Source organism: Mus caroli, unplaced genomic scaffold, assembly GCF_978045245.1.
Source record: "Mus caroli unplaced genomic scaffold, Mus_caroli_1 scaffold_13, whole genome shotgun sequence".
NCBI classification, from domain to species: domain Eukaryota; kingdom Metazoa; phylum Chordata; class Mammalia; order Rodentia; family Muridae; genus Mus; species Mus caroli.
The window spans coordinates 69,507,976-69,578,747 of record NW_028227268.1 but is presented as its reverse complement, the minus strand read 5'-3'; the positions used below and the strand labels follow the sequence as shown (position 1 = coordinate 69,578,747).

Below are 70,772 nucleotides of genomic sequence, written 5' to 3'. Positions count from 1 at the left end.
TCATACAGAGCTTTCCAGCACATAATGGCATCTCAGAATTATTCATAACTCCTGTTCCAAGGGATCTGATGCTGACCCTCTGCTGACCTCCGTGACCACCAGGCACACATATGGTGCACATACATGCATATAGGCAAAACACTCAAACCCAAATATAAAATAATTGGTGTTTTGAGACAGTGTTTCTCTGTGTAGGCCTGGCTGTTCTGGAACTTACTTTGTAGACTAGGCCGTCCTTGAACTCACAGCGATCCTCCTGCCTCTGCCTTTCAAGTACTGGGATCAAAGGCATGCACCACTACCACCCAGCTAAAATAAACACTTTTTAAATTAAAAAAAGGAAAATATTTATATTTTATTGTTATTGTTTTGGTTTTTAATCACATGTATTTACTCTCTCTCTCTCTCTCTCTGTGCTGTGTGTGTGTGTGTGTGTGTGTGTGTGTGTGTGTGTGTGTGTGTGTGTAAAAGCCCCGGTATGTAAGCAAAGGTCAGAAGATAATCTGCAGTGGTCAGTTTTTTCCTTCCACCCTGTGGGTTCCAGGCTTCACAGAAAGAGCCTTTACCTCTTGCACATTGTTGCCATCCCTGTTTGCTTCTTTGTTTGTTTATTGTTTTTTGATTAGGGTCTCACTGTTGCCCAGACTGGTCTAAAATTTACTCCATAACCCAGGCTGTCCTTGAACTCATGAAGATCCTCAATTTTAACTTCAAGTGTGAGCTACCACACCAGCTTATTTATTTTCTGATCAGATCAGAAATTCAGCATTTATGGTTTTTCCAATTTGTAAGAGTTTCCAAAATACAAAAAGAACTACGATTTGTTATAGAGCCACTCAGAATTTTGCTACTGCATTCCAGTGAGATTTATTTATTTACAATTTGGGGGACTGGGTCTCATATAACCCAGCTTAGCCTTGAACTTGATAACCAATGAAGACAACTAGGACTACCTGGAGAGACAGTCTCAAACCCCTGACAGACACACACACACACACACACACACACACACACACACAAACACACACAGAATAGCCAATGATCACCTTGAACTCCCAGTCTCCTGATATCCCTTCAATTTCCCAAGGGTTAGGGTTACATTCATAACTGAGCCAGGCCCCTACTTATGTATTCATTCATTTATTCATTCATGCATGCATTCATTCACTCATTTATTCATTTTGGTGATGCTAGGTCTCAAACTCAAGGCTGTGCACAACTCAAAGCAAGTGTTCTGCTGCTGAGCCACACCTCATTTAGAAATACAATGCAGATAGGATTAAACCACATTTTTTTTCTTGCTTGCTTGCTTGCTTTTCTAATTTGAGTATGAGTGCTCTGTCTGCATGTACACCTGCCTGCCAGAAGAGGGCATCAGATCCCATTACAGATGGTTGTGAGCCACCACGTGGTTGCTGAGGATTGAACTCAGGACCTGTAGAAGAGCAGTGCTCTTATCCACTGAGTCATCTCTCCAGCTCATATTGTTATTTATTTATTTATTTATTTGTTTGTTTGTTTGTTTATTTGTTTATTTGTTTGTTTGTTTAAACATATGACTTTCACATCATGCACTTCAGTCCCACTCATGTCCCTGTCTCCTCAAATCTGCCCTTTGCCCTTATAGCCTCCCTCCCAAAATAACACACATACACACACACACACACACACACACACACACACACACAAAAGCATAGAAATCTTCTCATCGTGGTCTCTATACTGTGTCACAGTGTGTCCCACCGTGTATCCCTCTGTCCACACATCTTCATTTGCAAATGAAACTGAGCCAGTCAGCCTGCAGGCTTTCCCTTGTCTACACCACCAGGGCATGTTCTTTAACACTGCTCTGATTGGGCCACCCAATCCATCTGCAGGAGGCAGGGTCAGCAATCCTGCTCCCATGCCCTCAGGGCCGGTACATCGGAACCCAGGCCTCCAGAGCCAGCTCCACTGTGTTGTCCAGTCAAGGTGCGGAGGTGAGGGTGGTGAGTGGGGTGGGGTGGGGGTAACCCACTTCCAAGTGCTGCAGACTGGGGGTGGGGTTGGGGCCTGGGACAGCTCTCCTGCTCTCATACCCTGGGGAATGGTTTGCCTGTGATTTGTCATCAGGGCCAGCTCCACTGTATTGCCCAGGTGAGGTGCAGGGCTTAATCTCCCGAACGCTACAACCAGCGAGGAGGCAGGGCTTTCTCTCCGGCTCTAATGACCCCAAGGCCAGCTTTCCTGACTACTGCTGGCGGTGAGGGGCAAGGCAGGGAAGGCATCAGCCCCGCACGCATGCTAGCTCACAGCAGAAGAGTGGTGGAGTCAGCTCTCCTGCGCTTTCCGGGCTGGATCACCTGTCCCCTCCCCACCACACACACACACACACACACACTCCAGGGTCAGCTCTGCTGTGCTGTTCGGGAGAGAAACAGGATGTGCAATCTGAGTGTTGCAGCTGGTGAGAGGCAGGGCTACTTACCCGAGCTCATGACCCTGTGGTCTATTTTTCCAACTGCGAGAGGTTGGGGCAGGGAGGGTATCATCTCTGCGCCCCTGCCACTCCACGTCAGAGTGGTGGGGTCAGCTGTCCTACACTCATGACCTTGGGGACTGTTCACTCATACATACCCCTGCCTCCAGGCCAGCTCCACTGTGATGCCTGGGTATGTCGCAGGACCTGCTATCCCGGAAGGCTTCCGCCGGTGAGAGGTGGGGCCGTTCTTCAGAGCGTAACGGGCAATGAGGGGCGGGGCCAGTTATGCACAGCCCCTGAACGTCCTTGTGGTCCCCAGCAGCACGGACATCCTCATGTTCTCTAGTGTTAATATGAGCTGCTGCATAGACACGGAGTAGGCTAGGACTTCACCCCAGGTAGCAGGGTTGGCCACTCACAAGAGGCTCCGCCTCTCCACCCCGAGTCTCCAGTTCCATCTCTCTTCATAATGCTCAAGTTGCTCCACTTCTTTCTCTCCCATCTGACCACCCCATACTTACACATTGTGGTGGTTATCACTGCAGGCTGACCATGAGGCTGGTGGCCTTGAAGATATCCTCCATGCTGTGTTTTATTTAAAAAAAAATGTTTGGTGGAGGCACCGTGTGGTAGGGGAAGAGGGTGCCTCTGCAAGCCCATACTGAGGCATCCCTTCCCCCTGAGGTACCAGTCACATGATGGTATAGTATAGAATACAGTTTATTTAGGGAATGGGGAGGGGAGTTGCGCGGGAGTAGAGACAGAGAAGGGGGGGGGAGAATAGAGGAGTAGAGGCTGGCCATGAGCACTTGGGGTGGGGAGAGAGGGGGAAGAGGGTAAGGGGCAAGAGCAAGAGGAAAAGAGAATAGAGCAAGAGAGTGAGGAGGGGGCAAGCAGCCCCTTTTACAGTGAGTCAGGCACACCTGGCTATTGCCAGGTAACTGTGGGTCGGAGCCTAGACAAAATTCTAACACTCCATCTGCGCTATAGAGTGTGCTGGAAAGTGGGTTGGTTGTCTATGGCTCGCCTGTGCTGTGCACTGAATGATAGGTCTGTGGCTGGCATGGGGTTCTGCAGGTCTCCGTCTGTCTTCCTCCTGCTGCACTGTGTTGCCTGGATTTAACTTGACTTGGTTTGATTTGATTTTTATGAGTCCTAGGTGTAAGACAGCTTTGGCTACCAAGCCAGGCATCAAACTAGTTGAACATCTGCTCTGTCCTGACTGACGTAAGAACAGCAACACCAACAAGTTGTCTCTTTGCCCACTGCCAGGGGAATATTTTTGGTTTTGTGAAACAGGATTTTTCTATATAGCCCTGGCTATCCTGGAACTCACTATAGAGATCAAGCTGGCCTAGAACTCAGACAGATCCACCTGCCTCTGTCTCTCAAGTGCTGGGATTAAAGATGTCTACCACCATGCCTGACCATCTTTATTTTATTTGTTTGCTTGCTTGCTTGTTGTTGTTGTTGTTTTGAGACAGAGTTTCTCTGTGCAGTCCTGGCTGTCCTGGAACTCACTCTGTAGACCAGGCTGGCCTCGAACTCAGAATCTGCCTGCCTCTGCCTCCCAAGTGCTGGGATTAAAGGCATGCACCACCACTGCCCAGCTCCTTTATTTAATTTTAATTTTTTCTTATTATTTTTGTTTGTTTGTTTGTTTTTTGTTTTTGTTTTTGTTTTTCGAGACAGGGTTTCTCTGTGTAGCCCTGGCTGTCCTGGAACTCACTCTGTAGATCAGGCTGGCCTCAAACTCAGAAATCTGCCTGCCTCTGCCTCCCGAGTGCTGGGATTAAAGGTGTACGCCATCAACACCCTGCTTATTTTATTTTTAAAGGTATATTTATTTTTATTTTATATGCATGAGTGTTTTGCCTGTATGTATGTATGTATGTATGTATGTATGTATGTATGTAAGTATGTATACCATATGTGCACAGTGCCAGTGGAAGCCAGAAGGGGGCATCAGGTACCCTGGAACTGTTAGCCACCATGTGGGTGCTGGGAACTAAATCTAATTAAACCTAAAACTAATTTAGGTTTAAACCTAAAGCTAAATCTAAAACTAGTTCAAATTGAACCTAGGCTGCTCGAAACCCTGTTTAAAAACAAAACACAAAACCTTGGATATTTGTCACAGTCCTCTGTCCTCAAAGGCTGGAGGGAAGTGGGGAGGGCCAGTGCCCTAGCCTGTCAGCATTGATGTGTTTTGAACTCATTTTGACAGTGTCCACTGAGAAGAGACAGGAGATTAAAAACTGATTGAACAGGAATTGCTGCTACAGGCAAAATGAATTGACAGGGCTCAGCAGACGCCAGGCTTTGAGCTACACAAAGAAGCTTGCCCAAGGTCACAGATCATGATTGGCTAAACTTGACCTCAAATTCGAGACTGTCTGTGCTGGATGGATTACCAGACTAAGTTAGATCGTCAAGCTTTAAAATCACCCTTCTGAATGTTCAATAAGTAAACTTAAGGAAAACTCCTAAGAATTAGTGTGTCCGTTCTTGGGCATCTGCGTACTCTCAGCATCAATATTTTAAATGATTTGTTTCTAATTCGAGTAAATGTCAGGGTGAGGAGGCTCCTGCTGTCCTGTTCCCCAGGCTGCTGCTTTTTTAATTTTGGTGCCCCACTGCCAATGAGGCCACGGAATCAATTTGTCCAGTGATTCAGCAGTTTGTCCACAGGCATTAGGGAAATCAGATATAAAATGTGTATTTATGGCAAGAGTAAAATTCCACAACATGCCTTAAACATAGTGAAGACAACACAGTAAGTATTGTCTTTTACTCGGGTTAAGCTTGGAGGCCGGCAGACTGTAACTGCTGCCAGAGAGGAGAAACTCTATATCGGAGGTTCCCAACCTTCCCAATGCTGCAGCCCTTTCATACAATTCCCCATGTTGTAGTCACCCCAGCCATAACATGATTTCCTTGCTGCTTTGTGACAGTAATTTTGCTACTGTTGTGACTCTTACCTGTGTTTTCCAATGATCTTACAAGACCCCCGTGAAAGGATTGTTCCACCCACAGGTTAAGAGCCCCTACTCTAGCCAGTGGTGGCACACCTTTAATCCAGAACTTGGGAGACAGAGGCAGGTGGATTTCTGAGTTCGAGGCCAGCCTGGTCTATAGAGTGAGTTTTAGGACAGCCAGGGTTACACAGAGAAACCCTGTCTGTCTTGGATAAAAAAAAAAAAAAGAACTCCTACCCTAAAGAGATAGTTATACCTCTTCTTTTGGCTATCAGACTAGTGATACCAAGTGTTCCAAAGAATTAATGTCGCCGGAATCCCATGCCATCGAATGAGGAGTTTGTGTTCCAGGAGGAGCTTCTGACAACTTGTCAGACCACCTTGGAGACACACAGGAGCCAGACAATAATGGGTCAGTCAGTGATGAGAGGGAACACACCCTGGTTAGGACTGTTTAATTATGTATGCATATATCTCATGCCTTCCACTTAAAACCGTCAGTGGCAGTGAGGTGAACTTGCTGGGTGGGTGGGACCTGAAACTCTTTATTTGTTCCTTTCACATGGATAAACCTCTTTCCCTATACTTTGATATTTCTTGTCTCTTTAATTGGTAAAGTGAGGACAGGTGGGTGACCGCAGGGGCCTGCCAGGGCCTGGGCTTGTACCCTAAAAAATCCAGAAGCAAGGGTGGCAAGCTCTTTGTAGTTGTTAAGGCTACTTAGTTAAATAAACATAAATTTTACAAGCTCAGTCCAGGTCTAGAGAGATGGTCAGCGGTTAAGAGCACTGTTCTTCCAGAGGTCCTGAGTTCAATTCCCAGAAACCACATGGTGGCTCACAACCATCTGTAATGGGATCTGATGTCCTCTTCTGGTGGGTTTGAAGACAGCTACAGTGTACTTGTAAAAATAAATCTTAAAAAAAAAAAAAGAGAGAGGGAGAGAGAGAGAGAGAGAGAGGAAGGAAGGAAGGAAGGAAGGAAGGAAGGAAGGAAGGAAGGAAGGAAGGAAGGAAAGAAGGAAGGAAGGAAGGAAGGAAGGAAGGAAGGAAAGAGCTCAGGCCAAGCAGGACGCTGTGGCACCGCCTTTAATCCCAGCACTTGGGAGGCAGAAGTCAGTGGACCTCTGTGAGTTCAAGGCCAGCCTGGTCTATAGAGTGAGCTCCTGGGGAAAAAATAAAACAGGATGAAAAACCAACATCACCACCAAAAAAATAAATTAAAAAAACAAACCCTTGGCTAGAAAGATGGCTCAGTGGGTTGGAGTCAGTACTGCTCTTCCACAGAACTGGGGTTCTGTTCCCAGCAGCCACAACCAACTCCAACAACAAGGATCCAACATCTTCATCTATCTATCTGGTCTCTGCGGGCACTAGCGCCCATGTGCACATACCCACACACATACACATAATTACAAATAAATAAATAAATAATAAAATCAATCTATTCCTTTTCAAGCGGCTTCAGGGACTGGTAAGATAGATCAGTGGATAAAGGCGCTTGCTACCAAGCCTAATTGCCCAAGTTCAATTCCCAGGACGCACATGGTGGAAGGAGAGAACTGATCCCCACAGTTGTGCTCTGACCTCCACAGTCACACTGTTACACACGAATACAAAATAAATAAATAAATGGAATTTCAAAAGTCTTCATAGTTCAAATACATTATATAACATTAGACTCTATTATGACTTTCAACCCACGCTGGCCGCTAAATTCCACGCCTACGCCCGCTGAGCTGTGGTGGGGGCTTATGGTTTTGACCATTCTGATCCTTGTTATGGCAGTGGGAATCTCTTGTTTTGCGTGTGTGGCCTCTCATTATGGGCCCCTTCTGGCCTCTTGTGTTTCACCAAGCGCCATCAGCAGGGGAGTCTCCAGCTAAAAGGGACTTGAGGGGGATGGGTGGCCAGCAGAGGCTGCAAAGGGACTTTGCCCAGATAGCAAGCTGTTTTTTTAGTCACGACTTCCTTCCGGAACAAATCATGTTTTGTTCTTGCTTACTAGCCCAGGGGAAGCGAGAAGGCCTCTCTCTCCTCCTTTCTCAGGCTTGCAGCCTGTTGTGCCTGATCTCAATGAGGTCATAGTTCTAAATCCTAGCATCAGGTCACATGCCCGAGTTGAAAACTCAGTTTTTGCATCTGCGATTTTTTTTTTCAGGCTGTTTTTGTGATAGGTCAGACTGGTTGCTTGGTTGCTAAGTAGAGAGAGCAGCAAGCCTGGTCCTCTGAGACTTGGAAAAGCTGGGTACCCATGAGGTGACGCTTCTCAGGCGGTCCTCTGCTACTTTTCCTCCTCCCCATTTCTTTTCTGCCTGCTTAATTCTACTACATGAGGCATTTTGTTGTTGTTATTGCTTTAAGACAGGGTCTCATACAGGTCAGGTTAGCCTCAAACTTGTGATGCACCTAAGGACGGCCTTGAATTTCTGATCTTTTTTTGTTTGTTTGTTTTCTGTTTTTTGTTTTTGTTTTTGTTTTTGTTTTTTTTTTTTTTTGAGACAGGTTTTCTCTGTGTAGCCCCGGCTGTCCTGGAACCCACTCTGTAGACCAGGCTGGCCTCAAACTCAGAAATCCGCCTGCCTCTGCCTCTTGAGTGCTGGGATTAAAGGCATGTGCCACCACTGGCTGAATTTCTGACCTTTCTACCTTCCTCTCCAGGACTGGGGTTATAACTATGCACCACGATGCCTATTTTATGGAATGCTAAATATTGAGCCCATGGTTTTTTATTTGCTAAGAAGATACTCTATTTATTGAGCTTTATCCCCATCCTTAATGTATAATATTTATTTTTACTTATGTGTATGTACGTACATGTGCCTGTATGAGCAAGTGTGTGTACATGCATGCACACATGCACGCGCGCGCACGCACGCTCACACACACACACACACACACACACACACACACTTGTGTTCAAGTGCCCAAAGAACCCAGAAGAGGGCATCAGATGCCCTGGAGCTGGAACAGGTTAAATTGTGAGCAGCCTAGTGTGGGTGCTGGGAATTGAACTCTGCTGTTCGGTAAGAGCAACAAGTGCCCTTAAAGGCTGAGCCATCTCCCCAGCCCCACATACGGTAGAAGGGTTAACAGAAAAGATTCTTTTACCCACACCCCCTCCCCTCTGAGGGAATTTGGAGGCTTAGTTGGTTGCTTGCTTTTTTTTTTTTTTCCCCTCACTAGGCTGTCTGAATTAGGATGGGCCTAATTTAAGAAGCCTGCAGAATGCTGTTTAACCATGACCTTGATTGTGAAGTAGTGACCCTGCTGACCAGGCTAGATGATTCAGAGACCAGACTTCTTGCTGTGACAGATGAATACCAATTCAGCCAGGATCTGAAATTATAGTACCAGTGTTTGGAGATGTGAGACCCACCAATGGGCATTTGCCCTTGGGACAGAGAGAGTTGTCCTGGTTTTAAAGACAGCCTGGTAGACACAGTTCAATTTGTCCCTAACCTCTTTCATAGCCATAATTAACTCACCTTCTACGTAGATGAAAGACATCAGCTTGTCTTGCTTCCTTGTCTGTACTCCTAAGTGCTCATTAACAGAGGGGTCCCCATCAATCATGTGAAGTGAGCGGTAGGAAGAGCCTGATGTCAGGTGTTGATTGAGACTGTCTAGGAATAGTGTGTTTGAGAGAGGGGTCAGGCTGAGGTCATGGGTGAGAGTCGAGGCGGAGGTTAGACTGGCAGCAGGAGCTTAGTTCTAGGTCCTTGCCTTGTTGAGACTGTCAGCTAAGTAAATATGGAGCAGATTTATTAGCAGCCTTCAGAGCAATCATCCGTGACATTGAACAATGGGCAAGAAATAGGAAGATGAACTCCAACCTCCATCCCCCATTCCCAACCCCCCGCGTCCCCATCCCCCATCCCAAGGCCATGCAGTCTGCAGATGAAGCATTAGTAACATTGCCTTCGTTTACCTAATAACACACACCAAAGGAATTCTTTCACTGTGAGATGAATACGAGGGTGAAGGCCGAGGATGTAGCCCACTTGGTACAACTTTTGCCTAGTGTGCATGAAGACCTGGTCTCGAGCCCCAGCATTGTGTAAACCAGGTGTGCTAGTGAAGGCTTGCGATGCAATCTCAGCACTCTGGGTGGTAGTGGAGGCAAGAGGAGCAGAAAATGTAGGGTAGTCTTGGCTACATGAGGTGCCGATGCAGTGGTCTAAATGAAAATGGCCCCCATAGACTCATAAGGCACGGCATTATTGGAGGTGTGGCTTTGTTGGAGGAAGTGTGTCGAGGAGGAGTGGGCTTTGAAATTTCAGAAGCTCAAGCCAGGCCTAATGGTTCACTGTCCCTTCCTGCCTGGGAATCCTGATATAGAACTCTAGGCTCCCTCCAGCATCATGTCTGCCTGCAGGCTGCCATGTTTCCCACTGTGCCCATAATGGACTAAACCTCTGGTACTGTAAGCCAGTCCAGGTTAAAGGCTTTCCGTGATAAGAGTTGCTGTGGTCATGGTGTCTCTTCACAGTGGCAGAAATCCTAAGTAAGGGCTGGAGATGGCTCAACGGTTAAGAGCACTAACTGCTCTTCTAGAGGTCCTGAGTTCAATTCCCAGCAACCACATGGTGTCTCACAACCATCTGCAATGGGATCTGATGCCCTCTTCTGGTGTGTCCGAAGACAGCTACAATGTTGTACTCATATATATGAAATAAATAAATAAATCTTAAAAGAAGAAGAAGAAATCCTAACTAATACAGTTACTCAGAGAAACTTGTGGGGCTAGCAAGAAGGGTTTTCAATACCGGTACAAGAGTGGGGTCATGGAAAGTAAGGCCATTGCCTTCCTCTTCTGCTTTTGCTATGTTGTTGCTATGTTGTTACTATGTTGTTGCTATGTTGTTACTATGTTGTAATTATGTTGTTGTAGGAGGGTCCTGACCAGGACTCTGGCTCTATGCTGTTTGGACACTCCCAACACAAGAATAGGGAGCCAAACAAAAACTCAGGCTCAGGCCCTTTGTAATAGCAGCAGAAACTAAGGCATGCAGTGTCCAGCCACTACCTCCAGAAATACAACGGTGACAATTTGCCATATGATAGTAAATGTCATCACTTTGGCTTTTCATTTCAAAATGAAGGCAGAAAAAGGGATCTTTGGCTGGGTCAGTACTGGGTTATGTTGCAAAATGGTTCTGGTCGCATCATTTTAGGACCTGGGGGTGGATTCTTAGACAGGGAGATTTTTCTGAAGCTTTTGCTATTATATTGAGACTGGGTCTCCTGTGGCCTCGGCTGGTCTTGAAATCACTATAGCCAAAGAACAGCTTCCAGCTCATGATTCTCCTGCTTCAGCCTGAATGCTGGGATTACAAATCAGCTCTATACCATGTTTTGCTCTGAGGATGGCTTTGAACTCCTAATCCTTTTGCTTCAACTTCTCAATTTTTTTTTCTGAAGGTAAATTTCAGATATCAATTGAGCATAGCTTAGTTGGCAATACAAAACTCCATTAGGCCAGATATGGGTGCTTACGCCAGGAATCCCAGTGTCCAGGAAGCTGCGACTGGAAGATCCCCACAGGATGGAGGCCAGCCTGGGCTACAGAGGGAAACTTTGTCCCAATATCTCTCCCTCTTCAAACAAAACAAAACAGACAGAACCAAAAACACCACAATAGCCTTGCAGGGCACCAATTCTGGACAGAACGGCAGAAGCCAGAGCAAGAAACAAAAAAAGAAACTAGTGTTGAGGTCCTTGGAAAGAGAAAAACCTCTCCTATTCCATCCCCTGAACGTGCCCCTGAGAGGGGTGGGTTATGCTTGGCTAGTTATGTATGGCGCTGTGTTTTCTTCTTCCTCGTCTAATCTTTCCCTTCATTAGCAGTGATCATAGAATTTCTCCTGCAAAAGAATCTTTTCTTTCCTTCTTTCTCTCTCTCTCTTTTTTTTAGACTGGAAAATTTTGGCAAACTGTCACAATGTTCTCGTGTCCCGAGAACTCAACATCACTGGGCCTCAGAAGCTCTCAGGGGACAGACAATAAGACCACAGTCTGTACAGAGCCTTCTGTGTGGCTCTGACAGCTGGGGGAGAAACAATCGGTTAATGTTTGCTGGAGAACTGGCCCTTTCCCCCCATTCTTTTTTCTTTCTTTCCTTTCTCTTTTTTAAACAGACGTTCCTTGGTGGTTATTTTTCCACTCCAGTGTTCCATCTAAATTTTTTTCTTACCAATATTGTTTATGTTTCCCATTAATAGAAATTGTTTATTGGTCTGGAGAGATGGCTCAGTGGATCCAGTAAAGGCATATTTGCCAGGCAAGCTTATGGCCTGGAGTTCTCTATCCAAAACCACAGTGGATAGAGAAAACAGTTATCCTCTGACCCTCTGCACACATGCTGTGGCATCTGTGGGCATACTAATAATGAGTAGAACTAACATTTAAAAAGACAAATTCTTTGTATCTCAAATAAGTTGTGTGTCCATTTTGCACTCAGAAGTTATAGCAGAGCAGCTGCTGACCTCCTAAAAGCTACATGTCATAAGACTCATGAGGGTGACATTGCTTGCAAACTAAATCTTTGCAGCTATAATTAAATAGAGGACTTCAGAACAAGACGATCTTTCTTGTGGGGTTATTTGAGTAGATCCTGGATCCATTAAGTGTTCCTAGATAAGACAGTGAGCCTGGAGGTGTGTACAAAGACAAAGGACAGAAGAGGAGATGCAGCAGAGAAAACGTAGAAGCAGCTGACAGAGGAGTGACCCTGCCAGTGGCTGCCTGGGGCTTCCAAAGGCTGGAAGGGGCAATGAAGGATTCTCATGAGGAGACAGGAAGGAATTGTCGAAAATAAATTTCAGTTGTTTTAAAATACCCAGTGCTGGGTGTGATGGTGCACACCTCACCCTACCCTTGGGAAGAAGAGATGGGAAGGTTAGAAGTTCAAGGCCAGCTTTAGCTATGTCCTGAGTTTGAGGTTAGCCTGGATTATATGAGATAGACCCTATCTCAAAAATAAAATAAAATCTCCACAGCATTCAGGTATCCAGCTTGCAAGGAAAGTTTCTCTCTGCAAGAGTTATCTTTGTGCTGAACCTTTAGGCCAGAAGTGGCTTTAAACTGTTGGCTAAACTGGTACCTGCATTCTTGCGGCACCCCCAGTTTCCCAGTTCCAACCTCATCTTACATTGCCTGCATCCCTCTGGAATGGTGGACAAGGTAGCATCCAGGAAGCGTGACTATTCAAAGTATAATGTGATTGGTACCTTGCCCTTCTCCTTTACAAGAAAGCATATACAGGGTAATTCACGACATTTCTGCCTTCTGTCTTTGCAGCAGCCATAGAAGCAAATATGTGGGAGAGTGTGTTCAAGATGGGTTGGCAACCCGTGAGCCAGCTGGCTCTGAAAGGAGGAAGAAGCCTTGTCAGAGGCTTTGTAACTGGGACTGCTCTGAGCTTGAGAAGGGAGAAGTGTGTGTTGTGGGCAAAGAACTGTGGGTATCGGTGGTTTGAACAGCAGAGAGCTCAGGTTGACAGTACAGGGCCAGATGAGTAGTTGAGCACAGAAATAGGTTGGAGAGGGTGCATGGTGCCAGACGCTCAGTACACACACTCTGTGACTCCAACACGCCCAAACGAGCTGGCCATCTTCTCGCTGCCCCTCCTCTGGGATTCTGCAGCTCATGGGAGGTGTCACTGTCATCCAACCAGTCCTAAAGACCAGGGTATATGGCATGACTCCATGTTCTTCTCGCCACACCTCCTGAAACCACCCAGCCCCCCTGTTCCTGTGCCAGGCAGTCTCTGCCTCCCCTGCACATCTACCCCTGTCCTTCCTTTCCTTTGTCCCCGGAAACCTGCCCCTGCCCTTCAGTCTGGCTCTTCACTGATTTGGCCAGTACCTAATATCAGAGAACTTTACTTAGAAAACCATTGCCGGGGGACTGGTGAGATGGCTCAGCAGATAAAAGCACTGACTGCCCTTCTGAGAGTCCTGAGTTCAAATTCCAGCAGTCACATGGTGGCTCACAACCACCTGTAATGAGATCTGACTCCCTCTTCTGGAGTGTCTGAAGACAGCTACATTGTACTAATGTTTAATAATAAATACATATTTATTAAAAAAGGAAGGAAGGAAGGAAGGAAGAAAGGAAGGGAAAGAAAGAAAGAAAGAAAGAAAGAAAGAAAGAAAGAAAGAAAGAAAGAGAGAAAGAAAGAAAGAAAGAAAGAAAGCCATCACTAAGCAGTGGTGGCATATGCCTTTAATCCCAGCACTTGGCACTTGGGAGGCAGAGGCAGAGGCAGAGGCAGGCAGATTTCTGAGTTTGAGGCCAGCCTGGTCTACAGAGTGAGTGCCAGGTCAGCCAGGGCTACATGCTACATAGAGAAACCTTGTCTCAGAAAGAGAGAGAGAGAGAGAGAGAGAGAGAGAGAGAGAGAGAGAGAGAGAGAGAGAGAGATCTAATCTAGATTTCTGTGAAAAACACTATAAACCAAAAGGGCTCGCAGGCATTGAGGGAGTGCAGCTTTTGATGGAAATGCTGCAAGCAGGGAGGAGTCCATGACAGAAGATGGGATGGCCTTCCCTGGGATTCAGGACACTGCTCTCCCCGAAGAATCTGTACAGTCAGCTTTATGCTGCAGCAACTGTGGCCGCTGTGGTCCCAGATAATATATGTCCTGGTTTGAATGGGTTTGGCCTCCATAGACTTGTGTGTTTGAATATGCTTGGCCCAGAAAGTGGCTCTATTAGGACGTGTGGCCTTGTTGGAGGAAGTGTGTCACTGTGGGGGTGGGTTTTAAGATCCTCCTCCTAGCTGCCTGGAAGCCAGTCTTCTCTTGATTGTCTTCAGAACAAGATGTAAAACTCTCAGCTCCTCCTGCACCATTCCTGCCTGGATGCTGCCACACTTCCTGCCATGATGATAATGGACTGAACCTCAGAACCAGTAAGCCAGCCCCAACTAAAAGTTGTCCTTTATATGAGTTACCTTAATCATGGTGTCTCTTTATAGCAATAGAAACCCTAACAAAGACAATATATTGGCATTTTTTTAAAAGATTTATTTATTTATTTATTATATGTAAGTACAATGTAGCTGTCTTCAGACACTGTAGAAGAGGGCATCAGATCTTGTTAAGGATGGTTGTGAGCCACCATGTGGTTGGTTGGTAGGATTTGAACTCAGGACCTTCAGAAGAGCAGCCAGTGCTCTTAACCATCAAGGCTGAGCCATCTCTCCAGCCTTTCACTACATGAGAGAGGATGAGGGAGAGAGGGAAGTTGCTTAGGGGAACTTTTGGTTAATCCCCTCTGGTCTCTCACTTCAACAATGAATACAAAAGACTTTGTGACTACAAATGTTTTGTTTTGTTTTGCTTTCCACCAACAAGCAGTCTGGGCTGGTAAGTGTTTTGAAAACTTACTACAAGCCAGACTCATTTGGGAAGAGAGATCCTCAATTGAGAAAATGCCTCATAAGATTGGCCTATAGGCAAGTCTCTCTCTCTCTCTCTCTCTCTCTCTCTCTCTCTCTCTCTCTCTCTCTCTCCTTCCCTCCCTCCCTCCCTCTCTCTTTCTTTCTCTCTCTCCCCCTTTCTCTTTCTTTCTTTCCTTCCTTCTCTCTCTTTCTTTCTTTCCTTCCTTCCTTCCTTCCTTTCTTCCTTCTTTCTTTTATTTTTGTTTGTTGTTTGTTTTGTTTTGAGACAGACTTTCTCTATATATCCCTGGCTATCCTGGAACTCAAAGTATAAAACCAGACTGACCTCAAACTCAGAGATTCTACCTGCCTTGCCCTCCAAATCCTAGGATTAAAGGTGTGTGCCACTCCCCCCATCCCTCCCCCAACAGTGGAGCACTGTGGGTAGTGGTCATCCTTAGGCAGGTGGTGTGCATCCTTCAGCAGATGGTCCTTTGTGGTATAAGGAAACAAGCTGAGCAAGCCGTGAGGAGCAAGGCAGTGAGCAGTGTTCCTTACTCCTCACTCCACTCACAAAGGAAAGGAAAGGTCCAGGGTAGGTGTGCAGGGGAAGTAGTGACTGCCTGGCACAGGAACAGGGGAGCTGGTGGTTTCAGGAGGTGTGGGGAGAAGAACATAGAGTCATGCCTTATACCCTGGTCTCTGCTTTAGTTCATACCTCCAGGTTTCTACCTGCTTCACTCAGTGATCGGCTGTGATCTGGAAGCCAAAGGAAAATTAACTTTCTTTCCTGGTTGCTTTTGGTCAATGTTTTATCATGGCAACTGTCTTAGGTAGGGTTTTACTGCTGTGAACAGACACCATGACCAAGGCAACTCTTATAAGGCCATCATTTAGTTGGGGCTGGCTTACAAGTTCAAAGGTTCAGTTCATTATTATCAAGGTCGGAGTATGGCAATGTCCAGGCAGGTATGGTACAGGAGGAGCTGAGAGTTTTACATCCTCATCCGAAGGCTACTAGCAGAATACTGGCTTCCAGGCAGCTAGGATGAGGGTCTTACAGCCCACACCCACAGTGACACACCTACTCCTGCCTGTATGTATGTCTGTGCACTACATACATGCTTTGGTCCCAATCAGGCAGAAGAGAACATTGGATCCCCTGGAACTAGAGTTGCAGATGCTTGTGAGCTACTGTATGGGTGCTGGAAATCAAACCTAGATCCTCTGAAAGACTAGTTAGTGTGCTTGCTCTTAACCACCAAGCCATCTCTCCAGATCTACCCCCACCCCCTTTTAAATCTTTGCTTCTGACCAACTATAAAATGGGTATCACTGACTGGCTCATAGAGTCCTGGGAAAGAGGCTCACCTGTTTATTATGAAGGATATTACAAACACAAAGAGATGAGTGGGCTGAGGCTCAGGAGAGAGGTACAAAGTCCCCTCATCCCCTCTGAGTACTCTGTCCTGCAGAAACCCCTGCCTGCCAGCTGTCCAAGAGCTCTCCGAATCTTGCCTGTTGGGTTTTTCTTCGGAATGCATTCCACAGGCATGATGTGAGTGTAGACAACTATGCACAAAGGTGATTGGGCAAGGAGGCTGTGGCGGTATGCAAATCGAGTGGGCGGGGACACCCAGCAAGGCCGGTCCGTTCAGATGCTTTAGTATTTGGGGTTGAGTCCGCTGTCTCTCAGGGGAAGAGTGCTTCCCTAACATGAATCCTTGGACTCAAAAGCCTGGTGTTGCAACAAGTGGCAGCGTTTGTCCTGCAGGCGGTGGGCAGCACCGTTCAGGAAACGAGAGTCTTCATGTCTATTATCACACAGGGATGGAGTGAAGGATTTCTTTCTTTCTTTCTTTCTTTCTTTCTTTCTTTCTTTCTTTCTTTCTTTTTTTTTTTTTTTAAGAACCAGGGCTTTGTTTTTATTTTATTTTTAAATTTTTAATATTTTTTATTACATATTTTCCTCAATTACATTTCCAATGCAATCCCAAAAGTCCCCCATACCCCCCCCACTTCCCTACCCACCCATTCCAATTCTTTTGGCCCTGGCATTCCCCCATATTGGGGCATATAAAATTTGCAAGTCCAATGGGCCTCTCTTTCCATTGATGGCCGACTAGGCCATCTTTCGATACATATGCAGCTAGAGACAAGAGCTCCGGGGTACTGGTTAGTTCATCATGTTGTTCCAACTATAGGGTTGCAGATCCTTTTAGCTCCTTGGGTACTTTCTCTAGCTTCTCCATTGGGAGCCCTGTGATACATCCAATAGCTGACTGTGAGCATCCACTTCTGTGTTTGCTAGGCCCCGGCATAGTCTCACAAGAGACAGCTATATTTGGGTCCTTTCAGCAAAATCTTGCTAGTGTATGCAATGGTGTCAGCGTTTGGAAGCTGATTATAAGATGGATCCCTGGATATGGCAGTCTCTAGATGGTCCATCCTTTCATCACAGCTCCAAACGAAGGATTTCTTTATGGTCAGCTCCAAGTCAGGGTCAGGGGTGAGAGGGAAAAATCTGGGGATTGCAGATTGTATGATCCAGTCTCTATGACCTGCCTCGAGCAGAAGCTATGTTCAGGAACCGTGAATGAAAATGATAAAAAGGCTTTTTTTGCCCCATCTACTACGAGGATGAAGACCATTCTCAGCAATGAGACTGTCCACATTCCCGAAAATGTTGACATCACTCTGAAGGGGCACACAGTCATTGTGAAGGGCCCCAGGGAGACTCTGTGGAGGGACTTCAATCACATCAATGTGGAGCTGAGTCTTCTTGGAAAGAAAAGCAAAAGGCTCCAGGTTGACAAATGGTGGGGTAACAGAAAGGAACCGGCCACCGTCAGAACCATCTACAGTCATGTTCAGAACATGATCAAGGGTGTCGCGCTGGGCTTCTGTTACAAGATGAGGTCTGTGTATGCTCACTTCCTCATCAAGGTCGTTATTCAGGAGAATGGGTGAGAATGGGTCGTTATTCAGAAATTTCTTGGGTGAAAAATCCATCTGCAGGGTTCGGATGAGGACAGGTGTTGCTTGTCCTGTCTCTCAAGCCCAGAAGGATGCGTTAATCCTTGAAGGAAATGATGTTGAACTTGTTTCAAATTCAGCCGCTCTGATTCAGCAAGCCACAGCAGTTAAAAACAAGGATCTCAGGAAGTTTTTGAACGGCATCTATGTGTCTGAGAAGGGAACCGTGCAGCAGGCTGAAGAGTGAGGAGGCCTCAGTTTCCTGACTCTAGAAATGAGATCCTGATCACAAGTACAATTTGGGCTCTTTGGGGAGAATAAAAGATTTATATATTGAAAAAAAAAGAAAATGATAAAAAGAAAATATAATAATTGAGCTGGGGTGTGTGTGGCGATGCATGCCTTTAATCTCTGTGCTCAAGCAAGCAGAGGACAGAGCCATGGACAGCTAAGACTCCACAGAGAAATCCTGTATCAAAAAAAATGGGGAAAAAATGTAATCACATGGAGTGATGTTTTCACTTAAGAAGTTTTAAATAAGTTGGGCAGTGGTGGCACACGCCTTTAATCACAGCACTTGGGAGGCAGAGGCAGGCGGATTTCTGAGTTCGAGGCCAGCCTGGTCTACAGAGTGAGTTCCAGGACAGCCAGGGCTACACAGAGAAACACTGTCTCAAAAAACAAAAGAAGAAGAAGAGAAAGAAGAAGAAGGGGGAGGAGGAAGAGGAGGAGGATGAGGAGGAAGAAGAAGAAGAAGAAGAAGAAGAAGAAGAAGAAGAAGAAGAAGAAGAAGAAGAAAGAAGGAGAAGAAGAAGAAAAGAAAAGAGGGGGAGGGGAGAAATTGTTTTATTGTGGATACGAGTATGCCCATACAGACATGCCACAGTGTGTGTGTGTGTGTGTGTGTGTGTGTGTGTGTGTGTGTGTTTGTGTGTGTGTGTAGCCTGTAGGAGTTGGTTGGTTCTCTCCTCATCTACCACCCACATGTGTGCATTTCTTTTCTTCTAGACAGGGTTTCTCTATGTAGACCTGGCTGTCCTAAAACCCACTCTGCAGACCAGGTTGGCCTCGAGCTCAGAAATCTGCCTGCCTCGGCCTCCCAAGTGCTGTGATTAAAGGTATAAGCCACCACTGTCCAATGTGTGCATTTCTTAAAAATACAAAAAAGAAAGGAAAACAAGCAAAAATGTAATTAATCCAATTGGAAATAAAGGATTTTTAATTAAGTTTTTATTTAATTTTTTAGATTTTATTTTTCTTTTCACACCTAATATGGGACAACCTTTTTGTTTTCATTACAAAATTTTAAATTATATTTACTGCTAATTCATTTATTTCATGAACTTCCCATCCTCTTTTAAAGAAAAGATCTATTTACGCGCACGTTCATGTGTGTGTATGGTGTGTGTGTTCATGCACATGTGCATGTCTATTTGTGTACCACATCTGTGTAGCTAGGAGGCCAGAAGAGGGCATCAGATCCTCTGGAACAGATATAGGCAATCAGAGCCATGTGATATAGGTGCTGAGCACAAATGCTCTTAACTGCTGAGCCATCTCTCCAGCTCGCACACCCACCCCTCTCTTGTGGTGAGCTGATGCTGTGGCTTTTTATAGAATTCTGAGTTGAAAATACTTTTCCCCGAGAACTCTGACGCATTTTCTTCTAAGCAATCAATGCTCCTAATGAGAAATTCTAAACCATTCTGGGTTTTGTTTTTCTTGTTATGTGGTCTACATTCTACATTTTGATGTGTGGGTCGGTGGCTGTGTGGGTCAGTGGCTGTGTGGGGGTGGCTGTATGGGTGAGTGACTGTTTGGGTCGGTGGCTGTGTGTGGGTGGCTGTGTGGGGGTGGCTGTGTGGTGTGTGTATGTGTACTGTGTGCCTGTCTGGTTAATGGCTAAACCTAATCATTTTTCTTCAAAATTTATTTTTAGCATGTGGGGTGTGTGTGTGGGTGTGTGGGGAGGTGTGCTGTGCATGCACGTGTGCGTGCACACCCCTGCTTTCATAGGCCAGAAGAAGGCATTGGATACCACATATCTGGGGTTATAGGTGGTTGTGAACCACACAACTTGGGTTCTAGGAATCAAACCTGGATAGTCTGCAGGAGCAGTAAGTGTTCTTAATCTCTGAGCCATCTCTGCCGCTGCCGCCTGTCCACCTTATTTATTTATTTGTTTGTTTGTTTATTTGCTTACTTGTTTTGAGATGGGGTCTTGCTCTGTCGGAAGGGTCAGCTCACTGATGTATCTTGCTGATGAGTCGGCATGGCCTGCAGGCTTGTTTCTCTTCCGCAGCACTGAAGTTGTAGGAGTTTTTACCACGCACATTTGCCACACAGTTGCTGGGGATTTGAACGCAGGCCATCATGCTTACAGAGCAAACTCTGCTCACTGAGCCACCTTTCTAGCCCCATTTTCCATAAAGATTTAGAAACATTTACTTCTCTACTTATTTGCCTTTATTTGGATTTCATGCAAATGGGTGCTTTGCTTGCCTGTACGTTCATGTACTACATTTGTGCAGGGCCTGTGGAGGCCAAATTTCACTTCTGCAGGCTGTCCTCTGGCCTTCATGTGTATATGTGTGTGTGCATGTGCATACACACAATGAATAAATGTTTTTTAAAAAAGGAAAAAAAATGTGTCAACCCAGAAAGGAGAGTTGGGTGACAAGGACGCCCTCTTTCCTCTGTAGTATCTCTGATATATGACTCTATTTTCAATAAGCAGATTGGATATTACTGAGAAGGTGACGGGGGTGTGCTTCCGTGAGTAGGCTCAGACACTTCAGGAAGCCATTAGGCTTAGTCATTGAGGGGTCATTGATGGTTGCAACACAGTTTCCTCAAGGGCTGTGGCTTAGGTCGGTGATAAAGCCCTTGCTTTATGCGCTCCAGATCCTGTGTTCCCAGCTCTGAAAGGACACAAAAAACAGCTTCCTTTAAGGTATGTGACAAAACACAGGAGACCCTAGACACAAGTGAACTGGAGAGCAGAGTGCCCAGCAAAGAGGAGGACCCTGAGGCTGCACTGTCCTGAACTTGAGGGCAGCTGGGGCTATACAGTAGGATGAAGTTGAATAGATTATTTCTTCAGGAGCTTGGACAGCATAAGGCAAGGGGCCAATGAGAAGGGCCCAAAGAAATTGGGGTCCATCCAAGGCTTTTTAGCTGGTAGAGTCTTGGGGGGGGCGTGTCTTTTAAGAGGGTAGATGAAGGAGTGAAGAGAGCTCAGCTGTGGGGAAAAGAGGTTACAGAGAAGAATAAATAACTTGAGAAGGGCTGCGGTGGGGTGGGGGTGGGGTGGCTCAATGGTAAGAATGTTTGCCTTGCAAAGTGAGGATCAGAGTTCAGATTCCAGGAACCCAAGTAAGTTTATAAATATTGCTTGGGGTTTTGGCCCACCTGTAATTTCAGCCTTAGAAGGTGGAGCTGGGTTCCCCACCCCTGACCCCATTGCTGGCTAGGAAGATGAGCCGTCGTGGCAAGCTCTGGGTTTGATTGACAGGCCGTACCTCAAACGAGTAAGGTAAACGGGAAAACATGTGTGTAAATGCATGCACACCACGCACACATATGAAAATGGAAAAAGAAAAAGAAATAAGTAAATGCTCTGAGGAGCGGTTAGGGCATAGTCGTCACGGAGCTCAGTCACCGTGGCACAGTCCTGGGTGGGTGATCGGTGCTGAGTGGGCTGAGGGGAAAGTTTTGAGGCTAGCCTGGGATGGCCAGCTGACCAACCAGGCCTACTGGGTGTTCTTTCCTGGCCCCCATGACCCTGTGAGGACAGGAACAAGGCCTGATTCATCCCATGGCTCCAGGGCCAAGTAGGCCCCTCAGTCATGTTTGTTGACTAGATTTCAAGGCCTAGGCCAAGTGTGAAGAGAAGGTGGGCAATGGGGTAGGGGGTGGCATTAATCCTTGGGACAGCTGTGTCAGGGGGTGGGGCAGGAAGGTGACCAAGCAGGATTGCCCTGTGGAAGGCCTGCTGGGCATGTAACATAGTCAGGCAGCAGGCCATGGTCCTTTCTCTCTTCACGCGGTTCTGAGCAGCTTGGAGCATGCAGAGAAAGCAGATGGGGTTTTTGTACTGTGATTTGACCTGCTGTCACACTCTCAGTGGGGACCTGGAAGACTCGTGTAGCTCCCTGAGGCCTTGGCTATGTTCCTGGAGACTGTTTTGCCTTGGGTGGGCTCATTTTTTTTCTATTGGAAGCTGCTGCTGACCACAGCAAATTAGTGTTGAAGCCTCCGCCCAGATGTCCCTGGCAAAGGAGCCTTCAGGGTCCCCATCCCTCTTGTGTTGGCCTCTGGGTGCCAGCAGGGGATAGCAAGTCAAGGCACTTCCTGATTTGTGTGTGTCCCTGTCCCCCCAGGCCATCTGGACACAGGGTGCAGTCTTTGCAAGATGGAGTCCTCAGATGTCTGTCTGCAGGTTTCCGGTAAACACAGACAATAGGAATAGGGACACTGGTGCTCACCAGGGAACAGTGTTCTGGAAATGTCCACAGAGGCTAGTTAGGTGGATGAGACCGATAAAGGGACAGGAAGTTGGTAGTAAGAGATGTGATTCGGGATTTGAGCTTCACAATGCTGATATGTAGTGCCTAAGAGCTAAACACCAAAAAAACAAAAAACAAGAAAAAAGAAACAAACAAACAAAAAAAGACTCTTGTGGTGGTTTGCATATGCTTGGCCCAGGGAGTAAGTGGCACTATTAGGAGGTGTGGCCTTGTTGGAGTGTATCACTGTGGAGGTGGCCTTTGAGACTCTCCTCCTAGCTGCCCATGAGATAGTCTGCTCCTGGCTTCCTTACGATGAAGATGTAGAACTCTCAGCTCCTCCAGCGCTCCTCCAGCACTATATCTGCACAATGATGTTTCCTGCCATGATGATAATGGACTGAACCTCTGAAAGTGTAAGCCAGCCCCAGTTAAATATTGTCCTTTATGAGAGTTGCCTTGGTCATGGTGTCTCTTCACAGCAATGGAAACCCTAAGACAACTCTTTAAAATTGAAAAAAAAAAAAGTATGTATTTAGGTGTCTGTACTGTAGAAGACAAGGTGTGGAGTTGGTTCTCTCCTTCTGCCATGCAGGTCTCAGGGATTAACCTCAGGTTGTCAGGCTTTGCAGCAAACTACCGTACCCATTGAGCCCTCTCACAGACCCATAAGAAAACTCTTAAGAGAACTGGGCTATACACTTATAGCTATTTATTTTATTATTCTCATTACTTGGAGTCAGAGTCTCTCTTTGTAGTTTTGGCTATCCTGGAACTCGATGTGTAGGCCAGGCTAGTCTGGAACCGTCAGAGATCTGTCTGTATCTGCTACTTGAATGCTGGAGTTAGATCTGACAGCCACTATCTATGCCTTGGCCGTTATTTTGCTCACAGCATACAGTAAGTGTTCGATAAATCTCTTTATTATCTTTTTTGGGGATAGGCTCCTACACTGTAGCCTAGGCTGGACAGCTCACAGCAACCCTTTCATCCCAACCTCTTGAATGTTGGGGTCACAAGCTGTGAGCCTTCACTTCTGGCTTATAAGGAAATTGTTGTTGTATAATGACTAAGTGATCAGGCTGCAGTTTGGAGCTAAACTGTCTGCCTTAGGCCATGTGTTTAAGGCTTGGGACTAGCCTGTGGTACTTTTGGAAAGTAGTAGAACTTTCAGAAGGTGGGACCTGGTAGAAAGAAATTGGGTCACTGGGTATATGCCCATGAAGGGGATATCAGGACCTCAGTACCCCTCCCATCCCATCCCCCACGGCTGTTGTCATCAGATGAGCAGGCCTTCTCTTTTCCGTGCTCCCTGACATAATGCATGATGCCATCATGGGCCCCAAACAAGACCAAGTGACGGCAGACAGGAACCATGAGCCCATGAGTCTTCCCTGTAAACCAGTCATCTCAGGTGTGTGGTCACAGTTAAGGAAAGCTAACACAATTCAGAAACGTCCATGGTCAGAAGGATGGGCAAAACCTGCCTGTCTCTTCAACAGGAGCTTCACTGATGAACAAATTCTCAAGGGCCAGCTCTGTAATTTATCAGAGAAAAGAGTTCTTCCGTTTGTCCAAAATGAACTCAGGGTCTCTGACTTGGAACTCTGATGCCTTCAGGCTTCTGGCCAGCAACTACCCTCCCCTTTGCCTAACAGAGCTCTGGTTAGCTTCCATAGCTGCATTTCCAGCCCTAGGGGACAGACAAGTCAGTATTGTTTGTCACCAGTAGAATTATCTGGGTGTAGGAACAGCCGTTGAGTCCTTTCTCAGGCAAGTAGTCCAGAGGTCGTGACTCACAGACAAATTTAAGATGCTTATTACATGTTTATTGACTCCTCTTCAAATTCACAGCAAGGGACTGCGGATGCGGCTCAGTTGGCAATGCTGGCCCAGCATACATGGAGCCGTTCAGTTCCCAGTACGGTGTAAAATCCTGGTGTGGCGCATGCCTGTAATCCCAGTGCCTGGGAGGTGGAGGTAGGGAGATCGGAGGTTCAAGGCCACCCTTGACTCAAGGTCTTGTATAGGCTGTGTGCTGACACTGGTCCAAGTATACCTCAATAGAGCTAATGAGTACCAGAAACCTACCAGGCAGCTGGGGAGGAACTAGCAGCATCATACTGGAGTCTCTGTGGGGTCAGATGTGAGGATGACAACTGCCAATCAGGCTGGGGTTGGCAGAGTTTTACCTCCTCAGAGTTTCAATGCCTTTAAAAGAAATTTATTTCATGCAGACAGTTGTTTCCCCTGTATGGCAGTGTGTGCTAGCTATCCTATACACTGTGTCAGCTCCCCTGGAACTGGAGTTGGAGTTATAGATAATTGCAAGTTGCCACATGTGTGCTGGAAATTGAACCTGGGTCCTCGGGAAGAACAGCTCGTGCTCATAACTACTGAGCCATTTCTCCAGTCCCAAGGCCTCTCTAGCTACAAGTAACCTTCCTCTGTGCCTTATTCTTACCTGACAGCACCTGGGTTTCATTTATAGGCATCTAGTGCGCCCCACAAATTGCCAACTTGCTGTCTCTGCTGAGCATGCCCCGGCAACCTGGCCTGCTCCTCCTTGTTTGTGTCTTAGTTTATTTTTCTTGTCTTCTCCCTCAGACTTAAATATTCTCGACACAGCTGACAAGCATTGCATCAGCCTGAGCCTGCCTTTTGCAATCCTGGGACCTATTGTGCTCTCATGACTCAGTTCTGGCCTGGAAGGCCCCATGGGACCTGTCCCGTTGTTGTGACAAAGGACTTGGCATACACCACCGTCCTGGTTCGTGGTCTATTTTCCTGACAAACATCATGACCAAAAACAACTTGGAGAGGAAAGGGTTTATTTCAGTTTACAATTCCCAGATCACACTCCATCACTGAGGAAAGCCAGGGCTGGCACTGATGCAGAGGCCAGTGGAGGGATGATGCTCACTGGCTTGCTCCCCACGGCTTGCTCAGCTCACTCTCTCACATAGGTCAGGACCAAAAGAGGCCCCACACCCATTAGTTTAGGCTCCACACCAATCACAAATCAAGATAATACCCCAAGGTCATTGTCTTATGGAGGCAATTTCTCAACTAAGGTTCCCTCTTCCCAGATGACTTTTAAAGCTTGTGTCAGAATAACTTTGGAGAGCCATTCCCTTTGGTTCCGAGTTTCAGAGGGCTCAGACAGTTTAGGCACGGAAGGTGTGACACGCAGGGGGAGGGGCTGGGAGGCAGTGGCTGTGTGTGGCAGAGCTCTTGCTGTGGCCAGCTCAGCTAGCAGAACAAGCTGAACTGGGACACTCCCAGTGACCTATCCCAGCCAGCTAGGTCATCTTCCTCAGGCGCCACACTCCCAAAACAGAGTCCCCAGCTGGGGACCAAGTATAGAAGAAATACATGAACCTGTCAGACACACTTTACATTCAAAACTATACCAGGAGGTTTCTGGGAAAGCGATTTCTCATCATGATGCCAAATGGAAGAACTCTTTTCTCTGATAAACTACAGAGCTGGCCCTTGAGACTTTGTTCATCAGTGAAGCTCCTGTTGAAGAGACAGGCAGGCTTTGCCCATCCTTCTGACCATGGACGTTTCTGAATTGTGTTAGCTTTCCTTAACTGTGACCACACACCTGAGATGACTGGTTTACAGGGAAGACTTATTTGGGCTCATGGTTCCAGTCTGCTGTCACTTGGTCTTTTTGGGGCCCATGATGTCATCATGGGAGGGCAGGGCCTGGGGAGTTAGCTCCATTGAACACTATGCTCAGTGATGAATACTCAGAACCCATGTAAGGAATACCAGTCATGGTAACAAATGCTTATAACCCCAGCGCTGGGAGGGTGGATCACTGGGGCTCCTGGCTCACCAACCTAACCCACTGGGTGAGGCCAATCAGAGACTCTGGGTTTTTTTTGTTTTGTTTTGTTTTGTTTTGTTTTGTTTGTTTGTTTTGTGTGTGTGTGTATGTGTGTGCGTACGCGTGCATGTGTGATTTAAATAGACGGTGCCCAAAGAATGACACCTGAGTTCCTCTGGACTCCTTGTGTACCTGCACACATGCACGTGCATGTGCGAGCACACACACACACAGGCATGCACATATAAGACAACCTTGGCCTCTCTCTGTCTATGTCTTCAGCATCCTGTATCCAGATGTGAGGTTGAATCCCTAGAACCCAAATTTACCCAGGCATGGTAGTTCACATCTGTGATCCTAGCACTCCTTGGTAAAACAGGAGGGGGAGAATCCCTGAAAGCTCACAGGCAAGGAGGCCTGGCATACTTCATGGGTGAGCAAGAAGAGATCCTGTCTCAAACAAGGTGGACAGCAAGGAACAAGGTTGTTGCATTTGTGCTTGGTCTACTTCTACCCACACCATTCACATATGAGACACACACACACACACACACACACACACAGAGAGAGAGAGAGAGAGAGAGAGAGAGAGAGAGAGAGAGAGAGAGTTTATTTTTATAGTTTCAGGGTTTTTTTTTTTTGTTAAAGATTTATTTATTTATTATTATATGTAAGTACACTGTAGCTGTCTTCAGATGCACCAGAAGAGGGCGTCAGATCTCATTACAGATGGTTGTGAGCCACCATGTGGTTGCTGGGATTTGAACTCTGGACCTTCGGAAGAGCAGTCGGGTGCTCTTACCCACTGAGCCATCTCGCCAGCCCTCAGGGTTTTTTTGAGATACAGTCTCCTTATGTAGATCAGGCTGGCCTGGAACTTGCTATGTAGACCAGGCTGGCCCAGAACTTGCTCTGTAGACCCCAGGCTGGCCTGGAATTCACAGAGACCCACCTATGTCTGCCTCTAGAACACTTGCAAATCAGTACCGTGAACAAGACAGATGGACTATGGGGCCTTAGCCCCCAACTCCTCAGGCTGTCTAGGTGGGTTCTGTCCATCAGTCCAGCCCTCCTCTTTCTCCAAAGATGCATCTTTTTTTCTGTTGCTCATTTATTCTTATTTCCTTTCCTACTTAGAGTAATTCCTGACAGCTCTCCATGGAACGTCCCCTCATCTTCCCGGCCAACCCGCTGGTGTCCGGTGAAACTCTTCCGGTCTGCTCTCCAAACTCTGCCTCAGAGATTCCTCCCTACAGCAGCCTTTTCCCGACTCGCAGACTCACGTTGTCTCTGAATAAATTCCCCCAGGAGACATGGTTTCTGACTTATTTTTAGCTGTAGAAGAAGCCTTTGTTGAAGTGAGAACTTGATGTATAAAGCAGATGGTAGAATTATTTGGGGAGGGGGAGGGCTCCACCTGCTGGGCCTCTCTCTTTGTTGTATGGCTCTGCAGGGACTTCCCATTTTGAGTCTGGTCTCACAAATGTACCTGGCCTCTCTTAAGTGCGTTCTTTGATGTGACGGCCAGCATGAAGCATTTGTTCTATTACGCTCTTTGAAGGTCACATTTTCTTCCAAAGAAAAGCATTTTATTCTCACACCCAACACTTTCCCTGCCCCAACTCCCTACACCTGTTCCCTAACCCCATTCTCCTCCACACCCCCTCTCCTACCTAGTTCCCTCCCTCCACCCACCTCTGATGACTATTTTGTTTTCCTTCTAAGTGAGATTCAAGCATTCTCCCTTAAGCCCGCCTTGTTATTTAGCGTCTTTGAATATGTGGATTGTAGCATGGTCATCCTGTACTTTATAACTAATGTCCACTTATAAGTGACACACCATAAATGTCTCTCTGGGCCTAGGTTACTTCACTCAGGATGGTATTGTCTAGTTCCATCCATTTACCTGCAAGTTTCATGATGTCTTTGTTTGTTTGTTTGTTTGTTTGTTTTATAAATGAGCAGTACTCCATTGTGTAGATGTATCACATTTTCTTTATCCATTCTTCAGTTGAGGGATATCTGGGTTGTTTCTAGTTTCTGATTATTATGAATAAAGCTGCTATGAGCATAGTTGAGCAAGTGTCCTGTGATATTGTGGGGCATCTTTTGGATATATGCCCAGGAGTGGTATAGCTGGGTCTTGGGTTAGAACTATTCCCTATTTTCTGAGAAACCACCAAATTGATTTCCATAGTGGTTGTACAAGTTTGTACTCCCACCAGCAATGGAGGAGTGTTCCCCTTGCTCCACATCCTTATCCACATGAGCTGTCACTTGCGTTTTTGATGTTAGCCACTTCAATGGGTATAAGATGGAATCTCAGGGTTGTTTTGATTTGCATTTCCTTGATGACTAAAGATGCTGAACATTTCTTTAAATGCCTCTCTACCATTCAATACTCCTCTGTTGAGAATTCTCTGTATCTCATTTTTAAAAATTGGTTATTTGGTTTATTAGTGGGAAGCAGCTGGAGACCTAGGACAGGGGAGGCTCTGGGGAGTCTATAGGGGTGACCCTAGCTGAGATTCCTACCAGCAGGGAGATATGAAGACTGAAGTGACCACCTCCTATAGCCAAGCAGGACTTCCAGTGGAGGGAGAGGAACATCAACCCACCACAAAACATTCAATCCAAACTTGGTCCTGCCTACAAGATTCGCAGGGATAAAGATGGAGCAGACTGAGGGAATGGCCAACCAGTGACTGCCCCAACTTGAGACCCATTCCATGTGAGAGAGCCAACCCCTGATACTATTAATGATACTCTGCTATGCTTGTAGACAGGAACCTAGCATTACTGCCTCCTGAGAGGCTGCATTCAGCAGCAGATGGAAGTAGGTACAGAGATCCAAGCATCAGGCGGAGCTCGGGGAATCTTGTGGAAGAGTGGGGGATAGAATTGAGCAAGCTGGAGGGGTCAAGGACACCACAAGAAGACCCACAGAGTCAACTAACCTGGGTCCATGGGGGCCAAACAGAGACTGAACCAAAGAGCAGGGGTTGAACACACACACACACACACACACACACACACACACACACACACACACACATTTGTAGATGTGTATCTTGGCCTCACCACTAACAATTAGAGTGGAGGCTATCTCTGACTCTGTTGCCTGCCACTGGACTCCCTTCCCCTAAATGAGCTGCCTGGTTGGGCCTTAGTGGGAGAGGATGTGCTTAGTTCTGCTGTGACTAGATGTCCCAGGGCAGGGTGGTACCAAGGGAAGACTTCCTCTTCTCTGAGGAGAAGGTAGGAGGTAATGAGGGAAGGGATTTATAAGGGTGGGCCTTGGAGGAGAGTTGCAATCATGATGTAAAGTGAATAAATAAATGAAGTGAAAAAAGAAAGGAAGGAAGGAAGGGAGAGAGGGAGGGAGGGAGGGAGGGAGGGAGGGAGGGAGGGAGGGAGGGAGGGAGAGAGAGAGAGAGAGAGAGAGAGAGAGAGAGAGAGAGAGAGAGAGAGAGAGAGAGAGAGAGAAAGGGAAACATTTTTAACTTTATCATCCTTGCCAGGTAACCTGCCTCCTTCTTATATCTCACCTTTTCATGGATGCATGATGCTTGGAATCCACACTCAAACATAAAGTCCTCTTTGCTATAGATTGTATTTCTTTCGTTACTAGATAGTTGGCACTCCTCTAGTCCATCCTGAAAGTTCTTTGGAGCATTAGATAAAACAAGAGAAAGCTTTCACCCAGTAGTGGACCAGAGTTCTAGTGAGCTTGAGGGCAGGGCAGGCCACAGGCAGAGGATATAGACGAATTGCATGTTCCTTACAAAGTTGAAGGCTTCTTGCATACAGGCTTAGAATGGTGTTTTCTCCTTGCTGGGCCACTGTGGACTATAGAGATGCATCAGGGATGCTCTGAGACTAGAAGCCTGTAGGTGTTTTTGTGGTTCCTTTACTGAGGCTCTCTGGGCCTCAGAAAAACAAGGAGACTTCTAGTTCCAGGCTTCTCACTGGCAGATGTCCCTTCTGGATCATGAGTAGCTGATCTAAGTGAGCAGCTGACTTCATGCCTTTGTGTGTGTGTCTCCCCAAATAGTTTGTTAAACATACCTTCGAACCAGGTTTGAATTTTACACAAAGATTACAACAACTCGTCTAGTTTGTTACTGCTAAACTCTCACGCAGCTTTCTGGAGAGATCCAGTACCGCCCTCAGAGGGAAAACCAGACTGGAAGGCAGTGGGATAATGGTCAGTCAGAAAGTTTGTCAGAAGCACAGAGAAGTAGACAAAGCTGGGCTGGTGGTACATGCCTGTCCTTCCACATCCCAGCCCTCGGGAGGCAGGAGGATCAGGAGGTCGAGGTCACTTTTGGGTACATAGAGAATTTGAGGCCAGCCTGGGCTACAGGAGAGATCCTGTATCATCACACACACACACACACACACACACAGAGAGAGAGAGAGAGAGAGAGAGAGAACTACCAAACAAAAAACCAAAAAGAGTTTCATGGCAGCAGAGAGCAAAGTACCCCTGATTAGTAATAGGAAACAGAGAGCAAGAGAAGAGAAGGGTTCCTCTCTGCCTTCCTAGAAGATCCTAATAGAAGGAGAGCCTTAGAACAACCTCATGATATAAAGTCAGTTAATATGAACATATGGGCTGGCAAGGCGGCTCAGCGGGTAACAGTGCTTGCCTCCAGGCCTGAAGATCTGAGTTCGATCGCCAGGACCCAAGGTGGAAGGAAGAGAACTGACTCCTGACTGTTGTGCTCTGACCTCCATACACACATATGCTGTGCACAGGCATGCACGCACACTACTAATAAAAACACTTTAAAAGCGAATACATCTATTAATTTAATAAATAGAATGCTCAAAGTGTGTGTGTGCGGGGAATGAAACCAGAAAATGAGAAGAAAAGAAAGCAAGCTGAAGACAGAAATCACTACAGAACAGATAGATCAATTAGAACTAAAAAGCAAAAGGGTGGTTCCCTCGGAGGACAAAAAGCTACAGTATTTATTTTAAAGATGAAGAGATGAAAGCAGTTCTAGAGGAACTAAGGATAATAGAGACGGCATAACTGATGTTCTAGAAGAGAAACCAAAGCCAGGATTCCTCTACTGCAGGAAACCAAAGCACACCGAGACAAAGCAAAAAACCCCCTACTGCTGCAGACTCAGAACATACAATGCTCCAAAAAAGGCAGTTGGGAATAATGAATACTAGGACATCTCATGATTATCATTTTAAAAAAAAAATGGACCATGCATAGTGGAACACACCATTAATCCCAGCACTCAGGAGGCAAGGGCTGGTGGATCTCTGTATATTTAGTGCCAGTCTGGTTTACATAGTAAGTTCCAGGCCAGCCAGGGCTATGTAGAGCGACCCTATCTTAAACACACACACACACATAAACAAACAAACAAAGGAACAAATAAATCAATAAATAAGGTAAAAACTGATTTTTTTTCTTCTTCCAAAGAGAAAAGAATCACTCCTGAAGGAAGAAAATTGAGGCTGACATCAGACATCTTCCTAGAAGAAAAAAGAGCCAAACCTGTCATATTCTGTAAGAAAGGAGTTACGATTTAAAAGTATTATAGGTAGATGGGAATGAGGCTCAGAGTTAGAGGACTTGACTAGTGTGGGTGGGGCCCTTGGTTCAGTCCCCAGCAGAGCACAATAGCAATAGTGCCGGCTTTACCCAGCTCGCACCTGGTTCCTGGGTTCAGGCAATTGACACTCAAGTATGTTTCATTTTGTTTTTACTTTCTGAGACAAGATCACCCTGTGCATCTCTGGTTGGCCTGGGACTTACTATGTAGACCAGGCTAGCCTCAACATCACAAAGATCTCTGCCTATTGAGTGCTGGGAATAAAGGCATACCCACCCCTACTGGCTAATTGACATTCCTTAAAACAACTTTTGAAATTTTTCATGTCTGTGTGTGTGTGAGAGAGAAAGAGAAGGGTTGGGGGTGGGGAGGAGGACACCTGTGGAGGTCAGAAGGTAACTTGTGGGAGTTGGTCCTCTCTGCTTTCCAGGTGTCACAGTGCCCAACAAGACTGACATTCTTAAGCATCCTAACCCTTCCTGGGAAAACAACTAAGTAGATTCCTCCCATTAAGAGCTGAACTGAGATTTTTTTTTCTTTAATTGCAAATGGAACCATATTGTGAAAGGCCAGTTGATGAGCATCAAATTAATTAAGCTGTATACCGAGTAATTGCTTGCGGAATTCTGTTTCCAGAATAGAATATGATTGTTCCTAGTCCAGACACTGCATGAGTAACAATTAGCAAAGCCCAGAAGATGGGAGAGACCAAGATAGTAGGTACAATAGAAATGTAAACAAGTTTCTGAACAGTGTTACAACCTTGTGTTTAACCTCAAAGGTGTCTTTAGGAAGCAATGTCCCCTGCAATCAGGAAATATTCTTTGAGGTTCAACTCTTTTTTTTGGTTTTTCAAGACAGGGTTTTTCTGTGTAGCCCTGGCTGTCTTGGAACTCACTCTGTAGACCAGGCTGGTCTTGAACTCAGAAATCTGCCTGTCTCTGCCTCCCAAGTGCTGGGATTAAAGGTGTGCACCATCACGGCCTGGGTCAACTCTTTCTTAAGACTCCACTCCAACTCTCTTTTCTATTAAGGTTAAGGACCATTAAGCAATATGCTTCATTTTGACAGCTTCGGTATTACAGATCAAATATTTATTTGTTTACTTTTTGAGATAAGATCTCCTCACTGCTGTAGACCAGGTTGGTTGGCCTTGAACCCATGGAGATCCATCTGCTTCAGCTTCCCAAGCACTGGGCTTAGATGTGTGCGCCACCCTGCCTGTTTCACCTTGGGTTAATTTATTTCTTGTATGTCTGTGGGTGTTTGTTCAGACCACAGAAGCATGGAGGTCAGAGAACAAGGGTCATTTCCCCTTCTACCACAGGAGTTCCAAGAATCATCAGACTTGTGGGCTGTCATCTTTACCTGCTAAGCCATCTTGCTGGCCCACAGGGCACACTTCTATAAAATATCTGTCCCATAGAGCTTTCTAGAATAGTGTAAAGTGACATTTGTGCTGGTCATTTCTGGGTGGTGAATTGGGGTCATTTAAACTTAACTGTTCTAAGTAAATTATTTGAAGTGTATGTATTGGTTTTGTACAGTCTAGCAGGATGACCCCTGTGGAACTGAGTTGCAGATGTGTGCTGCCACACTGGGCTTTTTAACGTGGATTCTGAGGATCTGAACTCAGATCCCCATGTTTGTACAGCAGGTGCTTTGCAGACCGGGCCTGTTCCCAGGCCCTTCTCTAGTATTTCATGGGATCTTTAGCTATATACATGCCAGGCAGAATCAAGACCTCATTTCCCAGCTCTGACTAATGGAATGCAAGTACCAGAAGTACCCGTGGCAGCAGCTGGAATCATTTGAGGGTGTTTGTTCATTTCCCCTGTACCTTCTCCATTCCTTTTCACTACCTGATTCACAGACACAGTGTTGTCACCCCCACACTGGATCCCGAGGGCAAAGCCACGGATGCCAACAACAGTCTGGAAGAGTCAGTTGAGCACTAGGCTATCCTGGACAACATAGGAAAGGAGGGAGGGGAAAGGAAGAAACTCTCGTGTCATTGAACTGACTGATCTAATTCTGATTGGTATGTAACCAACACAGAGACAGAAATGTAGTTTGTGCCGGGTGGTGGCGCACACCTTTAATCCCAGAACTTGGGAGGCAGAAGCAGGTGAATCTCTGAGGCCAGCCTGGTCTACAAAGTGAGTTCCAGGACAGACAGGGCTATACAGCAAAACCCTGTCTCGAAAAACCAAAAAAAAAAAGAAAGAAAGAAAAGAAATGTAGTTTGTAATTCCATTTACATTGTAGGTCAGCACAGGATATGAAGTGGCTTGGCATACTCTTAGCTGCATCACCTAAATTTGACAACTTTCATAGGAAAATATAAAGCTGAGTATGGGGGTGGAGGTGGAGATCCTGCCTCTAATCCAGCACTTGCAGGGCTGAGGCACAAGGATGGCTGCAAGTGTAAGGCCAGCCTAGGAAAGAAAAAAGGTCAGGGAGATGGCTCATCCGTACAAGCATGAGGACCCATGTTCAGATCCCCGGCACCTATATGACAAGCCTGGCGGGCAGGTGAATCCCAGAGGCTCACTGGATGGTCAGGTCTGGTGGCAAAGGGAGCTCCATGTTCAGGGAGAGACCTTGCCTCAAAAACAAAATGCAAGCCAGGCGGTGGTGGCACACGCCTTTAATCCTAGCACTTGGGAGGCAGAGGCAGATTTCTGAGTTCGAGGCCAGCCTGGTCTACAAAGTGAGTTCCAGGACAGCCAGGGCTATACAGAGAAACCCTGTCTCAAAAAACAAACAAAACAAAACAAAAAGTAGAGAAGAGATCGAATCTCTAGAGTGTACCTGTACACGCATGTACATATACATCTCCAACACACACTCACATACACAGGGAGTGGGGTTTGAAGCCAGCAGCCATGGTTGCTCCTGAAATCTAAGCACTTAAGAAACAGATGCAGGGGCTGGAGCAATGGCTCAGTGATTAGGAGCACTGACTGCTCTTCCCAGAGGTCCTGAGTTCAATTCCCAGTGACCACATGGTGGCTCACAACCATCTGTAATGGGATCTTCTGGTGTGTCTGAAGACACCGACAGTGACAGTGTATTCATATACATTAAATAAATAAATAAATAAATAGTTTTTTTTTAAAAAAAAAAAGGAAAAGAAAAAAGCGAAAGACAGAGGCAGGAGGATCACAACCAACTTTAAGTCCAGTTTATTCTACAAAAGCCAGGACAACATGGTGAGACCTAGGCTCAGTCCACCCCACCAAATATATAATTAAAACAATGAAAGAAAATAAAATACAAACAGAAGTTTAGAAAACAGAGTTAATAAACCTACTGCGCAAGGTCTGGGGCTCAGCAGTAACTCGAGTGCAGCTGGTCGTCCCTGGTGCTGGGGATAGAACACAGGGCGGTGCTGCTGCCACTCAAGTGGCCTACCACTCAGCCACACCCTGGCCTCCCACCCTTTGATCATTTTATGAACTTGAGATAAAGATCAAGAACTTCTTTTACAAGCCCTCCAGACCAGTGCCAGGGAGCAAGCCCAGGGGCCTTGTTCCTGTGAGCCAGGCAACCCCCTCCAGAGATACATTCCAGGCTTTTTATTAAAGAAGAAAAATGAAAGTCATAACAACAATAACAGGAGAACCATGAAAAACTGGAACCTCTGTGCAACAAAAGAAATGACAAACTATCAACAGACACAAGAGAAGCAAGAGGCCAGGAAGGCCCTGTTTCCTGCAGTGAGGGCTGCCTTGTTTAGATTCCTACTGGCTTTGCATATGGGGTGGGGAGGGATTGGGGTCAGGGCAGGGTGGGGTAGAGAGTGGTATATAGTTTGCTTTCTCTGGGACAATGTTTATCAGGCAACCAAAAGCTCTGAGGCTCTGAGGACTTCTTCGCCTTTGATCATGTGACTTTGGGACCCAGCCTGCCCTAGCTGTACCCTTGGGTGTGTATAAGGACCACATGGAATACTGCTGCAGAAAATCCTAAATGTAAAAAGATCAGTCTACTCACCTTCTAGCCCCCACAGACTATCCTTACTCCTTTAGAAGTGCAAACCCACAGCTGCGTGGACAGAGTCACTCACACAATATGAAAATCAGAGGCTTTGAGATGAGGAGAAAGTTTTCCTAGGAGAGTGGACATTTCTCAAAAGAGGAAAGTCACCAGTCTCCCTGCTGTGTGTGTGTGTGTGTGTGTGTGTGTGTGTGTGCCCAAGGAGGCCAGAGGCCTCAGACGCCCCTGCATCTGGAGTGACATGCTGATGTAAGCTGCCCCACGATTTGGATGTTGGAAACTATGCGTCTTCTAAAAGACTGCTGAGTCGTCTCTCCATCCTTCCTCTTTTTTATTTGAGCAGGATCTGTCTGGTTAGGATTAAAGGTGAGTGCCACCACGCCAAACTAAGTGGATGTTTTGAAATAACACTCGAGTGGAAATGAAAGGCCGTTTAGAAGGTAGTCTAAGGCCAAGGAGGAGTGAGAAAGAAAAAGGCAGCGAGGAGAAACTTGCATGTTTCCTCGCAGCAACTGTTTCAGATGATGGAAGAATCCTCAACTCCGAATGCACTGCCCATGCACTCTCGGGGTCAGACATTAGGGCTAGAGGAGACACTAACAAACAATGGGTTCCAATCACAATTTAAAGCCCCTTGCTTGTTTTTCTTCATTTTCAGAGAACTTGAGGGACCCAGTTCTCTCCATTGTGTAGATCCCAGGGATTGAACTCAGGCCATCAGAGTGGGTGGCAAGCAACTTTACCCGCTGAGCCATCTCGCTGGCTCATGGATACACGCCATCAGAAGAGCAGCTTTCATAGTAAAGTTAAGAAGCTGGGTGCGAGCCGGGCGTGGTGGCGCACACCTTTAATCCCAGCACTTTGGGAGGCACAGGCAGGTGGATTTCTGAGTTCGAGGCCAGCCTGGTCTACAGAGTGAGTTCCAGGACAGCCAGGGCTACACAGAGAAACCCTGTCTCAAAAAAAAACCAAAAAAGAAGAAGAAGAAGGAGAAGGAGAAGAAGGAGAAGAAGAAGCAGCAGCAGCAGCAGCAGCTGGGTGTGGAGTGTGATTCAAACAGGAAAATTCATCACTAATCCACCTCCCCACTCTAACCACTGTGCTGTGACCCCAGGTGTTTGTTTGCTTGTTTGTTTGGGGGGGTGTCTTGTTTCTTTCTTGGGGGGGGTCACCAGACTGGCCTCCATTTTGTTTTATAATGGAGGATGACTAGAACTCTGAACTGTCCTGCCTCTAACTTCCAAATACTAGGATTATCAATGTGCCCCTCACATCTGGCTTATGCAGTGCTGGGGACAGAACTCAGGGCTTCCTGCATGCTAGCGAGCAAGCACTCTACCAAACTGAGCTGCACGGGGCCACATTTCTTGTCAGAGAATGTACAAAGAACAACAGCATAGTGGAGCATCCAACAAAATAAAAACACTGTTAAGAACTCCAAGGTACTTCAGCTGGGTACCTTGGAGACAAGACATGGTTTGTAAAGAACGAAGGGAAAAGCCCCTTCAGAGAGAGAGAGACTCTATGGAGGGGGCAGGAAGTGTTCCACAGCACGGGGTGTGCCAAGTCCAGATGTGGTCTCCAGATACCTCCAGCAGGCATACGTTTCCACTGAGGGGAGGACAGAGTTGTTTCTCAAGAAGATATTGGGGGTGGGATGCACATTCGTGGGTAGTGGAGGGACAGAGGCAAAGTTTGCCTTACTATCAGGAAGACCATAGAGAAAGGCAGGGAAAGGAAGACGGGACGAGCTGGATCTTGTAATCACTGAAAAAGTTTACGGAGCCCCTTGAGACGTTTGTGTAGGTTTTTTTTTTTTTTTTTTTTTTTTTTTTTTTTTTTTGAGTGGTATGGTTGGCGAAGAAGATGTGCGTGCTTTGAGAACCAAGGTCCTCTCTGCATAATGCCATAACTCCAAACTCGTGGGACAAGCAGGGTGAGGATCACTAGCAGTACGCTACGCGTAGATGTCGAGTCCGCTTCCCAAACTGCATCTTTCTCCGGTTCATCATTGCGCAAGGAGCCAAAGGCTGCCTGGCAGGATGCACCGGTCCGGCCCAGGGCTCCCGCCCTAGCTCCAGCTTAGAGCATCAGGTGGGACCTATGGCACAGGCAGAAGAGGCTGAGGGATCTCTCTCGGACCTGCAGCGCATGAACCATCCGATCGGTGGTCCCAGTGCATTTGCAGGTTCCAGTAGAGACAGTCAGCTTGAAGGCAGAACTCCCAGGGCACACGTAGCACCCCTCTGTGCTATGCACTAATCCGGCTTCCAAGGGACAGGCAGCAGGCCTCGGAGAGAGGCCCGGGTCCCCCAGACGTGGCAGTCCGGGCCCCCCACCTCACAGACTACAAGTCCCAGCAGCACCCGCAGCTAGTACCTCCCGCCAAGCCGCGGAGACCCCCGTCGGTCCCAGCCGCGGGGAGTGCGCTGTGCTGGGGCCGAGCCGGGTAGGGAGGCCGGTCCCGCGGGCGGGGGCGGGGCCGGCTCCGCGGCTTCTCCCGCCGCCGCCGCCGCCGCCAAGGGGAGTTTCCAGGAAGTGGCCATATTGGATCCATTCAGCCGCAGCCGCCCGGGCGGAGCGCGTCCCGCAGCCGGCTCATCCCCGCCGCGGCCCCGGCGTTCCCCGCAACCCGCCCGCCCGGTGCGCAGCTCGCCATGGCGGCCACCGACCTGGAACGCGTCTCGGTGAGGCCTGTGGCGCGCAGGGGCACGGGAGGGGGCGCGAGGCGGGCTGTCAGCACCGCGCGGCGGGGCTTCGAACCCCGGGACCCGGGAGCCAACCCCGGGAGGGTGTCTCAGAGTGTTGGGCTTCGCGCGATGTGAGCTCTTTCGCGGGAAGAAGCCAAGATCTGGGCTGATCGGGGCAGGTGTGAAGACAAGACTCGTGTCCAGAGGGGAGGATCCCGGACGCCCCCGACTCTTCTCTCCCAGGGTGTTCCTGCACCTCTGGGGACTTGCCTTTGCCGCGCAGGTGCTGTTATCTGCGTGCAAAGAGTGAGGATGCAGCCCCAGGGATCCAGGGATTTTTCTACCCCCAGCACACACACACACATTCCAGAAAGAGCTCAGGGGAGTTGCAGACTTTGGGTTGGAAGAACCCAGGCTCGCTGCTCATCTCCTCCACTGCCCTCCCGGGAACCTGGATCCTGGGTGCGACTCCAGACAGGTCCAGGGCCTCAGTGGTAGGCTCTGGCTCTGCGGCAGCCATTCCCAGGAGCTGAAGTGATTCCAGATCCAAACCATTGAGTGTTTGTTTGGGCCCCAGCCTGGACCTGCCTCTCTCTAGGCTGACGCCCCTTGGTGGTCCTAAGAGGGGGTGTCTGTGGACTTGAGCCAGGCTATAGCATGCGGAGGGGGCCTTTTGGGGGTTGTCTGCACTCTTGGTGTCTAAGGCTGGATTTGGGTGTGTCTGGGAGGCTAGGCTGTGACGGTGAAGGAAGCTGTGTCCTCTTGCCAGCATGTGAGGCCCTGGTCGACTGGAAGGGGAGGAGGGGAAGAGAGGGAGGAGGTGGAGGAGGGCCCAGGGCTGTTGGAGGGAGGGAGAATTCTGAATGTGTGACCGATAACAAATTGGTTCTGGGGCTAAATAAGGGAGCCAGGACTTATGTAATTTTGCTATAAATACTGTCATCTGAATTTATATATGCAAATTTCTTCTTTAATCTGAAAATACATTTGTTGGTCTTTGCGAATATGCATAACAAAGCAGGAGCTCCTGGTTTCATAATGTGTAGACTGTTGTGTTCTGTGCCCCTTGGGGAGGGGGCTGTGTGTCTGTTAAGTAAGTTTGACTTCATGGGGAACAGATGCAGAGGCTGGGCCAAACCAAGGTCCACTTCACTCCCGCGGCTGTAAAATGGAATTTATGTACTGTAGGAAAACAGCTGAGTCCTTATAAACCTGCCTAGTGGATGGAGACCAAAAGGGGTGTGTGTGTGTCTGTCTGTCTGTCTGTCTATCTGCCTGTCTGACGCTGTGTTTTCTGTGCTTAGCTGACCAGAAGGTTGTGTCTGTTCTGTATTGAGGTCAGAGGTTTGTCTAGCAGTTGATCTTGCCGGATGAGAGTATGTGTAAAGCAGCCAGCATCAGTGGCCTGAGAGGATTCCTAGAGATACCACTTGTTGGTCATGGGACCTCTTGCAAGCTGTTTAACCCTCCGTGTTCTCATCTACAGAGTAAGAGAAAAGTGTTATCTGCCTCATAGAGTTGTGTGGATAGTGTCAGGACATGATAAGGACTCAGTAAATACCCAGCTGTGTATGAAATGACTGCAGAAAATGTGTTTGCCTTGGTCGCACCGTGGCCAGAGGTATTCTCAGGGGGTCAGCTGAGCGTCCACCTTGTACAGCTGGGGCTTGGGAAGACCTTGCCTCTGTTTGCTTATGGATCACTTCTGTGGGAAGTCTTCATATTATCCCCATACTGAGCCAAAGCACAGAGCGGGGACTCAAGTTCAGCTACGACTGGAATCTTGGGGCCTTGATGGTTGTGCCAGAGGGATGGACGCCTTCCCCGCCCTCTGTGCTCTGTGCTGTCAGCCTCCTGGGAGGACTCAGATGGAACTGAATTTGGGTGGAGATGTTGGGTGGAGTTTGGCTGGAATTTAGAAGTCTGGTCTCTTTCGTCCCTTCCTTATCATCCTGGGAAGGTAATTTCCTCTCTTATCATGTGCTAAGCCATACTGATTCCTTACAGAGTTTTTTGGGGTTTTTTTGACAGTTAACTGTAGTTTTTGGCTTATTGGAGACACGCTGGATATTTTGCCAGCTGCAAGGTTTGGTGGCACGATTGGCAGGTGTCCACTGCCCCTCTGGTTTGTGCAAAGGTGGGCTTCAGATAACCTGCAAACTGTCTTAGACTGGAGTCTACAAGAGCACACAGAAAGGTTTGGGCTGTAGTTTGGGGTAGAGAGCTTACTTAACTTGTGTAGGAAGCCCGGGGTTCAACCACCCAAGCTGCCTAGAATTTAAAATGAACTCACTCAGCAGTGTATATTGAGATGGAGGTGAGTCGGGGTCTCTCTACATAGTTCTGGCTGTCCTGGAACCCACTATGTAGACAAGGCTGGCGTTGAACTCACAGAGATCCACCCGCCTCTGTCTCCCAAGTGCTGGGACTAAAAGCATGCACAACCACGCCTGTGTGTTGGTATTTTGACTTACCCTTATCAGCATGGTAGATACACCATAGGCCTATATTATATTTTATTTTTTTGTTGTGTGTATGTAAGTATGTATGTATGTGGGTGTGCTTGTGTGATGGTATGCGTGTGGAGGTCGAAGGTCAACTTTCAAGTCTTTCATCATATGGGTCCTGAAAATGGAATTTTGGCTGTCAGGTTTGACAGCTGATGCCATCTTGCTGGCCCCATATCTCTGACTGGGTCCTGCTCAGCCTTAGGTCAGCTCAGATGGCTGTTGTATATGTCTGCAGGATCAACCCTCAGCAGGTTCTGTCATCTCTTGTCTTCCTTGGGTCATCAGACACCTGGCACACTTTTGGGGTCCCTCTCTTCTTAGACTCTGACTCTGAGAATCACTCTCCTCCAACCTTGACCAGCTCCTGTGACTCCTGTCTGCATCTAATGGAACAAGGTTCAGACTCCTAGGTGAGGGACCCTGTAGGTTCTGGGCAAAGTGAGGATGTGCGGGGGAGAGGGGAGAAACGTGAAGCAGCCTCATCCTTGGCTTTCTTCCCAGCCAGTCGCTCCCTCGCCCCCATCTCCGCTTTATCCTCAGCACCATCTGTTACATCCGTTGTCACCCTGTAATCTTGACACATCCCCAAAAAGCATGCTATCCAAGGAGTGCCTATTTTGTCCTGAAGCTAGATGCGGGAAGCAGGCTTCTCACCCCAGTGTGGCTCAAGGGCCCTGTTCCCTGGGCTCTCCCTATCCTGTGAAAATGACCTCGGCGAGACTTTCTGGGCAGAAATGATAGCTGAGAAAAAGGTGTCTGTGGAGCCCCCAGTGCCTAGCATTGAGGGGTCACATGTGAATGCCACAGGCAAAGCCACGGCTCCACACCTTTCTCCAGGAGCTAGGGTTGTCTTTTCTTCCTCCCTTCCCTACCTAACAAACTAAGGACCAACCTTACTGGGACCTTATGGAATGGATTGGAGCTGTGAGTCTGGAGGGGGGTTGATGACCCAAGGCAGCATCCAACTGCGAACTGTTTGGGACAGGAAGAAAGACAATGGCAAGAGACTGGCCACAGAGCCAAGGAGGATAAGCAGAGGAGGAGAACTCAGGACTTGTCCAAAAGCTTTGGGTGGGCAGTGGATGTTTTGTGGTCCATCGTCTTTTTGCTGTCAGCAGGCTGAGATTGGGTGAGGAAGCAGAGTTTGGTTGCTGGTCATTCAACCATGGGCCCAGTGCCCAAATACTAGCTCCCACCTGAGTGCCTCTTGAGGTGATAGACTTTCCAGCCCTAGGATGAAATAGGGAGTGGTCTGTGTTTGGGACAGTAACTCCTGGATGTCTTTGTGACTGAAGCCCAGCTTGCTTGCGGCCATGCCCCAGAGCAAAGAAGCAAGGAGCAGCTGGCCTCCAGGTGTCTCTCAGGGCCTCTCCAGTTTCCTGCTTCCAGTTGCCTTTAGGGTTTTGAGACCCTCCCCACCCCCATCTTATAATGCTCTAGCTTTGTGGATAACCAGATGTGGAGCTGGTTGGGGGAACGGGGGGGACAGGGGTGGGGTGGGATGGGGGAATGGGACACATCTGCTTGAAGAGTGGGTTGCTCTATTAGCGTCCATAGGCGTTGTGTTCATCCTCAGGGCGCATGTGGGGAAGCCTAGCTGGGAGGAGGCCACAGAGGACAGGGTCGGGAGTTTCTGGGCAGTAACTACTATTAGCATCAAGACCTCAGAAATCCGTGACATCACTTAGGCGGGACCCGCAGACCCGTTGCCAAGGCAACAGCCGCCATATTCCCAGAATCCACTTGCCTCACCTCCACCTTTACCTGGGTTACATCATTACCCATATATATATAAAGAAAGCTCCCCTCATCTCTTTTTCTCTTCCCCCCTTCTCTTTCGGCTGCCACCTTGCCCTCCCCCCTCCAATAAACCTCTTACACGTGGAACCGTTTTGGCCTGGTGTCCTGTGTTCAGCCATGATTCTAACACATCAACTGCAGTTGTCTTTTTTGCTTGCCTTGAATTGGATATTCATTCCTAGGATGAGGAGCTTCCGGGAACATAGTAGGCTTTATGAACCAAGTTAGAGGGACAGAGTCAGAGGGGGTGTCCATCTCTGATCATGATCTCTGACTGTTCCCAGAGGGATCCTCTGGGTGTGGGCCACTGGGAACCTGGGCTTTCGGGGGGACTGTGGGACAGACCCAGAATTCTCCTCAGGGACAAAGAAGACCCTTTGCCTGCTGTTGGGGTGAATGGATAGCAGAGATGCATAGCTGTTCCTCCGTATCTGCCTCTGGCCATGTTGGTGTAAGGGCACCCCTCTGGAACCTGACAGCATCATCATCCAGCCTGAGGTGGTAAACAAAGCAGGGAGATTTTGGAATCCACACTCCCCCCTTCTAAGGCCGGTGTTTCATTCACAAGGAAATGCTGCCTCCTTCTTTGAATGGTTGGACCACTTCTGGATGAGCACATTGGCAGACAGCGGTGGCTGCCCCTAGAGTCAGTCTCTAGCCAAGTGGAAAACTGGAGAGGCTGTGCCTTCTGCAGCAGAGCACCCCCTATGTGCTGACATTTCCTCCTCCTCCTCCAGCAACACATGGAAACCTGAGAATGTGTCTGTGTCCCTGGCCTCAGTGGCAGGTGGCAGGGACGGGCATGGGCTCAGGAACTCTGCTCTTTTGTTTCTGGAAAACCCGTTTTGGTAGGTGTGTCAATCAAACCATCCCTAGTTGACGCGCTACAGCCTGGCTGTGGGAAGATGAGAAAGTGTTCTGGACAGAGAAGCACAAGACCAAGTTCTGGGCCTGGGAGAACCTGGACTGCTGGCCCAGCAGCCCTCCTCATTGTTAACCATGTGGGCACCATGGTGGCACTGTGAAGGTTGATCTGGGTTTGAGGTCACCCCCCCCCCAGGTCTTCTGTCTTGTAGAAGAGAGACGCTGCAGCCCAGGTGTCCTGGACTGGGGACAGGTGCTCCCTGTTTCTGTTCTCCTCAGGCCCAGGATGACAGCTTCTCTGGCTTTGCTCTCTCCCATATGACCTTTTAGTTATTTCCCGTGACCTCTGACCTGGGTTTAGAGGCTTGCTTGGAATCCTGGGACCAGAGCCTAAGCCGTTCCTGGGAACATTCCTAGAATTCCTCTTGGGCTCAAGGACAGTTGTGCTCAACACCACAGTTCTGGCCTGAGGCCTCTGCTCTGGCTATTTTTAAGGCCTAGACTTGCTTGGGAGTAGCTGAAGCCACTTGGTGCCAGGAACATGGGTGGAGAAGGCTCCCAGTGGTACAGTGACTCCTGAGGAGTGGGCTTTCTGTCCAACTGTCAGGGTGTACCCGACGATGCCTTGAGATGAACAAGAGGGTAAACCATTCTGAATTTTAAACCCTAAGATAGTCTAGGGGGCCAGCCGATGCTAGGCACAGGAGCTAGGGAACAGATGTGTTCAGAGACCACGGCGCTAGAAAAGCGTGTGGAAGACCTGGCGTGTGGAAGACAGACCTGGCATTAGGGAGCTAGCTGCTTAGCACCCAGGAACTCAGGAACCATATTTCCTAGATGGGTGTGGGGGGGGGGGGTCTGCTTTGATTCCATTCCCACCACCAGCATAGTTTGGGGTTCTTTATTCACCTGCAGCTCCGCCAGTCTTGCTGGTGTGGGTACTTCAGCAGATTTCCAGTCTCTGAAGATAGTCTGCTTTTGTGTGGGGGCAAGCCGTGAGGCCCGACTTCTCCCTAGATGCCACCTCCATTCTTGGTAAAACAGACGGTTCCTCATGTCTGACAATTAGGGCTGATCCCGGGGGTTCAGAAAGCGCAGTTCCGGACCAGGACAGGGATGTCCCAGTTACCCACTGGGCTGTATAATGAGCAAGGCCCTCTGCTTTGTTCTGCATGGCCAGGCAGGAAAGATTGCACTTTCTTAGTTTGGTTGCTTTCTCTGATGTGCCAAAGAAAGGATGACGTGGAGAGCCTTGCCTTTGCTCAGGATCCAAGAGCTCGTTAGTGATTACCGAGGGGATCTTGGCCATGTGCAAATCTTACTGTGTGCAGATCTCCAAGGTGCCAACTGTCTCTGTTCAGGGGGATTTTCAAAGATGTTTAGAGCCCCTAGTGAGCACCCTAAATTGCTAGATATGAAAGGGGCCAGAGTCAGCAAGATCTACCCCTGTCTAGGGCCTGCCAACCTAAAGGCTTGTCCTTGTGGAAGAGTACCTATGCCTCCATGCATCCAGAATGGAGTGGACACATCATTTCCCCAGATCTTTCCTCCAGACTAGTCTGCCAGACAGTAATGTCCTTGGTCCAGATACCTTCTCCTAAGTGCCAAGCCCTCTGTCGGGCCCGGTATTCTCTTTTTCTTTTGGTTTTATTTCCTTTTTCCTTTTCATGTTTCCCTTTTGAGACAGGATCTCACGTAGTCCAGGCTGTCCTCAAGCTTGCTAAGTACCTAGAGATAGATAGCATTGAATTCCTCAAGCTTGCTAAGTACCTAGAGATAGCATTGAATTCCTCAAGCTTGCTAAGTACCTAGAGATAGCATTGAATTCCTCAAGCTTGCTAAGTACCTAGAGATAGCATTGAATTCCTGATTCTTCTGTGTGTCCGGTGCTGAGACTACAGGTGCGTGCCATCATCCCTAGTTTATGCTTAATGTTCACATCTTTCTATTCTTTTCACTTGGTTTTGTTTGAGGGAGGCACTAAGGATAGAAATTGGGGCCTGATCCGATGGTTAGGAAAGTGCTCTACCACTGAGCTACATCCATAGCCCTTGGTAATCCAGGCTGGCCTTGATCCTTCTGCCCTAGCCTCTTTAGCATTTGCTAATGGCGTGTGACAACCAAGCTGACTTGTTTGTAGATCTTCTTGTTGTTGTTGTTTTCAGACAGGGTTTCTCTGTGTAGCTAGCCCTGGCTATCCTAGAACTCATTTTGTAGGCCAGGCTGTTCTCAGTTTACAGAAATCCAACCGCCTCTGCCTTCTGAATGCTGGGATTAAAGGCATGAGCCACCAGCACTTGGCTTATTTGTGTTTGAGACAGTCTCTCTCTGCTGTTCAGGCTAACTTTGAACTCCTGATCCTTCTGCCGTGGCCTCCCTGACATTGGGATTGTATGTATGTGTTGCCATGGCCTCCCCCTGTTGTATTCTCACAGTTGACTGCAATCTAGCCCTGTGGCAACTCTGGACTATGTCTGAGCATGGACTCTACCATTTCCTCCTCTTTCTGGAAGTTGCGGGTCTTTCAACCAGAGTATTGCGGCCAGAAGTGTGAGTTTCCCAATCATGTTGTCGCTGGTCAGATACTGAGCAGTGTGGCCTCCTGTCTGTGACTATCTCACAGTGCCTCAGTGGTCTCATCTGTACAGTGAAAACCACACTTCAGCCAACCCCACGGAAGCTGCTGTGTGGAGTAAGATAGAAGGTGTATATTTCAGAACTTGTGTTAGCCGTAACTGTGGTTATTATCATCGGCATTGATCCTCTTTGGCATTTATGGTGTCTTCCTGGCCTCTATGGCACTTGAGTTTAGAACAAGCTTGGGGTCGAGGATGTAGTGCCCTCACCTTCTCACTGTCCCAGTGCCTGCCACGCAGCAGACGTGTCCACTGTTGACAGGCTGGGATGGACTGGGAGCCTTCCAAGTGCAGCAGAAGCAGAATGTGTTGGCCAAAGGTTTGTTGTGCTCTCCATCCCTGCTGGGCTGCTTAGTGCCGCTGCCTCCGGCCGCACAGGGTGGGAAATGCTAAGTGAGAGACAGTAGCGCTTTGGGGGTTTAGTTCATACACAGGGGTTCTGAGCGGTGGCTGGTGACCTCCATTCTTCTCTGAGCCTGTAAATTCAATGCCCGGCCTTCTTTGCCCCTTCTTGAAGTTTCCGGAGTCTCTCCAAACTCTCCTGTCCCTGTGCATGCCTTGTTCCATGGAGACTAGAAGTCAAGGCTTCTTCAACTGCAGTGCTAAGGTTCTACTCTGCTGGAGTATAGGCCGGGCATGTAGGAGGTAGGGCACACGGGAGCTCTGTAATTGCTCTGACATGTTCTTGGCTGGGCTCTTTCAAGAGGTGGCTTTAGTCTTAGGCTAGCTCCCCAGATGTTCATAAAGGCCTCCCTGAGCCACTTCCTGTGGCATCATGCTGACTGGCTATCACCAAATGGCAGGGCTGTAACCCAGCAGGAGACCTGATATTCTATCTGAGCCCTGGCCACCATATCATGTAGGGGACACCTTGGTTGTTACCAGTTCTTCCTGTGCTATGACTGCTCAGGCTAGCGAACATCTGAGAGAAGGGCGACACTCTGCAGTAAGTAGGACATTTTGGGTCACGAGTTAGTGATGCCAAATGTGTGATCAGGAAAGCCAGCATTAGTGAGACTCATCCCTCAATAAAGCCAGAAGGTCACATCAGCCTCCTAAGAACAGAGAAGGACACTGTCCCTGTTAAGGCCATAGCCATGTTTCTCTCTGCATAGGGGCAACCAGAGATGCCACCCACTCTGGTTCTTGATGGACCTGGGAGGATACAGTGCAGCTTTGGCAATAACTTGGGGGTGATAATCTCTTTGCCCTCTACACCTTCCATAGAGAGAGCCATGTTGTGTAAGGGAAGGGCAGGCAAGGCTGCTAAAGCCTCAATGGGGAGCCTCTAGAGCTCAGAATTGTAAGAAAGCTGGGGGAAGTGAGAACTAGGCTGGCCTGCTCTCTCTCTCTCTCTCTCTCTCTCTCTCTCTCTCTCTCTCTCTCTCTCTCTCTCCCTTCCTCTCTCTTCCTCTCTCTCCCTCCCTCTCGCTCTCTCTCCTCTACTTTCTCTCTTTTTCTCTCTCTTTCATGTCCTCTGCTGAGGAGTGTGTGTGTGTGTGTGTGTGTGTATGTTTCCAGACACAGCTGACTTGGTCAGTTTGGGCGGCAGACTCCAGGATGTTGGATTGCATCCTGATTGTGTCACTCTTGGAACAGGAGCACGAACAAATGCGCAGCCTTCTCTGCAAGCACAGCACAGCACAGCCTTCAATCTTAGAGATTTTCATTCTCACCTAACAATAAGCTTTAGACTGTTCTGTCCTGCATTTGATCCGCAGGCTGCCACAAGCAGGAAGGAAGACTGAATAATGAAGTCCTGTGTGAGGTGGGCAGGCGACACTTCTTGTGTGGCAGGAATTGAAGGTGGTGTTCATGAACTTAAAAATGAGCAGTGGTGTCGTGGCCGGAGAGCAGGGGAGGCATAAGGAACATGGCTTCCCCAGCCTTGAGGCAATCTTTCCGAAGTGGAGAGAAGAGGTGGCCAGCCAGGATGCATAAAGTGTTAAGAACTGGTGCAGGGGAAACAGGACCACTGTCTGGGATGGCCTGCTGTGCTGTGTGTGTGTGGGGGGTGGGGGGCAGCTAGGAATAGATGCCAGCAAGAAGACAGAGATGTTGACACATTCCCATCCACCCCCTACCCGAAGAGCCCAGGAATTCAGGAAAGCAGGTGAGCTTTAAAAGGTGGACTTTGTGGCTGAGAGATGGCCCAGTGGGTAAAGGCGCTTGCCGCCAGGGCTGCTGACCTAAAGTCAATCCCTGGAGCCCACAAGGTGGAAGAAGAAAAGTGACAAGCTACCCTGTTACTCCTCCAGGAGCGTTGTCACATGGGCAAGCCCCAAACCCAACAAATAAATAAGTAAATAAATATGTAACTAAATGGATAAATGGAATGAATGTAAAAGAAGGGGGGACCTAGGCACACCTCAGTTGGCAGTATGCTCAGCTAGCATGCCCAAAGCCCTAGGCTTGCTCTCCAGCACCACATAAAACTAGGTACGTCAGCAAGTGCCCGTGATTCCAGCCCTGGGAGATGGAGGCAAGAGACGTAGAAGTTCAGTGCCATTCTTGGCACAGCAAGTTCAAAACCAGCTTGAGACTGTCTCAAAAGAAAACCAAACACCCTCCTACCCCCCAACACACACACACACACACACACACACACACACACACACACACACACAGAGAGAGAAATTTAGAAGTAACCAGTGGGGCTGGAATTGAGCCTGGTGGAATGCCAGGCAGAAGAGTCAGGGGAAGGTCAGAAGTATCTGTATTGCTTCTGATGTGGGTACCAAGAAAGGAAAGCTGCCTGGTGGGCCTTTGCAGGTTATATATGCAGCCCTAAGGGGACTTGTCCTGAGTGGGGAGATTGGGACACAATGCCCTGGGGACGGCAGTAAGGAGAATGGTCATGAAAAATAAGTACCAACAAGAGTCTTTGGAGAAAACAGGTTTACGGTAAACTTGGCTTATTTGAAATGGGTAAAAAGGTCACATAAAATCTAGGATGCTTGTAGACATAGTTTGGCATGATTGGTACAGGTGTAAATACCCTAAGGCGGGTTGGGTTTTTGTGCCAGAGGCCAGACTGGCTAGAGAGGTACAAGCCAAAGGCAGCAGGGTGTGGCTGCAGAGGGTGGGTGTCCAGGTGCTGAGGAGGCTCTTGGGTGGCAGGAGCCACATGGCTGTCTGTCTGTTCCTGACTCCTTTGCCCACTGTGTTGTGTCCACATTTATAAAATGGTTGCCATGACACTGCTGAGGGCTCCACTTTGGGGCTGTGGACATGGGAGACTGAAGAATGCCTGTGCATCTTCCTGGCCCTGGTGGTGGGTAGGGCATAGGCACTGAGAAAGAAAGAGGCATGGTTCTGCCCAACACGGAGCCATGTGGGCCTGGGAAACTGTTCTCAGGGCGACATCTACTCCCACTCCCAGGGAAGCCAGAGCAAGTATCCACATAGGTGAGTCCAGCTGTGACTCTGTCTTTGGGACTCATGGTTTCTCGTAGTAGTGGTATGGACCAAATCCAGTGGTTCCTGCACTCTTAGGGCCTGTTGCCCTCATCTCCGCTGAGGTCAGACCTCCACATTCTCTCCCAGAATCTTCTTTTTAAACAGCCCTGGCTTCAGTAAGGTTGGGGATCTCAGAGCCTGATGTCTCCAGAGACCACCACTGAGAAGGAAGCAGAAGACTGCTGGAGCCCCAGTTCTGGCTCCGTCCTTAGGAGTCTCGGTTCTGCCAGCTAGGTCCCCGCAGGAACTCTGTTGGATGCCTGAGCAGTGGAAGCAGCCACAGAGGAGATCCAGCCCAGCCTGACAGGAGAGCCCTCTGATGCACTCAGTTAGCAGGGGCTGGGAAAGAAAGGCCTATGAGGGAGTGGTAACATTCCCACCTCCCTCAGAACTGCCTCCTGGAATATACTCTCCAACCTGGGCCTCTTGGGCTTTTTTAGATTCAGAGGAGGGCCGGGGATCTAGCTCAAGTGCTTACCCAACATGCATAAAGCCCTGGGGTCCCTTGAACCACGTCACCCACGCATGGGGTGCATGCAGGTGGTGGAAGCAGAGATTGGAAGCTGAATGTCACTCTTGGCTATGTCGCAGGTTCAAGGCTATCTTGGACTACATGAGTTCCTTTTTAACGAAAAAGACCAGGGAGCTGGGTGTGGTGGCACACACTCATCATCTGAACACTTTGGAGACCAGACAGTGGGATAGCAAGTTCAAAGCCACCCTGTCTCCAAAGTGTGTGTGTGTGTGTGTGTGTGTGTGTACTCAGGGGCCCCTCTGTGGGAATGTGGCATGGAGATGGAATCCTGGACACTTCAAGGTGTGTCCTGGGCTGTACCAAGAACACAGGGCTAGCCTCACATAGACACGTCTTTTCCTGGGGGCTCACTGTCTTGCTGTGCTTTTCTTGGCAGAACGCAGAGCCTGAGTCCCGGAGCCTGTCCCTGGGCGGCCATGTTGGGTTTGACAGCCTCCCTGACCAGCTGGTCAGCAAGTCAGTCACTCAGGGCTTCAGCTTCAACATACTCTGTGTGGGTAAGTGACTTGGCCAGCGGCAGAAATGGACGAGACTTCTTGGAGCGGGTGCTCTGCTGTGCTGGCCACCTATCGGGCTGGGGCTGGGGCGGGGGCTGGGACGGGGGCTGGGACGGGGGCTGGGGCTTGGGGATCCCGAGCAGAGAGATATTGGGTCTAGGCTTTAGTTTTGCCTCTGCCAGGGTCAAGAATGGGATTAGATCCAGGATCTGACTCAAGAGTTGCTACAAAGAGGAAACAGAAGTGAGCCTATGAAAGTGCTGCCTAAACACTAAAAATGGGTGTTTCTCATCAGAGAGCCACAGTCACTAGTTTATTCATTTCTTTTTTTTTTTTTTAACTTTATTTCATTTAATGAACGAGTGTTCTGCTGCATATACATCTGCCTGCCTGAAGAGGGCATCATATCCCCCATAGATGGTTGTGAGCCACCATGTGGTTGCTGGGAATTGAACTCATGACCTCTGGAAGAGCAGCCAGTGCTCTTAACTGCTGAGCCATCTCACCAGCCACAGTTCATTCATTTCTTTAAAAAAAAAAAAAATTCAGCTGCTCCTATAGAGGACCCGGGTTCAATTCCCTACACCTATATGGCATCTCACACCTGTCATTAACTTCAGTTCCAGGGGATCCATGGTAGCAGGCATGCATGTGGTACACATATCTGTGCATGCAGGCAAAATACCCATACACATAAGATAAATCTTTTTTTTAAAGATTTTATTTATGTATATGAGTACACTGTAGCTGTACAGATGGTTGTGAGCCTTCATGTGGTTGCTGGGAATTGAACTCAGGACCTCTGCTTGCTCCGGCCCATAGATTTATTTATTATTATATTTAAGTACACTGTAGTTATCTTCAGACACACCAGAAGAGGGCGTCAGATCTCATTGCAGATGGTTGTGAGCCACCATGTGGTTGCTGGGATTTGAACTCAGAGGACCTTTGGAAGAGCGGTCTGTGCTCTGAACTGCTGAACCATCTCTCCAGCCCCATAAAATAAATCTTAATAAAATAAATAAAATTTAAAAATTTTATAAGGCTGCAGAGATGAGCCAGTGGTCAGGAGCCCTTGCTGCTTCCCAGAGGACTGGACATCTGCTCCCAGCACCGACGTCACATGGCTCACCACTGCCTATAGCTCAAGTTCCGAGGAACCTGACAGCTCTTTCTGGCTTCCCTAGGCAACTTCACATGCACACATAAAGAAAAATAAATCTTTAAAGAATGTCTCCTTCTTACCATGTGGCAAGCAGACAGTGGTAAGCCAGACCCTGCTCTGACACCAGAACACAGAGGACATCTCTAATACACTTTGGAGCAAACAGAACCTGATGGGGGTGGGAGCAGGGTTCCATGTGTCCAAGGCACAGACTCTGCAAGGCCCTCTGCAGGTGTCCCTTGGGAAGGAGAACATGTGGACCTGAGGCTGCCCAGGGACCAGCAACTGATAGTTTCAGGTCCTGCTCCTGTGGACCCATGACTGCCTTGGCCTAAGAAGGATGAAGCCCAGTACAGGCTATGTGTTTTGTGACTAGGTCCAGCATACAGTGGACTCTCCATAGCCTGATGCTGCCTTTTCCCTACTCCTGGGGAAATGTCACATACCCTGCACAGTTATGTCTTACATCAAAGGCTTCCTTTATGACTCTTCCTTCTGAATATTTTTTTCTTTCCCTTCCTTCCTTCTCCTATTTTTTTAAAAAACACATTTATTCATTTTATTTGTGGAGCCCTTGACAGGGCAAGTTGAGAAGTAGAACAGTTGTTTCTCTCCTCCTATCATGTGAGTTATCAGGCCTGGCGGCCAGTGTCTTTACCCTCTGAGCCATCTCACAGACCTGGTTTTGTGCGTGTGCGTGTGTGCATGCGTGTGCTGGGATGGAATCCCAGGGCCTTACACATGTCAGGCAAGTACTCCACAACTGAGCTACAACAGAGACCACCAAGGATGGACAATGAGGAGTGGGATAGAGGCTTCCTTCTCTCATTCAAGAGCTACGGGTCTTAGAATCCACCTCACCTAGTTGCCAGCTCGAGACAGCCCCGTTCTGGTCTTAGTATTCACTTTTCTCCCTACCATTCCCCACACCAGGCGAAACTGGGATTGGCAAGTCCACGCTAATGAACACACTCTTCAACACGACCTTTGAGACTGAAGAAGCCAGTCACCATGAAGAGTGTGTGCGCCTGCGGCCTCAGACCTATGACCTCCAAGAGAGTAACGTTCATCTCAAACTGACCATCGTGGATGCTGTGGGCTTTGGCGATCAGATCAATAAGGATGACAGGCAAGAGGCGGGAAGGGCGGGCCCCACCTAGCCTCCACGGTGCTGGCTGACCCCGTCCTAACACTGCTCAAGCGCTTCATGTGTCACACTGCTCCATTATATAGCCCTAAGGTGACCTGGGAAGGCTGCTGGGGGAAGGGCTGAGGTCTTGGGCCATTAGCAGACTCCTTCCTCTGGGAGGCTACAGGAGAAGGGGTCAACCAGCCTTCTCTACCTGATAGGCAAAGCTGTTCCCGGGGAAGAGAGTGGGAAGATCCCGGCTTGGGCTTTGGGCTGCCCTTGCTGTGGCCAGTGTCTGCCTGCTAGGTGATAAAGCTGTCTGTAGTTACAGGCCCATAGTTGACTACATCGACGCGCAGTTTGAAAACTATCTGCAGGAGGAGTTGAAGATCCGCCGTTCCCTCTTTGACTACCATGACACGAGGATCCATGTTTGCCTCTACTTCATCACGCCCACCGGGCACTCCCTGAAGTCCCTGGATCTGGTGACCATGAAGAAACTAGATAGCAAGGTACATGGCCCTCCTTGTCATCTGACCTCTGCCACCTTCCTCTGGAAGGGGGTATGGTGGCTGCATTTGGCTATGCCGTGGTCGGCTTGGTCCTCTCTGGAGTCTTGGTTTTCTGTGGCTGTCATTAAACTTTTCAGAGCCCTGTTCCAGGCTGGGTCTTTCCTTCTCTTTTGGAGTCTTGTCCCTTGTGCCTTGTGAAATGACTTCCTCCTCCTGCTGACCCTCTGCTCAGTGTCCCCTTCCATCTCAGCCTCTTTGTTTGCTCTCTGACATGGCTTCTCCTCAGCTCTCTTCTGAGCTCACTAGGAGAGGAGAATGACGGCTCAGGATTAGATTCTGAATCAGGGCAGAGTGCAGACTCATCGGAGGTCAAGGGAGGTTGGGGTCCTGGAGGACAAGTGTCCCTCATAATGATCTCTCAGCCCTTGTGACTGCCTTTCCATCTCAGGGATTAATTATCACCATGAAAAGTGGGGTAACCTTGGCCCGGGAGAGTTTAAGCCCTTTCCAAAGCTGCTACTCCTGCGTCACCTTACCTGCTTAGTAGGTGGGTAGCTTGGTCACCACTATTGTTTCTGTCAGACCCTGGGCCACCTAAGACCTTCAGAGCATCCTGGGTCCAAGTTGAGTATGTCCAGAGTGACCAAATCGCGGGGCCTTTAGAAACACTACAGTTGTTACAGTTCCGGCCAGCACAGTGGCCGCAGGTGGCTGTAGCTCACTGGGAGCAGCTGGCTTCCTGCTCCCAGTGCTTGTCCACAGTCAGTGACCATTACTTAAAATAACTAACCGACCTGCTGCCCCGTCTCCTGACCTCCACAGGTGAATATAATCCCCATCATTGCCAAGGCTGACACCATCTCCAAGAGCGAGCTCCACAAGTTCAAGATCAAGATCATGGGTGAGCTGGTCAGCAATGGAGTCCAGATCTACCAGTTTCCCACCGACGACGAGGCTGTCGCCGAGATTAATGCAGTCATGAACGTGAGTGGGGGGGTGGGGTGGCAGGGCCTTGCTCAGAGCCAGAGGGCTTAGAGACACCGATCTGAAACGCAGCCCCTGGGAACCCTACTTGCCAGGATGTTATCCTTAGCATCTCCAGCACAGAGAGGCGGGCGTCATATCCCTCCTAGGGATCCTGTGGGCACAGGATTAGAGGCCTTGTTTGTTTATTGGGTTTGCACGAAGGGTGCCCTAGATCTGAGTGTCTCAAGTCCTACTCTGGGTGGCAATGTGTTGCATGAAGGAATGAGGAGCTGCGTGGCCAAGGGTTGGGAATCCGGAAGGAACCAGCTTACCATCTCTGTCAGAGAGTTCTCTTGCTCCTGAGAAGAGCACCCCACAGGCAGGCATACCCAGTTCTCTGTTCTCATGGAACAGTGCTCTGAAAGCTACAGGAAGTCAGCCTCTGACCCCAGAGCCTTGCAAAAGGCTGGGAGGCCCTCTCTAGAGTACAGGGGTGGTAAGAGAGTCTGTCCCTGGTTCTAGCCTAGTGCTCATACACAATTGGATCCCTTTTCAGGCACACCTGCCTTTTGCCGTGGTGGGCAGCACAGAGGAGGTGAAGGTGGGGAATAAGCTGGTTCGAGCACGACAGTACCCTTGGGGTGTGGTGCAGGGTGAGTGTACGGCAAGTGCATCCCCAACTGGGGCCTTGGCTCAGTCTCTTGACCTGCAAGCTGAAGCCACTAACCACTGTCCTGCTAATCCTCTGCCCATCTGCATGGCCACCTCACTTTGTGGAGCTCCCCAGGGCACCTGGCCACTCTTGGGCTGTTCCTCTCCGTCTCCATGCCTACCTCATGCTACCACGAGGCTCCCAACCATTGTCTGTTGTACCCCCACCATCTGCATGTTTGTTCTGCTCTGTGGGACCACCAAGGCTCCCCTGTCTTACCATCCCACGTCCATCTGCACGCCTGCCTGCCTCCTGATGCTTTGGAGCCACCGAGGCACTCGATCACTGCCCCGTTGCCTCCCCACCTCCACCTGCGTGCATGCCCGTCTCATGCTTCTCCTGCCCCTGCTCCTAGTGGAGAATGAGAATCACTGTGACTTCGTGAAGCTGCGGGAGATGCTGATCCGGGTGAACATGGAGGACCTGCGCGAGCAGACCCACAGCCGGCACTACGAGCTCTACCGCCGCTGCAAGTTGGAGGAGATGGGCTTCCAGGACAGTGACGGTGACAGCCAGCCCTTCAGGTCTGCCTTGACTCAGCCCCTCTTGTCACACCAGCACTTGCTGTCTCAGGCCTGGGAGCCTGCAGGCAGAGGCTGGTGGGAGCCCCGAGTCCTCTTGCCCCAGCGTCTACCTGACTGCTCTGACTGCCTCAGTTCTACCTCAGGTCTCTCCTTTGGGTCTCCACAGCCTCCAAGAGACATACGAGGCAAAGAGGAAGGAATTCCTAAGCGAGCTGCAGAGGAAGGAGGAAGAGATGCGACAGATGTTTGTCAACAAAGTGAAGGAGACAGAGCTTGAGCTGAAGGAGAAGGAACGGGAGGTGTGTGCCAGCCTCGGGCAGGGCTGCCAGGGGGGGTGTGGGAGGCAGGCTGGCTGGGGTGGATGGGGGACCTGTCCTGCCCATACCCAGGCGCCTCCCTTTCTCCCAGCTCCATGAGAAGTTTGAGCACCTGAAGCGAATCCACCAGGAGGAGAAGCGCAAGGTAGAGGAGAAGCGCAGGGAGCTGGAAGAGGAGACCAATGCCTTCAACTGCCGGAAGGCGGCCATGGAGGCCCTGCAGTCACAGGCCTTGCATGCCACTTCACAGCAGCCTCTGAGGAAAGACAAGGACAAGAAGAAGTAAGTGGTTTCTCCCTCCCTGGGCTGGCTCCTGACCCCTGGGCTAGACAGACTTCTCTCCACTCCTCTGTCCCTCTCGTTCACCGCCCTCCCACCCCAGCCTCACACTCACCACTCACCCCCAGCCTCACACTCTCCGCTCACCCCCTCCAGCCTCACACTCACTTCTCACCCCCCCAGCCTCACACTCACCGCTCACCCCCAGCCTCACGCTCACTGCTCACCCCCCCAGCCTCACACTCACTGCTCACCCCCAGCCTCACGCTCAGTGCTCACCCCCCCCAGCCTCACACTCACTACTCATCCCCCCCAGCCTCACACTCACTGCTCATCCCCCCAGCCTCACACTCACCGCTCACCCCCCCAGCCTCACACTCACTACTCACCCCCCCCAGCCTCACACTCACTACTCATCCCCCAGCCTCACACTCACTGCTCATCCCCCCACAGCCTCACACTCACTGCTCATTCCCCCTCAGCCTCACACTCACTGCTCACCCCCCCCAGCCTCACACTCACCGCTCACCCCCCCAGCCTCACACTCACTACTCACCCCCCAGCCTCACACTCACTACTCATCCCCCAGCCTCACACTCACTGCTCATTCCCCAGCCTCACACTCACTACTCATCCCCCAGCCTCACACTCACTACTCATCCCCCAGCCTCACACTCACTACTCATCCCCCCCAGCCTCACACTCACTACTCATCCCCCCCAGCCTCACACTCACCGCTCACCCCCCCAGCCTCACACTCACTACTCACCCCCCCAGCCTCACACTCACTACTCATCCCCCAGCCTCACACTCACTGCTCATTCCCCCTCAGCCTCACACTCACTGCTCACCCCCGCCCCCCAGCCTCACGCTCACCGCTTACCCTCCACCTTGCACTAGTGTCTCCTCTCCATGCAGCCCTGTGCTCACCCTCTCTTTGCTCTCTCTCCTCCCTCATTCCCCCATAACATCCTCAGCATCTGGCCTCTTTGCTGCTGTAGTGAAGGAGGCTGGGTCAAGTGGGCAGTGAATAGCAGGGAAGTCAAGCACGGTAGCTACGAGTCGAGTCAGTCAGGCCAGGAGAGGGACGCTTGTAGGACTGTCCCCATTTCCTGCCAGATTCCAGCAGACCCTGTGCTTCTGCTTGAGTGGCTGTGGCACGTGCCCCCTCGGTCCCCGAGGCTGGGCGATGGTGACCCATAACAACAGGAGGTGACTCATAACACTGTCCCCGCCACTGTCATCTCTACACAGCTACTTTGGAAGGTGTGCAGGGCTCAAAACATGGTGGCTCCTGGCAGAGCTCCGGGGCTGTGCCAGGGAGCAGGGCTGCCCATCTTGTAGGGACTGGAGCAGTTCTTGTAGAGAGCGGCAGATGGTGGGGAAGGAGGCTCACCAGACGGAGGGACCCCAGTCATGCTCCCTCTCGTTTTCTTTGCTCGCTCTGACTTGCCCCTGCTGCCTTTTTATTTTTTAATTTGCCTTTAAAAAAAAGAAGAAGAAGAAGAAGAAGAAAGAAAAAGCTATTTATTGTTTGTTTTGGGGGGCTTGAACCCAGGGCCCCTGCACATGCCAGCTAAGTTCTCTACGGCTGATCTGCATCCACAGCCACACTGGTGTTCTGCACAGCACTTTCCCATGTCCTAATCTGGAGTCTAGTACCTGTCTCCAGTGGCTCTCAGTCTCCCAGTCTCCTTCATTCGGAGATTCAGGCTACATCATACCATGGTGTTCCCATCTGCCTCAGTTTCCCTGGACCTTGGACCTGTTTTGGTCTCATTATTTTCTTAACAACCTGAAAATTAAGCAAGCAGGTCCACCCATCCTCACCCTCATTCCTGGGCTCCTGTTTTCCCCTGTATTGTTTTGTTTTTTTTTTTTAAAGATTTATTTATTTACCATATGTAAGTACACTGTAGCTGTCCTCAGACACTCCAGAAGAGGGCGCTAGATCTCGCTACGGATGGCTGTGAGCCACCATGTGGTTGCTGGGATTTGAACTCTGGACCTTCGGAAGAGCAGTCTGGTGCTCTTACCCACTGAGCCATCTCACCAGCCCTCCCCTGTATTGTTTAAGGATGCATGAACCCTGGCCTTCCATTCTTGGGGGCAGTGGACTCTAGTAGTCAGGGCCACACAGTGACTTGTTAGCTGTGGCCCTGGGATACATCTTCATGCATGAACTCTCCCAAGTCCTGCCTCACCTCTAGGCATGAGCATCCTCTCTCTTTCTCTCTCTCTCCTTCCCCTCCCCTCTCCTCTGCTCCCCCTTCCCCCTCTCTCTTCTCTCTCTCCCTCCTTTCTCCCTCTCTCTTTTCTCCTCTTCTCTCTCTCTCTCTCCCTCTCTCTCTCTCTCTCTCTATCTCTATCTCCTTTCCCCCTCCCTCCCTTCCCCATCCTCTCTCTCTCTCAACTCTCCTGCCTCAAACTTAGAGTGCTTCTCACTGGGGCAGACCAAACACTCAGCACTAGATGTACATGGGGGTCCCCAGGGTTTGCTATCTGCTTTGGGACAAGTGGTCCCCCTTTTTGTAGTCTTGCCTGGCAGCCCACCTGTTCCCAGGAAGGGCCCCAGGCCCAGCTCCCCTTAACCAGGAGAATGTTACAGTTGCCCTCAGCTAGTCCCATGCCCAGCAAGCGCTTGGTTTGCTGAGTGTGGAAGTTGAGGTGCAACCATTGTGGGCTTTAAGCTGGCAGCTCAGAGACACCCCTCTTTCTTGGGGGAACAGAGGACAGAGTCTGTACACCCAAATGACGTTATCCTGCTCCTGCCACCTTGGTTCAGGCTATCTTGTGAAAGTAGAGGTTGGCAGCCCCTGTGCCCAAATAAGTGTCCCCTGGGTGAAGCCCCAGGGCCAGGTAGGTGTGGTAGGTGGCACGTACCCGTCCGCAGGCATCTGTGCCTATGCAGCAGGAGGTGGGGTTCGGGGTTGAGGACTCCCTCCCTTCTGCACTGGCCCACTGGGATAGGGTGGGCCAGGCATGCATTTGGGGAGTGGATACTTTTCACGGCCATTTAGTGAAATAGCTTTGGTTGGTTTGTACCCATTCTTTAAATTTTAATCAATTTTTGCGAAATTACTTCCCAATCAGATTTTGACCCTCAGCCCGGGACGCCACAAACTGAAGCGAGTACCCTGCTTTGCTCGTCACAAATGCCAAACTGACTGCTCTTTCCCAGTGCCCAGTGCTGTCTTTTGCTTCTGTTTGATTTGGTCTGCGTATCTTTTAATGTGTCTGTTTTGTTTTGTTTGTTTCGTTTTTATTTTTCAGTTAAAGCACGCACAGACATACATGTCGAGAGCGGACTTTAGGCTTTCATGTGTTAAACCGCTTGAGTTACACCTTGTGACCCTTCTCCCATAACATGGTGTGAGGACGGACTGGGAGCCGGTACAGACTCCAGTGTTTACAGCTTTGCCATGTCCCCACCTGCTGGCCTCAGGCTGCCTGGGCCTGGCCAGCTATCCTTCTCTATGCAAATGCGTCAAAGCCATGACTGCTGGAACCCAAAACTGACAAGGTTTATTTTTTCCAGAGCCGGTGGCTGGTCTTCCATTTACAGTGTCACTATTCCTTGATGGAGCAGTTATGTGCCCGCTCTGGTGATGGCCCCAGCCAGTGATGCTAGGCCTAATTGTTCATCATCAAGCCGGCGACTCATGTGGTGCCTGCCCTAGGCGTGGCCTGCGGTCTGGCAGATCCGTGCTGCAGAATTCGCCTGGTTCCTCTCTATTTTAATTTTTCTAACCTAGAGCTTAATTTCAATAACTTTTTCAACAGTTCTAAATTTTTATTTTTGGCACCAGTATAAAGACAAATAATATCTATCACTCCCATTATTTTCATAAGTAACACAGATTCCCTGATTTTTTTTTTAAACTAAAAGATCTCTAAACCTTCTTACATAGAAAGCATCCCTATAATCTATAGGGAGAGGCGGGGAATAAAGTGCCTATTCTGCCAGTGTCTGGGACTTCTTTATGGACAGAAGGGGACCCTGAACGAGACCACGCCCGGCATTTTCACTGTGAATGTAAATGGAACAGCAGCCCCAGACCCTTGTCTCTGCCCTAGAGGTGCTACCTGTGACAGGGACCAAGCGCATGTGTGTTCAGTGTTTGACTCCAAAACAGCTGCCTGCTCCCTCAGTGTGCTCGGTGGGGAGAGGGCTGTCATGTCAAGGTCATTGTTACTGCTTCCCTGACTCAGTCACAGGGCAGGGAAATAAAGAAGTCTGGAGTGTTAGGACAGTTTGAGAGGGAAGGAGAGAGAGAAGAAAGACGAAACGCTTGAGACCGAGACTGCCCCCTCCAGCTGTACTTCCAGGTGTGCACTTTAAAGAAAGTGGCCGCCAGGCGTGATGGTGCAGTCCTATAGTAACCGAGCTCGCACTCGGGAGGTAGGAAGCCAGAGGCCAGCCTCAAGGTGGCCATGTCGAGGTGAGGCCAGCTTGGGCTATCCGAGACGCTGTCTCAAAAACAAAACGAAAATGAGAAAAGTGCTCACAGCCATTTTGCTCTGTCCCTGGTAGTGTGCAGGCCTCGGGGTTGAGAGTGGGGTGAAAATGAATGTCCTTAGTGTTGGTGCAGCACCAGCCTGGGCTCTGGGCTCCTCACCGAGACTCAGAGGCCACACCGATGTGTGCTGCATCCAGACCCCCGTCTCCCTCCCCACCGCCATTCCCTGCTTCCTGCCCAGCCTGCTTCACTTCTCCCGGGACCATCCTGATATGTTGGTTCATTCAGAACGAGCTGGAGGGGAAGGTGGATGGGAGTTCTCTGAGGCACAACACCCCAAAGGCCGACTGTACCCATGAGAGGTGCCTCACAGCAGGAGACTAAGATCTGTTGATGCTCTGAGGAAAGCTCCCCCATGACCAGGGTGGATTCTGGCTTCAAGGCTGGACACCTGAACTATTTACAAAGACAGTTTTAAGAATATGAAATTAAGTTCAGGGCCCCGGAAGCTTCTTGAGCGACATAGCCAGTCTGCCTCTGGTCATGGCAGAACTGATGCTGGACTTTGGTATCTGAGGCAGAGGTGAACTGCAGGCCAGTGGCTCCTCTTGTGGAAATTGTGTATGTATTCACTTAGGTCAAAGCCTGACCTTCCCAGCAACCTCTCCTAGCCAATATATTCCAGAGACCAGGATGACCTAGCAGGCAGGTCCACTGGTTGTATAAAAGACAGGATTGCAGGCTCCCAGTCCATGCAGAGAACTCTGAAGCCAGCAAATTGTACCACCATCCCCCGCTGCTCACCAAACATGGGCATACTGGAAGGCTGTTATACTCAGTGCCCACCTTTGGCCTAAAGCTGGCCAGCATCCCTGGGGAAACCTGACTTGCATTTTCTAGAGTTTAAGTCCTTTCCCCCACCCCCAATGGGTCCCATCGGCTGTGGCAAGCTCTTCCCCTGTGTGGAATTTTGTTATCTTTATTTAGCTGAGGTTAAATTAATCTCTGTTGTGCAAGAAAAACATGAAGCTTGCCCCTCGAGGGATCTACTCCTGTTTTTCATCTGTTGGCTTCAGGAGGACTGCCATAGAGTCCCATTGACATTTACTGTTACGTCTTTCTCTGGTCATTCTGTTTTGTGGTACAATCACCGTGTAAGTTATGGACTAAACCTGTCCTTTTGAGAGAGAAAAAGATACTGTTGATAATCCTGTCAGCTCCTTAGGCACTTAGGAGGCTGAGGCAGGAGAATCAAAAATTCAAGGCCATAGTGAGCCACCTAGCAAGACCCCATGTCAAAATTATATATATATATATATATATATATATATATATATATATATATATATATTATGCTGGACATGTGACTCATGGCTAAAGAATGTGTCTAGCATGATTGGGGACTAAGTTCTCACCCCAGCACTAAATAAATAAAACCAAGTAAAAAGCCATAAAGCAGATAAAGGCCTCCCAGGATGTGTGTTCTCCCTTGTGGTGGGAGGCATGAATTCTGACCCCTGTGACTGTGCAGCCTGACCCCGCATATGTTCCTGTGTGTTTGTGTGGTCTCCCCTTGTTTGGGGCTCATACTGGGTAAGAGGCCCAGGACAGCCAGCTTGCTTCTCTGTTACGTTACCATGCATTTCTAAAACCACTCCAGCTGTTAATCTGTTTGCGCCTCCATCCATGGACTTGTTTCTGTTCTTTTCCATCCACTTTGTACTCATTTGTTTTCATTAAATTTTGCATTTATTTTGAGTTTTCCATGGTGTCATTTTTGGGCATTAGCTTTGCTGCTTCAGGTTTCTTGAGCCTATTCGATGTCCTGTCGCCGCGGCGGCATGCAGCCTACTTCCGTGGTGACCTTTGTGGAGGTAGACCTGCAAGAATTCTGTTTCTCACTGAATCCTGCTGCAGGGACCTGTGAATGCTTGCGGGCTGGAGCAATCACAGGAGGAAAAGCTGCAGTCTGTGGCTCTTGAGTGATAAGGTCCAAGACTGGGACAAGGTATACATTACCCCCGAGGAGTTTACAGCTTTGTTAAGGAAGCTTGGCTTGAGATGGCTCTCTATGTGTTCTCAGCTCTTGTAATGGCGTGCTCTAACATCTATAAGCCTCACTATCCTATGGCGAGATACTATTGCTGCCCCCCATATTATAGGGGAAGCTTGAGAGAGTTTTTTTTTTTTTTAAGATTTATTTATTGATTATATGTAAGTACACTGTAGCTGTCTTCAGACACTCCAGAAGAGGGTGCCAGATCTTGTTACAGATGGCTGTGAGCCACCATGTGGTTGCTGGGATTTGAACTCCAGACCTTCGGAAGAGCAGTCGGGTACTCTTACCCACTGAGCCATCTCACCAGCCCCCTTGAGAGAGTTTTCATAATTACCTAAGGCGACACAGGAAGCAATGGGAAGAGCTTAGGGATCTGGATATTGGTTACCTGTGTCCCTAATTCCTGAGATAAAGTTTGGCACCCCAGCAGGGTCGCTGGGGTAGAGTGGGAATGGTTAAAATCCGGTGTGATGGTGTGGGTCTGCCATGGTTTTGCAGAGGTGGAGGTTTGGTAGCCAGGACTAGGGTTGGGAAGATCATGTTACCTCGGGACGGTCTCACATCTCCATTTCCTGTGACCCCAGGCCTTCTCTAGCCCCTGGACCTTCCAGGTGGAGAAGGAAGGAACCAACTATAGGCATTCCCATTTGTATGTTGGAGTGAGATGAGTTAGTCGTCAAAAACTAAGAGGCAAGGAGAAGATGCCCCAGCTCCTGATACAGTCTTGGCCGTCTAACAATGCACAGTGGTGTGTTGGCAGTAGAAGTGTTAGCTGCCCAGGAAGAATCATTCTCACTGGTAGCCAGGTGGTAATGGCACACACATTTAATTTCAGTACTCAGTAGGCAGAGGCAGGGGGATCTCTGTGAGTATGAGGTCAGCCTGATCTACAGAGCTAGTTTCAGGCCAGCCAGGACTACATAAAGAAAGCCTACCTCGGAAAAAAAAGCATAAAGCAAAGAAGTTATTTCATTTGTAGACATGCAGAGCAACAGACCATGTCCTTACTCCGGTATGAGGCTCTCGGAACTGCCCTCTGCCTGAGAATAAGATCAGCTTGGGGACAGGTTACAGCTAGAGCCACCTGGCTCACAGGCTGATGTGCTGTGTAGCTCAGTACCACGCTCAGTACCACAGGGTACCCACACTGGTGTGATCCCATCCACACAGTGTCCACTTCCATATGTTGTCCTCTGGATGGAACAGCAGGATGCCAGGCAGCAAATCTGCCTTGCCCGCTTGCTCTAGGAAATGACTGAATGCCAGGTTGCTGGCAGCTGGCAGCTCACTGCTCTTATTCCCCAGGACCTACCTGGTGCATGGTTATTGACAAGATCCAAGCGATAGGGTTCCAGGTTTATATGACTCTAGTGAGAGATACACAGGCTTCCATTAGTGGGAAGTAAGTCTCCAACAAGCATTCAAAGCATTTTTACAGAAACCTCCAACAGCCAGGTGTAATGCCATGTGCCCTTGACCCCAGTGTTCCAAATGCTGAGGCAGGAGGATTTTAGGTTTGAAGTCAGCCTGGGCTGCAATGATAAAAAAAAATGATGATGATGATGATGATGATGATGATAAGGGCTGGTGAAATGGCTCACTAGGTAAAGGAAAGAGTAAAAACATAGCCTTCTCCCTGGCTTCCTGGCCTCCAAGGACAGGGAGGAAAGGCAGGTTCACAACTTAGGGCCACCTCACCTCTGTGGTCCAGATCTCTCCTAATTTTCTGCTAAGCCTGCCAACCTGAGTTTGATCCCTGAGACCCATGTAGTGGAAGGAGAGAACTGTGACCTACACACACACACACACACACACACACACAAATAAATGGGGGAGGGGAGCTCTCATAAGCAAAATCAAAGAAAATATAAAATGGTACCCTGGCTTCACAATGTGGCCTGTCTGTTCCCCAACCCCAGTGAGCATCTGGCAACAGAGTATACCCAACCCCCAGCCCTACCCCCATGGCTTAGCACATTCATAAAAGAACTGTTCACAGTGGCAGAGCTTCACAGACCACCTCTAAATTTATGGCCCAGTCATTCAAGTCCCTAACTTGGAGACTAACACAGCTCCAGCTGGCCTCTTGGACAGCTGGGCTCCACAGCCTTGAGAATGACAGTAGCATAGCTTCAGAGAGGCAGCTGGCTTCTTCCCTGCCATCCCGCCAGTCTCCTCCTCCTGGCAGCATGACAGTCAGGGCGAGCTGGGCTCAACGCACTCAGCCACCCCAGCCTTCAAATCCCTTTTGTACATGTCACAGGAGCAGCCTTTGCATGAAGTCCTCTGGATGCAGGAACTGTGGGGCTTCAGAGTCCACAGGGGAAATGTGCTACTCTCTGATCCAGACCTTAAAAGATGGTGTAAATCCCCACCACACCAGGACCCTCGGGTCCAGAGAGACTCCATCCTTTAGAGGGAGCAGGATAGCTGGGCAGAAGTTTTGCTCCTATGTTTGGGACAAGTGTAAGAATCTGGAATGACCTGTCCAGGCCTGGCAGGTAGAACAGCAAGAATTGGTCTATGAGGGAGGCAGGCAAAGTGGCTCACACCTTTAATCCCAGCACTGAGTATGCGGAGGCAGCTGGATCTCTGCTAGTTCTAAGCCAGCCCCAACGTAGTGAGAGCCTGTCTCAAACAACAACAACAAAAGCCTGAGGGCCAGCCCTGTGCTTCAGGCTGAGGAGACTCACTGTAGCTCTTACCCAGCTCTGAGGGGGCAGAACCAGTCCTTGTTGAGGAAGGAAAGAGTAAAAAACATAGCCTTCTCCCTCAGGGACGAAAGGCAGAGACACAGCGTCAGGCCACCTCTCCTCTGTGGTCCTGATCTCTCCTAACTTTCTTCTGAGGACGGAAGAACTTCTCCAGAGGCACTTCTAGAGCACTTGTGGTGGTGGTGGGGGGGGGGGGCTGCCAACAGACCCTTTCACAGGGATTGCATATTTGATATCCTGCATATTGGATATTTAATTTATATTAGATTCATAATAGTAGAATTACAGTTATGAAGTAGCAATAAAAACTGTTATGGTTGAGGAAGGTCACTACACCATGAGGAACTGTATTAAAGGGTCACAGCATTAGGAAGGTTGAGAACCACTGCTGTAGAGCCTTCTCCCAGTCTCATCATGAGTCTTATAAAGCCAAAGAATGTATCAGCACCCAAGCATGGTGGGTTCGCACAGGTCCTGCAGGCCTTGAGATGGTAGCAGAGAGGCTGGCAGGCAGGGGAACCAGAGTTGATGGTGCAGGAAGGTAACCACAAACTTCTCAGGTGTGGCTTTACAAGTGCCACTCAGCCACTGTATTGTGCAGCACTGATAAGTGTCAACGCAGAGCGGTAACCTTGAAACAGAGTCATCTCAGACACAGGAATGGGCAGGCAAGAGCCAGCCTGATAACAGGAGACGTTAGGAGGTTAAGAGCACGTTACAACTACCCCACTTCATGCCATTAACTCTTACACTCTCCAACCTCAGTAATTATCATTTCTCTACCATTTCATCCTAATCTGTCCTGAAGGCTACCGACAAGGCATCCCCTACCCCGTGTCTGTCACCACATACTCCTATACTCTTTCATTTATTATTACATAATTCATCGTAATCCTCAACATTACTTCTCCTAGTCCTCTGTTCATTCCCGATCCTATTGGCCAATGGACTGCCTCTATTCTTGTTCCCCACCACCCTTTTCCGTGAGTCCAAGGTCTGCCATGCCCAGGAAGCACAGCGTGACCATGTACAGAAAGCCTGGCCTGCAGTCAGACTCTTGACATAGCCGTCATGCTCCAAGCATCTTCTGGAGCTTATACAGGAACAAGAAGGGTCATAGTACCGCCTGCAGCCCAGAACGTGTCAGCTAGAAGGGCCGAGCTGATGTCTACCTGTGCTTTCTTTAGCAGATCAGATATAGCCGCAGCACAGCAGTCGGGCATGAGCCTCTCCAACTCTAAGGTGATGATGACTAAAGCAAATGTGGAGCCCTTGAACTGCAGCAGCTGGTGGCCCGCCATCCAGTGCTGCAGCTGCCTGGTCAGGGACGCGACGTGGAGGGAAGGATTCCTCTGAGGCCACAGTTCCGCCACACGGGGCCAGCTCCGGACCATCAGGGCATGGAACTGGAGACCATGGTTTTTAATGTTAGGACCGAGGCCCCTCCCCCCTAGTTTTCACATATCAACAACCAAAAGTGCAAACGGTTTCCGATTTTCATCAGGGAAGCATCTGGTGTGGCCCAACCCCTTTCATTCCCAGACAGTCTGATTTGTGACATGGGACTCTGAGGCTAGAGCGTAGAGACGGCCACGTTTGGATTCTGAGAAATTCGAGAATCTGCTATTAAAGGGAGTGGGGAAGTTACCTGTAACCGCTTGACCTGAGAAGAAACCAGGAACTTTGTCAACAGCACCAGTTTTCCATAACGAAACTGCCCTTAGTAATTTAACCTTCATGCTTTATAACAGACCAAAACGCCATGACATTTCCTCATTTGCATAATTTTGCCTTACTAACAAGCACATCCTGAAAGATGGCCTCCCCATCCCCCCAACTAAAACCAACATGAACCGATACCTGATATTTTTTAAGTGCCAGATCAGTGCGGTCTAACGCCTCAGTAAGGATTGTGTGTAGGTGAATAAAGACAGCTAAGTGAATGTGTGTAAAGTGTAGTAAAGGCAGACAGATATTTATATACAATATTCATAGAATGGAAAGTTAAATATTTTTGCAGTGTGTATCTAAGAGAGAAACAGACCATAATAGTGCCGTTCAAATGTCTTTGTCAAGTGATCTCTGTGTCCTTTAGACGTGAGAGTCTGGTGGTGGAATAGCGTGGGGTATAAAGATAACATTTTTTTCCACTCTTCCGTATGTTGTGAGCCTTTATGGGTCACCTCGCCGTGGTGCATGTGCAAGGACGTGTTGCACGCCTGTGCCTTGCCTGTTCTGTGTTGTAAACAGCTGTTCCAAAGGCACAGACGAGTCTCAGGGAGACTCTATAAACTCATGCTCATTGTAATCAAGAAACCCAGCGACATTCCCGCGTGGAGGTCCTAATGGAGTCTGTCCAGCATAGCCTACCCCATCCTCAGCAGCTCATTTGGGGTACAGCTAGAGCCACAACGCTTTATGACGTCTTTTACACGTGGAATTGACTGTAAAAAAAATAAATAAATAAAGGAGGCCAAAGCCTGACATCATGTTACAGTCACTTGTTTTCTTAGCCATGGGGACTGGGGCATCCACACACAGTAGATTGTCTTCCAGTGGCCTGCCTCTGAAACGACTTCTGAAAGAAAAGTCAAGCCACACCTTACTTGTTTGGCAAACCGCTAGGAAGTGGGAATGCTGTAATGTACATCCCTTTGCAAAAGGTCTCAAGACCCCACTGCCTGCCTGCTCAGACGCAAAGGTGCTTCAGAGGTTGGTCTGGGTCATGCGTGTTCAGCTGCAAGAGCTCACCCAGGTTTCTTCAGAGCTGTGGGTTTGTTCACTGCTCCTCCAAATCCCAGCATGGCTGCTTGGAGAAAAAATAAAGATGCCTTGCAGCTTCCTGGACGTGCATTTGGCAAACTCCCCATGGCCTTCACAGCTCTGCAGCCCCATATCTTCCCTCAACCTTATTTTCTCTTTGGGGTGTGTGTGTGTATATGTATGTGTGTAGTGTGTATTGTATATTGTGTGTGTGTGTGTGTGAGTGTATGTGTATGTGTGTATGTATGTATGCGTGTGTATATGTGTGTGGTGTGCATATGTGTATATGCATGTGGAGGCCAGAGGATATCATTCTTTGGGTATCGACCACCTTTTGTTTCTTAAGACAGGGCCTTTCATCTCTTCCTGGCCTGGAACTTGTCAAGTAATGAGGCTAGCTGGCCAGCAATCCCTAGTGATTCCACCACACCCAGCTTTCTTTTAAAACATGGGTCCAGGACTCCACCTCAGGTCCTCACACCACAGCAAGCGATTTACCAACAGATCCTTAGCCCCACCCACTTCCTTCAGTCTTTATTGAAGATGGTTCAGCTCTGAGGAAATTATGTTCTCTCAGGTATGGTGGTTCCCAACACTGGGAAGGGGGAGGCAGGAGGATCAGGGGTTCAAGGTCAACTTTGGCTCTCTAGTGAATTCGAGTCCAGCCTGGCTATACAAGATTCTATCTCTGAAAGTCAAAACCAAAACCAAACCAAAAGCAAAACAACTCCGCTTTATCCTCAGAAGACTTTGCAGACTTCAAGGGCAAATCAAGGGCATTCATGATTTAGTCCTACAGTTTTAGAGAAACAGATATTACTATAACCTTCAAAGGTACTTATTTTAAAGGTCATTCACTTGAGGTTTGGTCTGGCAAAAAGAAATTTTAGAGGGCACAAAGTGTATCTTTAAAAAATAATTTTAAAAAATTATGTGGGGTGTGTGTGTGTGTGTGTGTGGCGGTTTGTGCACATGAGTGCAGGTGCCCCAGGAAGCCAGAGGAGGGCGACAGATCCTCTCCAACTGGAGTTAGATTTTTTTTTTTGTAAGCTTTCATGTGGGCTCTAGGAAAGAAACCCAGGTCCTCTGCAAGAACAGAATGTGTTCTTAACCACTGAGCCATCTCTCCAGTCCACAAATTATATTGTAATAAACATTTGTATTGAAGGTTTGGAACTGGACCCACAAGCCATATTTTCCTTCCTGGAGACTTCCTTGGACAGTGCCTTGGGAAGGCACTGGAGAGATGGCAGTAGTGTCCCTATCCTCCAAGTGGAAGGGGTCAGAGGACAATGCAAAGATCTGGGAAGCTGACTGGGAAATCATCTCCTGACAGAAAGCCACAGTAAAACTCGGATGGCCACGCTAACTTGGAGCCCATTCAGAGCTTCTGCTCTTCTCGGGTCCCCTGCTACCCTCAGAGAGGGGTCTCAGAGTCACTAAGTAGCAACTTCATGGGCACAATCTAGTCAAGTTTCTGGGAAGAGACTTGAAGTCACTTGTCCCACAGAGGCCTCCCTACCGTTACTGAAACTGTAGGAAGATAGCAAAAAGGAAGATAGCCAGGTTGAATGTGGCCAGCCAGGAACGCCTGGAAAGATGCTTCAGCAGTAAAGACTGCACATGGCTCACGCAGAGGACCAGAGTTTATATATGTATATATATATATATATCCCCGAAAAAATGGAAGCTATTCTTAGCATTAGGAACCTGGAGAGGATTTTCTGCAAGGTGTGGCACATCTCGATTTGTTGGGAAAAGAATCAAAGAGGGGAGCACCAAGTTTGGAGGTAGTTTTGGTCCAGCAGTGGGAGGGGCCTCCTGATTAAGGTAACCAAAGGGGCTTTAATATTTTAAACCCGGATGTAATTAAGCAGCCCTCGGTGGCTTGTTCTAAGGCAGAAACACCTGCTGGCTAGGTGAGGGAAACCACACCGGACAGCGCAGGGCCTGAGCACCGCGGAGGAGGTGATGGATCGTTGCCAAGCCACAGGCGCATGTCTCGGCGCAGGAGGGCAAGTGGCCGGCCCTATGGAAGCAGCCAGTGGAGACCCAGCATAGGCCGCGGGCAGTTGGAGCTCTGCCTAGGTTTTCAGAATGTGTGCTGTTCCTCGAAAGGCCACCAGAGGTCCTCCAGGAGAGCAGAGCGTACTCAAGACTCCAAGATGACTTATGCCTCTCTCACCCTAGGCACCAGCATGATGGAGCCTAGATCCAGGTTGGCTTTTCACAGCCGCGTGTTGTGACCCCACAGCTGGGGTACATATGAGGAAGGATCGGGCTTTGTGAGCTTATTTGCCCCGCTGCTGGGCGGTTGCATCTGAGCCCTCGCCGTGCCAGTAGGCACCTAGGACTGTGAAAGTCTGAACCCACTAGTGAGGGAGAGATTTCTGCTCTTCCTCCCTAAAGCCAAGCTTCACACCTCTTCCCTAAACAGGCCTGTGCCACAGACA

At 48.8% G+C, this 70,772-nt stretch overlaps 1 protein-coding gene and 1 pseudogene across 7 annotated transcripts; both read left to right on the top strand.

Moving 5' to 3' along the window:
- Positions 1-17,456: 17,456 nt before the first annotated feature.
- LOC110305907 (large ribosomal subunit protein uL6 pseudogene) lies at positions 17,457-18,048 on the top strand (annotated as a pseudogene).
- A 20,075-nt stretch (positions 18,049-38,123) lies between these two features.
- Positions 38,124-68,040, top strand: Septin8 (septin 8). 7 transcript variants are annotated; one of them, XM_029483810.2, is made up of 10 exons: positions 38,124-38,415; positions 50,599-50,719; positions 52,818-53,013; positions 53,345-53,525; positions 54,348-54,509; positions 55,048-55,144; positions 55,559-55,727; positions 55,894-56,026; positions 56,136-56,326; positions 66,744-68,040. In XM_029483810.2, exons 1-10 carry the CDS (start codon positions 38,386-38,388, stop codon positions 66,910-66,912), a joined length of 1,449 nt encoding a protein of 482 aa, XP_029339670.1. In that variant the 5' UTR covers positions 38,124-38,385; the 3' UTR covers positions 66,913-68,040. The 7 variants fall into 7 exon arrangements, with proteins under 7 accessions (XP_029339670.1, XP_029339669.1, XP_021031274.1 ...); XM_029483809.2 differs by having other exon boundaries at positions 53,339-53,525; positions 66,747-68,040; XM_021175615.3 differs by lacking the exon at positions 66,744-68,040 and adding an exon at positions 59,862-62,542.
- The last annotated feature ends 2,732 nt before the right edge of the window (positions 68,041-70,772 follow it).

Coding starts and splice junctions, on each gene's coding strand:
- Septin8 (XM_021175613.2), top strand. CDS start 38,386: ATGGCGGCCACCGACCTGGAACGCGTCTCG. Junction 53,526..54,347: donor TGAAGAAACTAGATAGCAAG/GTACATGGCCCT, acceptor TGACCTCCACAG/GTGAATATAATCCCCATCAT. Junction 55,145..55,558: donor CCCTTGGGGTGTGGTGCAGG/GTGAGTGTACGG, acceptor CCCTGCTCCTAG/TGGAGAATGAGAATCACTGT.